Source organism: Cnephaeus nilssonii (genome assembly GCF_951640355.1).
Source record: "Cnephaeus nilssonii genome assembly, chromosome: 11".
Lineage (NCBI taxonomy): Eukaryota > Metazoa > Chordata > Mammalia > Chiroptera > Vespertilionidae > Cnephaeus > Cnephaeus nilssonii.
In genome coordinates, this window is record NC_137082.1 from 19,024,681 (window position 1) to 19,096,769 (window position 72,089).

Below are 72,089 nucleotides of genomic sequence, written 5' to 3' on the forward strand. Positions count from 1 at the left end.
AAATAGTAAATGGGTTACTGCTGTCGGCAGCCGAGCCTCAAGCCATCTGGAGATCTCCGCAGCAACATGGACCACACTGAGAACAGGGAAGCTGGGTAGATGGCTGCCTCCAAGGGTGTCACTTCTCTGTGTTCAGTTGAGCAGACTCTGGTGGTGCAAGTGTGAAAGCCTGGGCTGGGGAAAATGTCAGCATGCTGCAGGGAGACTAGTATAGCTGCTGGCAAACTGAAGTGGGAGCTGGAGGTGTGGCCAGGACATTCAAGTCACCTGCCACACCAGCTGCATCTCTAGCCCACCCCCATCCCCATCCCTGCCTGGTGATCACCCACAGCAGCTCTTCCTATTTCACCCTGACTGCATTCAACTCTCCTAAGACTGTCACTTACTAGTACCCAAGTCAAACCACCAAAATGTTAGAATGTCAAACTCTGTAAAAGGGAGTGGTTTTCAAATAGGCATTCCAGACCAGCAACATCAGCATCTCCTGGGAACCTGGTAGAAATGCAGAGTCTCAGGCCCCACCTGAATCAGAAGCTTTAGGAGTGGAGCCCTGTAATCTGGATTTAACAAGCCCTTCTCCACCCCCACCCCCCACCCCAGGGGATCCCAATGCTCACTTAAGTGTGAGACCTACTGATATTGGTCCTAGGTTTCCCACATGGTAACTTGGAAACTTTCCTGCTGATCTGAATATTTTTAATGAAAAGAAAGAAAGAAAGAAAGAAAGAAAGACGAGAGAGACACACACAGAGAGAGACAGAGAGATGGAGAGAGATTCATTTGACCATTAAAGAAAAATACATTTTTAACATATTCTATAAGAGAGTTTCTTAACCTGGAGGCCACGAACCTCCCAGAGGTTTCTAGTGAGAATTGAGAGGATTCAGGATCATGTATGGAGGGTGTGTGGGGGGGGGGGGATTACATCTTTATTTACAGTAAACTCTACTGCAATTTAATGTTTTGTTCAATCATGAATGTAAGTTGATAAATCAGAGTAGTACTGGCTCACAGCTATGTGCAGACCACATTAGACTTGTTGCAAATATCTAAAAAATGACTTCTGTTCATCACTGTTTCACCTTGTTACTTGATGTGTTAATACGGAAGCTAAAGGAAAACCATTTCTTTACTCACAAAACTTCTGACACTAAATATGTAGGGTTTTTCTTCATACCAACAACCAGTTCTCCAACTCTCTGAACATCAGCTGGGTGTCCTACAATTTAATTCCATTCTGACACCAGCTACCCAGCATTAGCACAGACCCCACATGTTAAGGGATCAACCCCACCAGACTGCTCCTCTGCAGATGCCCATTGCAGTCACAGGTTGCCACCTGTACTTCTTCTCATCAACCAACTTGGAGGTCGCCATGACACCCTCCCAGATTCAATAAATTGCTAGAATGGCTCACAGAACTCAGGGAAACACTAACATTCACTGGTTTATTATAAAGGATTTGATAAAGGATACAGATAAAAAGGTATATAGGGTAAGATCTAGAAGGGTCTTGAGCTCCAGAGTTCTGACCTTGTGTAATTGGGGGGCACCATCCTCCCCACACATTAATGTGTTCACTAACCCAGAAACTCTTCCAGCCTCTCAGTTTAGGGCTTTTTTTTATGGAGGCCTTATCACATAGGCATGATAGATTATTAACACAGTCACCAGTGTCTCCTCTTGAATCCCTTGAAACTGATGCCTGCGACCAAATACCCATTTCTTATTATGTCACAGAAGCACATGTTTAAGAAAGAAAGAGGAAAGGAAAGGGGAAAAGAGGAGAGAAACAACAGCCCAGAGCCAGATTTCAACAAGTTGTCTCTTAAGAGTCAGAGAAGGGGGAAAATGAGGAGAAGGAGGAGGAGGAGCAGGAGGAGGAGGAGGTGGAGGAAGAGGAGAAGGAGAAAGAGGAGGAGGAGAAAGAAGAAGAAGAGAAGAAAAATTCGACTTAGGGCACGGAAATGTTGAACATGGATGCATATATCTCAAGTCAAAAATCATTCAAGTGCCCGCGCTGTTCTAGCAGCATGCTAAGCACTGAGGAGAAAATGGTAAAACGTGGCCCTTTTCTCAAGAAGCTCACTTTAAGCTCATCTAATCACAACATTTGTCATTATGCAAATATCAATCCACCATCCATATACAAACAAACACAACCAAGCGTAATTAAACTAAAGATGGGTTCCCAGAACTATCTTACCTTATAATAGAGAAACATGCAAATTGACCGCACCTCCGCTATGCCCATGATTGGGCCAGCGGAGGCTGAGGGCGGGACTCTGGGTGGCCTGTCGACCGTTGATAAAATCAAGATGGCGGTGCCCAGTGGCCGCGCCCGAGCCGCTGCTCCCCTGGGGTGCCTGGGGTGATCGGCACCCCGGGGGGCGTGGCCGCGCCCGTGACCGCTCCCTGGGGGTGCCTGGGGTGATAGGCACCCCTGGGGGGCGTGACCACGCCCGTGCAGCTGCTCCCCGGGGGTGCCTGGGGTGATCGGCACCCCGGGGGGGCGTGGCCGCGCCCGTGCCCGCTCCCCGGGGGTGCCTGGGGTGATAGGCACCCGGGGGGGCGTGGCCGCGCCCGTGCTGCCGCTCCCCGGGGGTGCCTGGGGTGATAGGCACCCGGGGGGGCGTGGCCACACCCGTGCAGCTGCTCCCCGGGGGTGCCTGGGGTGATCGGCACCCCGGGGGGACGTGGCCACGCCCGTGCTGCCGCTCCCCGGGGGTGCCTAGGGCGATTGGCACCCCGGGGGGGCGTGGCCGCGCCCGTGCCCGCTCCCGGGGGGTGCCTGGGGTGATAGGCACCCGGGGGGCGTGGTCACGCCCGTGTAGCTGCTCCCCGGGGGTGCCTGGGGTGATCGGCACCCCGGGGGGCATGGCATGGGGGCGTGGCCGCTCCCCGGGGGTGCCTGGGGCGATGGGCACCCCGGGGGGGCGTGGTATGGGGGCGTGGCCGCTCCCCGGGGGTGCCTGGGGTGATCGGCACCCCGGGGGCCGTGGCATGCGGGCGTGGCCGCTCCCCGGGGGTGCCTGGGGCGATTGGCACCCCGGGGGGGCGTGGCCGCGCCCGTGCCTGCTCCCCGGGGGTGCCTGGGGTGATCGGCACCCCGGGGGGCGTGGCCACGCCCCTGCTGCCACTCCCCGGGGGTGCCTGGGGTGATCGGCACCCCGGGGGGGCGTGGCCGTGCCCGTGCCCGCTCCCCGGGGGTGCCTGGGGTGATCGGCACCCCGGGGGGCGTGGCCGCGCCCCTGCTGCCGCTCCCCGGGGGTGCCTGGGCGATCGGCACCCCGGGGGGGCGTGGCCGCGCCCGAGCCGCTGCTCCCCAGGGGTGCCTGGGGCCATCGGCACCCTGGGGGGGGGCGTGGCCGCGCCCGTGCCCGCTCCCTGGGGGTGCCTGGGGTGATCGGCACCCCGGAGGGCGTGGCCGCGCCCATGCTGCCGCTCCCCGGGGGTGCCTGGGGCAATCGGCACCCTGGGGGGCGTGGCATGGGGGCGTGGCCGCTCCCCAGGGGTGCCTGGGGCGATGGGCACCCCCGGGGGGGCGTGGCACAGGGGCGTGGCCGCTCCCCAGGGGTGCCTGGGGCGATCGGCACCCCGGGGGGGGCGTGGCCACGCCCCTGCCATTGCTCCCCGGGGGTGCCTGGGGCGATCGGCACCCCCTGGGGGCATGGCAAGGGGGCGTGGCCGCTCCCCGGGGGTGCCTGGGGCGATCGGCACCCCGGGGGGCGTGGCCACGCCCCTGCCATTGCTCCCCGGGGTTGCCTGGGGAGATCGGCACCCCGGGGGGGCGTGGCCGCGCCCGTGCCGCTGCTCCCCGGGGGTGCCTGGGGCGATCGGCACCCCAGGGGGCGTGGCATGGGGGCGTGGCCGCTCCCTGGGGGTGCCTGGGGCGATCCGTGTGAGAGGGATGTCCAACTGCAGGTTTAGGCCCGATTCCACAGGGATGGGGCCTAAACCTGCAGTTGGACATCCCCCGAGGGGTCCCATATTAGAGAGGGTGCAAGCTGGGCTGAGGGACACCCTCCCCAGTGCACGAATTTCGTGCACCGGGCCTCTAGTATTATATAGTTCTGGGAACCCATCAGACAGGGCATGAAACAATTCAAAATTACAGGGGGTGTATGACAATCCAGAGCAATGTACTAGCTCCTAAGTAGTGGCTAGAGGAGAGGTGTTACAGAACTTGGAGGGGGAGGGGGCCCTGAGGGCTGAAGAGAGCCTGAAGGCATGCTGGGGAGAGACAGCTTGAGCATTTCCAGTCTGCAGAACACAGAGGGAGCAGGACATCAAATTTGGAAAATGGTTATTAGATTAGCCCAGTGTGGCTAAAACAGAGGGTGTGTGTAGGTGCAAAGAAGAGCTTAGAAGGTTAATCTAGAGCCAAATTTTACAAGGTTCTAAATGTCAGGCAATCTCAAATTCTATTAGTCACTAAGATCATTTTAGAGTCTATAAGTAATGAGTGCTTCTTTTCATACCAGGCTGCCATCAACATGGAATCCAAAGCCTATAATGGTGTTCTCAATCTCCATGTTTGATGAATACTTAATGTATTTCTTCAAAGTGCAACCAGCTGTAGTCATCATCAGTCTCATTTTCTTTATTCTTGCCCCTTTCCCCCAAATTACCTGATTACCTAGGGGAGTAGAGTAGGGGTGGGCTTTAGAATGTCCCAGTGGCATCTGTTTACATGCAATGCAATTCCTCTGGCAGCCCTAAGCCTAGGTTGCCCTCTAGAGGTTGAATGAAATAAGTTCCTAAAACAGTTGTCAGTGTGGGCTGCACAGAAGAGTGGCTGGGGAGCTTCAAAAACTCCTGCTGCTGAGCCCCACCCTTAGAGGCTGAGATTTAATCACCTGCAGCATGGGCTGGGCATCAGAACGTTTAAACCATTTGCCCAGCTTTATAATTCTTGAAATCAAGTAACGTTAGCCCTCCAGATTTGTTGTTTTTTCTCAAAGTTGTTTTGCCTGCCTTGGATCTTTTGCATTTATTTCTGTAGAAGTGCCAAAAAATGCCTGCTAAGATTGTGATTGTTGCATTGAATCTGTACAACAATTTGAGCAGAATTAACATCTTAACAATGTCCAGCCTTCTGACCCAGGAACAAAATATGTCTCTCCTTTTGTTTAGATCTTCTGATATTTCCCACAGCAATGCTCTATAATTTTCAGCATACAGACCTCAGAAGAACTGCAGCTCTCCCACACACAGCTGGTATGAGTGTGAAAGGTTACAACCACTTTGAGAAAGTGTGCTAATTTCCTAAAAAGTTAAACATAAATCTATTATATGACTCGGGAGAAATGACAGCATATGTCCACCCAAAAACTTGTGCATGAATATTCTGGCACATTCATTTGTAAATGCTCCGACTGCCCAGTTGCACCCCTTGTTGCTTTTCCTCCCTTCATTGTCACCTCCCCAATAAGCTACCCTCTTTAAAACCCTTGACTAGAGGTCTGCTTATGAGGGAACCCCATTTAGTAGAAACTGCAAGCTAAAATAATAATGAGGTAGAAAACATGTCATCATTTATTATACAAAAAGAGCTTTTCTTATTTTTTTCAATATAACTTGACATATATTGGGATAGATGGTGAGACCTTAAATGTTGAGGTATTTGCTCCTGCCAAGCTGCAGAAGAAAAGGCAGCATTTCTTCCTAAAGAAGGAAAAACACGTATGGATCCTGGAAGGAAAGGGAGAGATGAGAGAAGAGACAAGGGCAAAAGGAAGATGGGGAAAAGAAAATAAGGTATAAGGTAACTGGACCAGGTGAGGGGAAGAAAAGGGTAATGCTTGCAGTTCCATTGCCAAGTTGTTTCTATGAATGTCCTCCTTTGAGTTCCTCTAAAATTTGTGTAAATGCACTATGCTCACTGGCACTTTGAGAAGGTGGGCTCTGGTAAAATGTAAAGAAGGTATTGAGTTTTATCGATCATGGGGCAAAACAGGAACTAGAAGTATGGGACGTTTGAAAGCCAGAGCCTGGGGGCAGAGAAGACTACACGATTTAATTCTCCAGAAATTCTTAGTCTTTTAGATTGGGTCTTGGTTATCAGCCAGTGTTGGCATTGTGGTCAAGCTAGTTTACCTGGGTCTCTGGAAGGCAGTGTAGAAGGTGTCAATGAAAGAATGTCCAGCCCATAGAAAAGTTTCATAAGATTTTATCTGAGCCCAAATTTTGAGGAGAAGCCTGGAAGAAAAATCTCAACAGATTGAGAAAATGCTCCAGAGAATGACAGTTTTGCAATGTCTTTTATGCACTTGGAATCAAAGGAGAAAACTATAGAAGAGTACATGAAATCAATTGGTGGTAGATTAAGGAGGAAGGAGATACCAAAGTGGGGAAATCTCTAGGATTGGATAAAAGCAAAATGGAGAAATACATTTTACATTGGTGGGTATAGGATAGTTAATAACTAACATTGACAGAACACAGGGATGGTATTCGGGGAACAACACAACAATGAGAGGTTCTGTGGTCTCATGCGCTGGTGGGAGGTTGTGCCCTGAGGGGTCTGGAAAAGAAAATTTATTTGACACTTTCAAGGAGGTAACACTTCCTAGATACATAAGAACAATGGACAGGGCTCACTTAAGATAAAGACTGACCTTTGCAGGGCCAGGGAGGGATACAGGAGATTGACCAGCCAGGGAGGGACGGCAGGTGGGCTCCAGGGTGTGTCCGGCCCATCTTGCTCAGTCCCAATCTGCCGGACCCCAGCAGCAAGCTAACCTACCAGTCAGAGAGTCTGCCCCCTGGTGGTCAGTGCACGTCACAGCGAGCTGTTGAGCAGCTTTAGCATATCATTAGCATATTACGTTTTGATTGGTTGAATGGCCAACTGGACGACCAGACAGTTAGCATATTAGGCTTTTATTATAGAGGATATCATGTAGTTTTTTTTATGATACTAGGGATTTGGCATTTCTGTATATACCATAGCTACAAGATTATGGAGCATTACTTGGAGAATTTGGTGAGAGAAACTGAGTGGACAATGGGTGATGTACAGTGGGTGATGTACAGTCAAATCCAAGTCTCATGGTAACTTGAGGGTCACAGAAAGGAATTGTTCTCTTCATGTAAAGAACAACCACCGCAGTGGAATAGTTTCCTCCTGGGAAAAGTCTGATCTCATTTAGCAGCTGTGAATCCAGGGGTGCTCCCCAACCTGGATGTCGGGTGCAGATGAACCAGCACTCACTGGTGCAGGTGGTGCCAGTAAACCATGCTTGTCCCACCTCTGCAACTTTGAGGTCTTTCTCCCTTTGTTTTTCCTCCTGTTCCTCCCTTCTTTTCCTCCTCAAAATTCTTCTAGAGCTTGATTAGGAGTTGGAGATGGTCTTTCTCTATATAACCTTCTTCCCCAGCATCAACTCATGTACAAAATTCTGAACTCATTAAATTAATGGTACAAGTCACTTGTCTGCTGCAAAAACTGAAGCCTCAAATTTCCACCATTGTAGGGGAGTGTGCAATGTGTATTAGTGGTGGCATCTGCTGGTGAAGTGTAGTATTGAATTGCAAGCTCTAAAACAGCAGCTCTCAAGTTTTTTGTTCAAAAGACCCCTTTACATTCTTAAAAATTATTGATGACCCCAAAGAATTATTGTGCAAGTGGGACATATAATTCAATATTTATAGTATTACAGATTAAAACCAAAAGTTTTAATATTTACTTGTGTATTAAAACACTAATAATAAAGCCATTACATATTAATCTAAATAACATATTTTATGAAAAGTAATGTAGCTTTCCAAACAAAAGCTTAGTGAGAATAATTGCACTGTTTTACATTTTTTCATATTTAATATGGAGCTTAATAAAAGACATCTGGATTCTCATGTTCATGTATACATTCAACCTATTTCAATCCATTGCTTTGGTTGAAGTACATGCAGAAAATCCAGCCTCACACAGATATATAGCCTTTGCAAATACTCATGGATATTTGTTTTTGATACTACATAAAACTTGAAAAGTGAGGGTTTTTTAGAGTTTAGTTGTTTTTTGAAATCTGTAAACATATCAGTGAACTTTTCCTTCTCTCTTTCATTATATCTGTTGGTCTCTCTTGCACTTTGAGTGAATATGTATGCATAATTTTGCAACATTATCCCTGGTTCATTTGGAATGTATTTGCTACTGAGATATAAAGCTCCAGTTTTAACATACTGAATTACATTACACAACAGAAGAAAATGTATTTTAATAATTTCAACACCACTTTCATCAGAAAAGTCTTTAAATTGAGAAAATTTTGCAATTCCAAGCTCACTTTGGTGAATACAAGGTCCCCAAAATTTTAATTTTTCTTTGAAAGCTCAAATTTTATTCTTGGCAGCAAGTACCAAGTACTTTTCTTTGAAATGACAAATTCATTTTGTGCCTTTTGGAGAAAATGTCTGCCCAGAGCCCGAATATGAATACCTTTATCTTATTTAAAAATGATGTTTCATGAAAGTGCCTAGTTCAACTCACAGCTCAAACAACCTTACAGTCTTTTCCCTCTAGACAAGTACCTTTCCATGTGCAGCAGAAGTGCTTTATGTCTACTTCCCCTTTCATTGTGCAGAACATTTTAAATGTATGTATTTGAGAGTAAATAATTGATAAAATAAACTTTTACTGCTCCTTCAAGGACATGCTTCAACAAAACTAGCATTTTTAAAACCCAATCAAGACATTTTAATGATGACCTATTCACATTCTTGATTCCTATTATATCTACTAGGATTTGGAGTAAGAACAGAAATAAAGATACCATAGAATGTTCTAACACCTGCAAATTTGAAGCAGAGAGAGGTTTCAATACAGGACCTTAAGTGCTTACAAAATCCCCGTGGAGCCTGATGGAGCAAGTTTTAGGCTGAGATTCCGGGATCATTGATTGTCGAACATTGTAGAACTGATCCACTGGGGAAACTACCTGGAGTTCTTCCCAAATCAAGAAACTGCTGGTGTCTATACTGCTGAGAAACTGGAGAAAGTGTGCTGGAGAGATGCTGAGAATCTGCTGGCTCATCAACAGAGTGCAGGAAGACGACCTTACCGCACTCCTGTGATCCAAATATCAGTGAGTTAATCTTATTGGCAAAACCTAATTTTCATCCATTAACCCCAACAACAAAACCTGGAAATATAGTGTTGGGCTTTCTAGCCTCTCAAACTTAGAAGGAAGGTGAAATCAAGATTAAATGAGTCAATTTGTTATTCCAGACATAGTCAACAGAAATGTGTTCACAAAAGTTAGTGATAACAAATGGCAAATAATTAACGGCTTTTTCTTCAAATGTGGAAAAGCCTCCTAAATACTACACAGAGAGATTTTTTCTTTCACTTTGCAAAATTGATTTTGAGCAAAATATACCAACTACATGCTACAAACTCAGAATGGTGCCGACATGAGGGGTTGGTGGAAGGGTTGTATGCAGGAAACCTGCTTTTCTGGCATGTCACAATACAGTAGAATGTTCTAACATCTGTAATCCCCTCCTTCTAGCCTACTTAACGATGTGTCTTTTAAGTTAGCATCTCAAAAAGATATTGTGTTTAAATATATAGTCTGAGCTACCTTGCTAGAGATTTAAATTTAATGTCTAAGATAGAATCTAGATTTCCTTTTATCTCTTCAAACAATTATTGTATTTCTTTTTCTTCATTCATTCATTCATTCATTCATTTACTAACAATTTACCTAGAGAGTTTCTGACGCAGCTGACCTACTGACCACAATGTGAGAAACATTGTATTAAGCCAGCAGGGCCTGCTCCTGCCAATTCAGCCCTGCTTAGGAGGTGAAAGTCAATCGGCTCTCACTTCTCCATCTGCTACCTTTCCCCTGGGTAGAGGGACACCACAAGGCTGAGCAACTGTGATTTCTTCCCTGGCTTTTAAGCTAAGAAGTCATTCCCCATCTAAATCCAACTAAAATTCATCTACTATTTTCCTAGTTTATCTTAAAAGTATTACTTCTGCCCTTTGGTTTGTTTCTATAAATTCTTTTTGGCTGGATTTTATTGGGTATATAATGGGAAGCTAGGACTATTACATCATTGATTTGTGATATTTCCCTTATTAACTTTTTAAAAAATTTTGGGTAGCTCTCAGGACTCATTACTTTGTTTTATTGATCTGTTTGCTAGGTTTTTCACAAGCACAACACTACTTTTAAGTTTTATAGCTATTCAGTTTATTTTTATATTAGAAGAAACACATTATTCTCCTTAAAAACTTGCTGGCTCTTTCACAAACGATGGGTGTTTTTTTGTGTGTTTTTTTTCCTTCATGATGAACTTGAGGAATAAATCTCTATTTATTTTTCTTTTCCTTTATTTATTATTTCAGACTTTAGTTATTCTTGTTACCTTTCAACAATCATTCTTTCCTTCTGCTGTACCTAGAATTAATAATCTTTAAGATTGTCTTCAATAGTCATATTTCCTCAAAAATGACTTTTTTCCATGCCTTTCAATCCCTCTAAATTTTTCTATGTCCTAGACTTTTAAATAAGAGCAATGAAAATAAACCTCAATCCTCAGAGTTTTAAAAATATCAATTTTTGAAAACTGTATTTCTATTTCTCTCTTCCCTTTCCTCTAAAAACAAAAGTGATCTGTTTTGTCCTCAGTACAATAGATAATAAAATTATCTTCATTGCACCATTTAAATCATACCTTGCTCTGCTTAAATCTTATTGACATTGCTTAAAAATTCAAACAGAGCTTAGTGTGCTGTAACCACAATCACCAGACTTTTCTCATTACTTCCAATGCATACATCACCCATAAGCTAAGCAAATGGCAAGAAGACAAACTGAAAGGTGTCTAGATTGAGCTGGGCCAGAAACGATGTCTATGCATACACTTAAATAATACACAGAAAGGTACTGGGTGCCCTTTGGGGTGTTTTATTATTATTATTATTATTATTATTATTATTATTATTATTATTTCTTTAGCTGTGCTTTCTGTTTCTAGTATGCAAAGCCTAAACCACTACCACCACCAGCATCACCCTGGATAGCCATACCTATTTGGTTCAGGTTTACCAATGAAACCAAACTGAGCCATTGGGATAGTCTCTCTTGCAAGAATTTGGAACTGGAATTCAGCGATGCCATAAATCCCAACTGATGGTTTAATCACAAGGCATGTAAATTCCAAAGCTGTTACGTTTTCACTGTTAGCCAAGAACACTGAGAGCAGAGGGAAAAAAGTAAAAAATAATAATGAAGCAGACAGGCTAAGAGTAGCGATGAGAGGGAGGGAGGGAGGAAGAATTAGAGAAAGTGTAAATTAGTTGGCTTGTTCCTGATATGCTTCCACTCGTGGACCTCTTACACCTGCCTGCACTTCCTGAAAGCCATGTATTAGATTACACTTTTCACTTACCCTTATTTTGTTCACCTAAGTAAACTTGAACGATGCAAATACAAACTCACTAGTTAGAATGATTTCCTAAAGTAATTCAAACTCCCAAATTCAACTGTGTTTATTTAGCAAACTCTACCAATAAACACCAAAAAAAAAAAAAAAAAGGCTCATCCTTTTTTTTTTTTTTTTAAAGAAAATAGCTTTTGGCATAAAATATAATGAGAATCACTGAAATCAAAATATGAAGGAATTCCCAACAAATCAATTATTTAAAGAGTCATCAACACCAAATAAAATTTGCCTATACTTGTAATCATACCATACAATGTTATATCTTTATGTTTGAAGTTTTAGTTTAGTTTTTAGTTTGTTTGTTTGTTTCCCAAATAATCCATAAACATGTCTAAAAATTGAAGTAGTAGAAAATGGCAAAATTGAAAACCAGTAGTCTCCTGTCCCACCTCTTCTCACTCTTCATTCCATTATAAGAATCAGTAATTTTTTAAAGTATATTTTTATTGATTTCAGAGAGGAAAGGAGAGGGAGAGAGAGATAGAAACATCAATGATGAGAATCATTGATAGGCTGCCTCCTGCATGCTCCCTACTAGGGATTGAGCCCGCAACCTGGGCATGTGCCCTTGACCGGAATGGAATCTGGGACCTTCAGTCTACAGCTCTATCCACTGAGCCAAACCAGCCAGGGCAAGAATCAGTAAATTTTAATCTTTTATCTTCTGACAGTGATTACCTCCACATCTTTAAATGAATGATCTTGCCACTTTCTTGATTCATCATCTTTTGACATCAATAATTAACTTCAGCTAATATATGAACGATTGGGCTCACCTTTATCTCTACCTCCAGTATTCTCTCTTTCCAAAGACCTAACTAAAATTATGTGACTATTTTTAGGCCTTCATTACTGCGTACCTCCCCTCACTGGAAGAGTTTGAGATGCTTTTTGAGAGCATCATGCACTTGCCTGTCTGTTTTCAGCTTATACTCCCTTTGCTAAATATTATAGATCCTTCCAACCACAATTGCTGGATCCCTTACTTGCTGGCTTACAGACAGTGTCTAGTAGTGAGAAATACTGACAGGTTATTGTAAGCAGTTGGAGAGGGTAAACTCTCTTCCTGATTTCAGTTTCAGGCTGTGCCTGGCAAGAGCAGTGACCCCTCTCCAAGATTTTACCTTTATCCTATCATTTCTGACATTGCACAGCAAATGTGAATAGGAGTGGGACATTCATTATTTATTCCTCCAAGTATTCAGTGGAACCCTTTTATTTAAAGTATGTGATTCTAATTAGCTCTGGGAAATTTTCTTCCATTCTGTCCCTCCTGGATTGGTCCTCAACCTTTCCTCTGATATTTTCTTCTCTGTATTCTAAGTTATGCCTTGAATTTACTAGTATTCTTCCAAACTTCTAAATATTTTTAATATCAACAACCTTATATTTAATTTCCAACAGCAATTTATTATTTTCTGTTTCATTATCATAGCATATTGTTCCTATTCTATGGATGAAATGTCACCTCTAATTTCTCTGATAATAATAGTTTATTTTATGATCTCCTCCATTTTTACAATTACCTGTTCTCTTCTGTTAACAATTCCTGTGTTAAACTCAATCCTTCCTTTTCATGCCACAGGTTTTCCTCCATTGTCTATTTATACTTGGGTTTTTATTAATATTTTAAAATCAAGAAAAGATGGATGATCACTTAATGAATAATGCATGAGACTCCTTATCCACCAAACTCTGGAGTGATAATAATGTATACCTATACTTGTGGCTCTCCAAATGCCGTAATAGGAATATATTTACTTGTTTTTAGCCTTGTTGTTCAATTCCTTTAGAGAGAAACCTTCTGATTATATGCCTGGAGAGGGTGGGGTAGGGTAAACATTGGTATGTCTGAACTCTGAATAAGTGGGGGAGAGATAGGTGAGTGGAGGTGGACTATTTGTTATACAATCATTAATTAGTCCTCTTGTTTACATCCCCACTTCTCACCCTCATATTCTCTGGTACCCACCATCTCTGAATATAGAGTCTCTCTAAGATCCTTCTGGGCAGCCTGTTTTCACATATCCTGGCTGTGACTTTGTCCATCCCCTATCCAACATAGAGAAATTTAAATCACTCATCTACTTTTGGCCCCACTCTTAGTCTTTTTTATATTCTTCTAATATCACTGCAATGGGCACCTCAGAGTGAAGAGAGACCAATGAAAGGGTTCTGTTTTCCATGCTCAAATGGAAGAAACCCTTTTATGTTCAATTGAAAGCATCCTGATCCCAGGAAGCTGCTCTTTCTCCAGCCTCCACACTGCCCCCCACAGGACTGGAGGGGATGCTCACTGGTCAGTGTACCTCTAGTGAGATCATCCATTTAGGCTGCTGTAACCGGTGCCCACAAGTAGGGTGGCTTAACAACATAGGAGTTTATTTTACTTAAAACATCAAGTAAGTGATGCAGAGCTAGTATGGCACCTCAACAATGTCAGAAATCCAGGCTGTCCTCAAGTTGCAACTTTTAGATTGTGGTCCAAGATGCATGCTCTGGATTATGGTATCTCATCCATATTTTAGCCAAAAAGAAGGGAGAAAGTGGGCATGAAGTGGAGGATGGGGGGTCATGGTCCTTGAACTTGAAGAGCAAGACTAAAAAGTTGCACTTATCAGCATTACTCACATCTCATTATGCAGGATTTTGTCATGTGGCCACCCCAAACTGCAAGAGAAGCTGGGAAGTGTGATTCACTGGGTGTCATGTACCTAATTTGTCCAACTAAAAATTCTATTACTATGAAGGAAAGGTAAATAGACATTGGCCACACCACCATTCCTCCATCTTCCATACACTGTTACCACTAAGACTGCCTCTCCATCAGTCTTGTCATTGCCCATAGCACCCTTCAAGGAAGGGAATCTATAAAACAAAGCTTGGCAGGGATCTTGTGTGTACCTTTAGCAGCTAGAGATAGATGGTGACTGTGAGGGTATCACTTTTCCAGAAGATTCTGTTCTTCTCCATAACTTTCATCTCTGATACCCAAAATGATGTCCAAATTCTTTTATTTGTTTAAGATGAATGACACTAAGAGTTAAGGCAAAATTTTTAAATGTACCTCTTAAGATAATGTGTTTGTTTAGTTGTGTACTTAAAAAGTAATTGAAGAATTAAAAGCCAAAAGAGAATCAGCAGATACTGACATGTCTATCAAGTTTTCACTAATACACATTGGAGGGTGGTTGGAAGAGGCCTCTCCATCACTGAGTGCTACCTCTTTATCTTCTTCCACCCACCATCTCTCTCCAGTTCTTTTTTCCTGCTCAGATCAGACTAGAAAAGAGCAGCTGATTTGAAGCACATACAATCATACACCTGGGGTGGAGGTAGGGGGAATTGATGAGGCAACAAAGTGTAGAAATGTAATAGCATTCTCCACATGGGCTGAGAACCCCCTACTCTAGCCATTTTTTTCCCCATCAATTCTTTTAGACCAATGCTGTCTTATGCAATGCTGGGAATAATCTACGTTTGTGCTGTCCAAGGCAATAGCTATGGCTATTGAGCATTTGCATGTAGTTAGTGCAGCTAACTACATGCTAAGGAGCTGAAATATCTATAATAAAAGTGTAATATGCTAATTAGACCAGACAGCTGAACAACCTTCCGGATGTCCTTCTGGACGAAGCTGCAGCAGCAAGGGCCGAGGCAGAGGCTGTTAGGGGTGATCAGGCAGGCAGGCAGAGGCAGTTAGGGGCGATCAGGCAGGCAGGCGAGTGGTTAGGGGCGATTGGGCAGCCAGGCGATCAGTTAGGGACAATCAGGCAGGCAGGCAGAGTGGTTAGGGGCGATCAGGCAGGCAGGCAAGCAGTTAGGGGTGATCAGGCAGGCAGGCAGAGGCAGTTAGGGGCAATTAGGCAGGCAGGCAGAGGTGGTTAGGGGAGATCAGGCAGGCAGGTGAGTGGTTAGGGGTGATCAGGCAGGCCGGCAGAGTGGTTAGGGGAGATCAGGCAGGCAGGCAGGCAAGCGGTTAGGAGTCAGTGGTCCCGGATTGCTAGAGGGTGCAGGCTGGGCTGAGGGACCACCCCCACCATGCACCAATTTTGTGCACCGGGCCTCTAGTTTTTCATTTTAACTTACATTTAAAGTAGTGATATGTGGTTGGTAGCCACCATATTGGACAGTACAGTCCCCAGGTAGGGATGGAATGATGGCCATCACATAAAACTGGTTCAGTCATATCTTAAAATTGTTCCATGGAGTGTGTTGATGGCTCTTGTTAAATAATATTTAGATTATGGTTATTGTTTTATTTGGAGATAAGAAGAACACTTCCTGTCAACATTCTTATATCCAACAGATAAACTGTCCATTCTTTGACCTCAGGCAATTCTTAACTTGCATGGTGGTCCCCTTCGCTCTCACCTACTCCTGAACTTTTCTCTCACAATTATTCCCTTTTTCTTTCTTCTCTAAGTTACCATTAGCATACTAAATGCTGAATTACCTTTTATCTTTTAAAATATCCTATCTAGACCTCATGTTTTCCTCTAGCTAAAGCTCTATTATTTTGCTCCCTTTTATAGTAAACATTCCTCCAAAGAATCACCTAATTTTATCTACTTCCTCAGCTTTCATTTGCCCTGGAATCCACTGTAATTGGGCTTTTACCCCCAGAATTCCACCAAACTTCCATGTTACCAAACCCAATGCTCCATGTTACTAAATCCAGTAACCAAGTCTTAATACTCATCCTCCTTGTGATATATAGTAGACAGTTGGACAGACATGAATAGAGTAGGAACAATAGGTCAGGTACAAAAGGTCACCAGGACAGAAAGCATTAGGTGCCTAGCAACAGACAAAAATGGAAAAACAAGTATAGTAGGGTGGGATCTCACCCCCAGAATGACCTTTCCTCCCCTACTATGTAGTTGGTCATGTGATTTAGAACCTCTGACTTTTCATATCTCTAGTCATGCAATTTAGACCCTCTTAGAGGAGGAATAAGGGGATCAAAGAATAGCCTCATAGAACTCCCATACAAGCCCTTGCACAACCACTCCCTTAAGCATTAAGCCCTCAGGACAATGAGGTTCTGACCGCAAGAAATAAACTAAGAACTAAGCCTTGGGACTGTTTACAGAGACAGAGTTTTGGTCAAACCAGAGATAACATCTAGGACTCAGTGGTGTTTTAGCTCCAGGCCCAGAAAAGCAGCAAAACCAGTTGAAGTGATACCCTGGCTGACATCAGGACCAGCAACAATGACTAATGACCCCCTACCCTAGCATTGACCAGTCAGTAGAGACAACAACCCTGAAAGGATTCACCTGGAAAGCTGGTGGATATTCTATTGAGATTCTCCCCAGAGACCTCCCCTAAAATCCCTGTCTTTGGAAATCAGATAAAAGCCTTTAAGACAAAAGACCTAGCTCTCTCTGTCTCTTTTTCTCTCTCTCATGCCCACACCTTTCCTTCATCCTTTCTTCCCTGAAAGTGATACCTTTGCTTTCTTTCTCCTAAGCTCCAAGTGCCCTTCTTTTGTCTCTGTAACTTATTTCCTGAGTCCACACAACTCAGCTGGCTCACTTCTTCTTTCATGACTCACTTTTTCTACCTCTGTGACCTTATAAATAAACTTTCACTTGTATTTGAGTCTTGAATCTGAATTCTTTCTTAGCCAAACTCAAGGACCAAGTCTAACATCTGGTGCTATTCACCATTAACATTCGAAATAGGTTTTGACATAGTTGATTACATTTTACTTCTTGAAATATACTGTTCCTTTGTTTCTGGATCATTATCCATTCATTAAACAAATATTTGTTGACTGTTAAGTGAGAAAATTGTAAAAGACTTGGAAATGGGGGTAAAAATATTCTAAAATGTCCTTTCAGAGCCTGCTTATGCTTTTTTTTTTTCCTGCCTTTCATTGACTTTGAGCTACTTTATAACTCTGTACTGCATAGAAAACTGATAACAAGCAAATGATTCTTGGCCATACAAATGCAAATGAGTTACATTCAATCAGTTATTGCCTGATTAATCAACTTTGCATCCATCTGGAAATCATTTTAACATTTCTTACTGCCTATACATATTTGGCTTTTGGAATCTCTTATGAAACAGTTGTAGCATCTTATTGGTTTTCTTATTAATTAATGAATTGAATAAAATCTCAGACTTATTTTATATTTCTTTGTAAACCATAATTTTGCCTTTAATAAATTTTTGCTTTAACAGCTTGGACTTTATTTTTTTCCTCCATTATTTTCTCAGGGCCTAGAAGAGTGCCATCCATACACAGTAGGAGCACAATCAATATTTGTTAGCTAAATAGTTGTTGGGGAAAAAATAACTTTATTCAGTACCATTTTTTATGCATAGTTGTCTTCTCTAATCTCAAAGTCAAATAAGTTATACCCAGTCCTTAATATTACAATAAAAGAAGAAAGATATTTTTGAAAAGAACTATACATTTGTCTCTTCTTCTGCTCTTAGAAGTGTACATTTTAGCATCAAAAACTGTCACCAGATCCTTTCTCTGTCCCTTCCTTTCACCTTTTAAGGAATGTCATCAGTCAACTATTTGACACCTGTCTGCAACCCTTTGGGGCAGCACCTTTTCCACTCACTGCTCACACCTGTGGCAAAGCCATCATAAAGGACAGCACACCTTTTTTATATCTCACCTGCTTTCTGTTTTGCTTGGGAGCTAATTTACCAAAACAGTAGATCTTCATTCCAGAACTTTTTTATATAACTCTGTTTTCCCATATAAATATAAATAAAAGGCATATCCAGATTAGAAAGAAAGAAGTAAAACTGTCCCTTTTTGCAGAACACATGACATGATCTTCACAAAGTTGCAGGATACGAGATGAATATGCAAAATCAATTATATTTCTATGTAGTTTCAATGAACAAACAAAAATAAACTTAAGAAAACAATTCCATTAAAATAACATAAAAAAGAATAAAATACTTATAAATTTAACCAAGGAATCGTAAGTCCTGTACATTGAAAACTATAATATATTGTTTAAGAAACTAAAGAAGATCTACATAAATGGGAAAAAACTCATGGTCATGGATCAGAAAGCAATTCTTAAAATAGCAATGTTCCCAAAACTGATCAACAGATTCAATTCAAGTCTTATAAAAATTCCAGCTGCATTTTTGGAGAAATAGATAAACTGCTCCTAAATTTTACATGAAAATATAAAGCTAAGTGAAAAAGCCAAAGAAATGCCAGACATGATATGATTCCATTTATAGAAAACTTCCATAATAGACAAATCCATGGACACATAAAGTAGGTTAGTGTTTGGCAAAGGCCGGGGGCGGGGGGGCGGGGGGGGGGGGGCGGGCGGCAGGATAGAATGAGGAGTTACTGCTTTATAGGTACAAGGTTTCTTTTCAGGTGCTATGCTCTGGAATTAGATAGTTAATAATCGTTGTGAATATACTAAAAATTCCAGAATTGTACATTTTTAAAGTGGTAAAAATGGTGAATTTTAGGTTATTTGAAATTTATTTCAATTAAAACAAGAAGAGGAGAATAAGTATGGCATAGAAGAGAAAACAATTAAAAAGATGATCATGGTCTGGCTAGTGTGACTCAGTGGTTGAGCATCGACCTATGAACCAGGAGGTCATGGTTTGATTCCCAGTCAGGGCACATGTCCAGGTTGCAGGCTCAAACTCCAATAGGGGGCATGCAGGAGGCAGCTGATCAATGATTCTCTTTCATCATTGATGTTTCTACCTCTCTCTCCCTCTCCCTTTCTCTCTGAAATCAATAAAAATATGTTTTTTTAAAAAGTTGGCCAGTGTCTCTTAGGAATACAGTACAAATTTTTTTAATTCCAAATTTTGTATTTTTCAGGAACTATAATAAAAGAACTTTAAAATTAAACTCTGAGCCGCAGTTGCCTCATTGTAGAATAGCGGCTATAATCATGGGCTTGTAGCCAGACAATCTGAGATCAAATCCTAGTTGTGTGATGAAATTACTTAACCTCTCTTAATACTCTTATCCATAAAATGGGCATAATAAAATTGCCCATTTCTTAAGATTGATTTGAGATTCAATGAGGCAAGGCAGTGTTAATTATCATTATCAAAAGCATTACAAATAACCCATGATTGTTTTCACGCCATGAAAACAATAGAACCTCATTAACTTTAATAGTTACTGTTTTTCCAGTTCCTGCTGAAAAGAGGCCACTCTGTGAGATGGGAATTTCTGAGGGTCTCCAACTGGAACATGAAGCATACATCAGCTTTTGCTACCAAGTCTTGATTCACTGCTCTCAGCCTTGTCTGCAATACTTTCAACACATTTTCCACTGTTTAAAGGTTCCTGATTATGTGACCAATCTCACAAGTCCCCATGGCACATAGCATTTGCTCCTCCTCTCCAACCTTGGGACCGCTATTTGGGCCCATTTCTGCAGAAACTTTGTGAGGTTTAAATCACAGGAAGTCACTTCACGACAGTGAGCTGTTGAGTTGTCTCCTTGGTGCTGTCAGCCCAGCAGCAGTTCTGGTATTCACCGGATTTTATTCCAGAGCCAGAGTGCCTGCCTTGGTCCTCGCATCTTTCATGCTTTGGGGTATCTAAGGCAGGATTGGGAATCCTCGCATTCTGTATTCATCATGAAATGATTAGGTATTTTATTAAGAATATATACAATTATACTTTTGTGATTTAACATTATCTATCAGGCACTTTTCTCACCACTTTGCATATATTTCCTCATTTAATACCCACAGTAAGAATACAGTTATCATCATCATCTCTTCTTTCTTCTTCCCGTGGTCAGACAGCTGATAAATAGAAGAGCCCGAATTTGAATTTAGAACCCAGGTTCGGAGGGCTCCACAGTTCAGTCTTAACTGCTATGCTAAGGGAATTCAGACAATAGATCACACCATTGTTGACTAAGAGAAACAAAAAAGACCAAAGTTTATGGCATAACTGTGCAGGCTAGGCAGAACAGGTTTTTTTCTGCAAGGGATGCTGGGAAATGTAATTGCCTTAGTTTGGGTCCCCTGGAAAGCAGACCCTGAGATAAGGATTTAGGCACAAGCAGTTTATTTGGGAGGCAATTAATCTCATTAAGGTATATGAGTAAGGAAAGTGGCAGGGAAAAGAGCAAGGCCAGTAAAAGAAGCATTAATGAGCTGCTTACTGTTCTGGGCACCTGGGATTCAGTCCCACAAAGGCCCTCTGAGGGACATTGTAGAACACAGCTCCGAATTAGTCCATCTGAAGATGGGACAGTTGTGGCATTTATCCTCCTACTTCCATCCCCCACTGACCAAGGGCTGTGCCCAGCGCAGTTGCCCCTGCATGCCTGGGTCATCCCTGCACCTGTGTGTATGCAGCCTCAGAGAAGAAAGAACAGAGTGACAGCATGTGCACTTAATGCAGGACAAAGAAAAGGTGCGTGGACCTGTCTTAGGCTGCAGTGAGATCAGATGGACCACAGAGGAGTGGCACAGGGCCTCACAAACACCTCCACAGGAGTCTTTACACTGAGTGGTCGGTGCACTGATGAAATTCAGGAACTTCTACTAAAGCAGTGGTTCTCAACCTTTCTAATGTCGCGACCCTTTAATACAGTTCCTCATGTTGTGGTGACCCCCAACCATAAAATTATTTTCGTTGCTACTTCATAACTGTAATTTTGCTACTGTTAATGAATCGTAATGTAAATATCTGTGTTTTCCGATGGTCTTAGGCTCTACAGCAGCGGTCGTGACCCACAGGTTGAGAACCGTTAGTAGGGTCGCCTAAGACTACTAACGGTTCTCAACCTGTGGGTCGCGACCGCTGCTGTAGAGCCTAAGACCATCGGAAAACACAGATATTTACATTACGATTCATAATAGTAGCAAAATTACAGTTATGAAGTAGCAACAAAAATAATTTTATGGTTGGGGGTCACCACAACATGAGGAACTGTATTAAAGGGTCACGACATTAGAAAGGTTGAGAACCACTGTACTAAAGGAAGGAGGAGAAAGCAGATTTAGAGAATCGATAGATGGTCTCTGTCAAATAGCCATTAACTTTCTTTTTTTTTTTCTTAATAAAGCCACCAACAGGGAAACTATAATGAGTACCATTTAAGGGTGGAGCCAGAATTTCACTCTGTATTTCTGCCAGCATCCCCATAGAAAAGGCCTCATGCCAGGTGGAGGCCCTGTTAACAACTAGAGTGTGTTTTCATGTGTTCAGTGGGCCAGCAAAGGCATTTGGGAGACTCTGTGTCTCTTCAGGTACATGCTCCGTCATGAGTGACATCTGAGCAACTCTTTGTAAGCATTACTTTTACAGGTGAGAAAGGAGGGCTGGTTATTGCTGCTTAACAAACCACTCCTAGACTTGGTGCTCAAAACCACATTTCTCTTGGCTGTGAACCTGCCCTTTGGGAAGGTTTTGGTGGGGACAGCTCCATGCAGTATCTGCTGGCTGGGAAGCCCAAAAGCTGAGGGCTGAATCCCCTGAAGCCTCACTAATCGCATGGCCACTGATGATGATATTGATGATGGGTTGTCAATGCTGGCTGTCAAGTAGGTGCATGGTCAGGATACCTACAGTGGCCTTCTTTCCTTGTGGCTGGTGGCAGAAATCCCAAGTTCAGAGTCCCAAGAAAGCCAGAGGAAGTTGTATTGCCCTTTATGCCCTATCCTTGGAAGTCACATAGCATCACTTCCACTGTAGTCACAGGTCCACCCAGATGCAAAGGGAAGAAATAGAGGTCCCCTCCCCCCCCCCGCCCCCCCCCCCCCCCCCCCCCCCCGCCGCCGCACCTCTTGGAGGAGTCTATGCCCATTGTGAGAAGACCGTGAGAGAGGGACAGGTTGATGGGGCTAACTTTGGAAATTACAATCTGCCACAGGGGCATGAGATTTATGTAGAGTATACTTACCAACTACCTATAGTGTGTGTGTGTGTGTGTGTGTGTGTGTGTGTGTGTGTGTGTGTGTGTGTGAATTATGTTTCTCCTTTAACCTACTCACATCCATGGGTTTCCTGCTGCCTAGAGTCTGACCTTTACCTCTGATACCCAGGCTCTGAGACATCTTGGATGGTATCAGCCTTTATTTAGTACTTTTTAATGAAATCTGGAGAGCTCTGGGGGTTATAAATCATGTACTGAAAGTTACAGCATTGTGCTGAATGGCAAAGCTAAGATGAAATACTTTCCTCTTAGGTTTCCAACAAGTTATTAACTTGGGTTAGAAATATTACCACTCAGTAGTTTCCAAAATTTTCTCTCTAATAATCCTTTCATCCTGTTAGTACGCTTTATAGATTTCTTCCTCTTTTTGTTTCCAAAATGAAGAAATCCAAATTATCCTTCTCTGATTACCCTGAAGAACTTACTTTTTCCAAAACTCTGCTCCATTTTTGGTTCTCTTCTCCATCCCAGGCAGCCTGCTCAGCTTCCTTCTCTTTAAACCGCATGCCCTAGTCCTTACACAGATCAGGGGAACATGGGTCACACACAGGGCAGGGTCCTAGTGATAGCAAGCTTATCAGTTAGGAAGTCATTGGGCTGCAAGTCACTGGGCCCTCAGTAGCTTCACTTGTCTCACATAAAAAGTCCACGGATGATTCCTGCTTCCAGGAGTAATAGACTGCTTATTGTACAGCATCCTTCTCACCAAAAACAACCCAAAACCTGGACAAAATGCACAAAATATGTTTGAGCCATCAGAGAGCTACCGAGGCAGTGAGGCCTTGAGTCAGATCCCAGAGAGAAGGGAGTGCAGAGAGCCGAGTCCCACGGGGTCAGTATAATTGAGAGTGATGAGCACCAGCCCATCAGAATGGAGCAGTGTCCTGGGGGCAGATGCCCTTCTGGGTATTTACCTTGTAAAGGTTGGTGATCCCAGGGGAGGAGCTTGTGAGGCGTGGGTGGCAGCAAAGGGACCCTAGAGGGGATTCAGGGCAGTGATTATTTACCAACTAGTAAAGCAGTGTTTTGGAATGTAACTAGTCCTAATGAATCTTACAGAAGTTAACTACCTGCCATAAATTTCAGTCATGAAAAACCAAGTGTCGCCGAGACCGGTTTGGCTCAGTGGATGGAGCGTCGGCCTGCGGACTGAAGGGTCCCAGGTTCGATTCCAGTCTGGGGCATGTGCCTTGGTTGCAGGCACATCCCCAGTGGGGGGTGTGCAGGAGGCAGCTGATCGATGTTTCTCTCTCATCGATGTTTCTGACTCTCTATCCCTCTCCCTTCCTCTCTGTGAAAAATCAATAAAATATAAAAAGAAAAAAGAAAAACCAAGTGTCAAATCCAGGGATATTAGAGTGCCATTGTTATACCATGTAACAAGGCCGAACAAGCTTCTGAGAGGATTTGATTACATCCGGTGAAATGAGAAAAGGTGCTGGAACTTCCTCCGGAGAGTGTGGCTAAGGCTTGGGAAGGCACCGAACAGCATCCCCACCTGTTCACTCACTTGGCCCTGGGACAGGTGCGCATGCCTGGAGCCTGCTGCAAGTGCTGATGATCCACACGTGGGGCTTTAGGAAACTTGAGGAGCTTCCTGGCTATCACCCCGGCTTCCTGCCAGCCTCTGCAATTCCTTCCTCGGGCAGAAAGGCACTGTGCTGGTAACACCTGTGAAATGCAGAGTTTCTGGCCCATAACAGCCTCAAGAATGGCTCTCAGTTCTCCAATCCGCCTGTCCCCGTGGGGTATGGGCTGCTGGGCTTGGCAATCCAGAAAACCGGAGTACCTGGGGGAGTAGGTGCCATGAATGAGCAGGGCACTTGGTTGGGTTGTGCTGGGAAGGGAGAGGTTCTCCCCTCCAAACTCTTGGGCATTTTCTTTCTGTTTAAGTTTGAGGCTGCGCTGAGGACCAATTTGGCTGCACCTTTGCAATTACATGTTTATTTTTGAGAAAAGTTGTGATTCAAAATCTGACATACAAACTTTTTTTAAAAAAATTCTTTATTGTTGAAAATATTACATATATCCCCCTTTTTCCCTCATTGACCCCCTCCAGCGCTCCCCCACCCTCACCCCAGGCCTTCACCACCCTATTGTCTGTGTCCTTGGGCTATACATATATGCATACAAGGTCTTTGGTTGATTACCTCCCACTCACCCACCCTCTCCTCCATCCCTCCCCACTCTGTTCCATGACATACAAACTTTTAAAACTTCAAAAGAAGGCACAAATCTCCACTTAGAATCAGTCTCCTTTTTTACAGACACACACACACACATATACACACACACACGCCTATATCAAACTGTTTTTATCTTTCCATTATATTATGGTTTGACCTTTAAGTAAGACCTGGTGGTTTGACCTTCACCAGCAGTCATTTTATTCAGCTTCCTGGCTTGAGAAAATGTTCCCTGCCCGTTGAATTCTAAGCCATTAAGCAAATGTTTGCCCAACCTTTGCTTCAAGCATAATCTTCCCTTTTAATAAAATACACCCAAAAGGCTGCATTACAAGTTTTTCATAGCTCGGGGTCATGTTCATACCAGAAAGTCCAGAAATTTCAGAACTGCCTTGTTTGAATAGTAAGACCCACGGTGATGAATCTGAAAGCCATGGGAGGCTGGGGATGGTACTGGAAGCTCTGAATAAGAATTAGAGACAAATACTCTGGTCTCCCTGCAGGGATGGGAGCTTGCTGGGAGTCCTGCCCAGAGGCAGCTTGGAACTTCTGCCACCCCACGCTGAAATGGGGATAGCCTGGGTTAAACCGGAGCTGTTGGGAGGGGAAGCCTTTTGTTTGGGCTTTTAACAATTTTATTGGAGGGGGTTGGAAACCTGAGAGAAAAACCCCAACCTTTCTACCACTCTGCCTCCACCGCATCTTCTACAATAGAGAAGGAATCGCAGATCTTAATGGTCAGAATCCGAGACACTCACTGGGCCTAGTTCCAGTGGGAGGGACCGCTGGGCTTGGAAGACACAGCTCTGCCAATTCCTTCTCTTACACCTCCGGCACCTTTGTGTGCCAGGTCTCCTTCCCCCAGCCTGTTTGGTTTGGGCTTCCCTGGACAGGGCCTGCCTGTAAGGTGTGGACGAAAGGGGCCCCATGCTAACCTGACAAGCTCAGGGGAGGCCTGCATGGCAGTCTTGCAAACTCAGAGACCTAAAGTAACCACAAAGGATGGTCTGAAATTAAACTTTAACTAAAAACAGTTATGGTGGGTAGTTATATCCTAGGCCAGTAGTCGGCAAACTCATTAGTCAACAGAGCCAAATATCAACAGCACAACGATTGAAATTTCTTTTGAGAGCCAAATTTTTTAAACTTAAACTTCTTCTAACGCCACTTGTTCAAAATAGACTCACCCAAGCTGTGGTATTTTGTGGAAGAGCCACACTCAAGGGGCCAAAGAGCCGCATGTGGCTCGCAAGCCGCGGTTTGCCGACCACTGTCCTAGGCCGGTATCTTCACTGACAAGGTGTACTAACTGCACTGTGTACTAACTGAGCCTATCTGTCTTTTTGCATCTATGATAACATACCCTTTGAAATGTCTGGGTAACTTGTAACTTCCCTTTTTCTTGACCCCTTGGAGAACAACCTAATGTACTGGGCGCCAGGACAGATACCACAAATTCCTTCATTATCATGTTAATTGTTCCTGCACCCACCTAAGTATGTGTCTATCATTTTACTTTTTATCCAATCCCAGGGGTTTCCCCACTTTGCTTTCTCCCACCTCTCTAGTCTATCACCAATGAATTTCATGTAACCCACCTTGACTGCAATGTACAAATACAGATGTAACCCTCCATTCTCCAGAGCATTATCTCAATTCATTGAGGTTCTGCTTCCCAGCATATGTCGACAGTTTGGCTCAAATAAACTCACAAAAATTCTTTACAGGTTTCAATGGTTTTTTACAATAACAAAGGACAGACCCGGCCACACATTTTGCCTTAGTCTAGGTTTCCCGAGAAATGTATCTGAAACAAGGATCTGAGTAGAATTAATTTTTTCTGGTGGCGATTGCAGAGAACATCCTAGGGCAGTGAGGAAGTGAGGCAGGGAGGAGAAGACAGCTACTAAAGCATAGTAACCTCCATCTTGTGTAAAAACTGCTGTTTTAAATTTTAACCCTGCTATTTTGGCTCTGTAAATGTTTGCTTGCTTAAACAATAAGGAAAAATAAGACTACTCCCATTCCAGAGAGGCCATAAACTATGCCCCAGACAGAGTTGTCAGTGCTAGCGCTGTAAGACCCCCAAAAGGAGACCCTTACTCTGTCCCCCGATGACGGCAACCCCAATCAACCGCAGGAGGCGTCACTTGATGCAAACAGCAAGAGGCTTTTATTCCAGCATGCTGGGGCTCAACCCGTAACTCACGCAGGAGCAGAGGAGTTAAGCAGCCCAGTAGGAGATTTTACAAACTTATAAAGGCAAAAACTACACGTTGGGAGGGGTCACACACGGGAGGGAGGAAAAGGGGACCAAATGCTGCCGGGGAATTCAAAGGGGAGCTGTTAGTTACATGTTTTATGATAGGGCAACAACAATCCCACCTGGTAATTTCATATTCTATGTTTCTCTTTCTGTCTGAACAACACAACACTGCTCTGTTTATTCTTTGCTCGGGGCTTTTTCCAGAGGGAGACCTTGAGGAGTTGAGATAAGACACACTCAGCTTTACCAGCACAGGGGGGGAGACCTTGGAGGGGGGGGGGGGGGGTTGAGATGGAACAGACAGCTTTTGAAAAAACTCTTTATTATTCTTTCAGCGCCAGGCCAGGCCTTGAGATATGGTCTCACGTCCCCATTCCAGCACACAGGACCTCTTTCTCAGAAGGTCCGGAAGTCTCATTCCAAATTTGGAAGACAAAGAGCTGAAAAACATATAAATAGGAAAGACTTCCTCTATTTGGGGCCCAGAATTTGACAGAGACACTCTACTCTGAGCCTGCTACTACTAGCATAAAAATAAAAGACTCCAAATTAATTTGGCTTATTGATTAAGGCGTCTCCTGTTTTAGTTCGATGATTTACAATATAACACTAAGAAGGGTTGCTATCCAGGAAGGCACCCGGAGCTCAGTTTCACTGGGGATCTCTGGGAGACGGTGTAGACTACACACCTAATAGTGATCCCCTCCCAGGGTGGAGGTGCTGATATATTAAACCCCCTTCAGTCCTTGGTGAAGGGCTTCTCTCAGGAGGTGTTAATTTCTGGCAGGTCTCAGGCTGCCCTGGAAGAGTAGAGCAAACTCCAGTGACTATAAATGCCATCAGGCAAAGAGATGCAGGTGGCACGGGCCAGGTATGGAGAGCATCTGCTCTTCCTCTCTGTTGTTATAATTTCTCCATCTATAGCTGAATGGGATCCGCTGTTTGTGTGTCTGGCTATTGAGTTCTGTGCCACAGAACCAGGTGACCGAGGAGATTAGAGGAAGGAGGGACTAGGAACCCTTGGGCAGGCGTCCTAGTCTGAGCCACACTCCCCAGGCCAGCCTACGCCTCAGGAGCCCTACAGAAGGAGAGGGGGCATCTGCGGATGCTTGCCTGGCGGTTGATTAAGCTGATATTTTGCAACTCACTTGGTTCTTGTGTTTTGTGGATGCCCCTCTCTTTTCAGGCATCTCAGGAGGGGAGAAGGCAAGGGAGTGCAGGACGTAAAGCACCCAATCCCAAATTCTAATCGCTAGTGTGTATTCCAGCCAGCTTTTCCTTTCCTGTTACTCAGATTGCTCCTTTTGAAAAAGGCACTGCCAGGTCACTCGAGGGCAGGAATGTTTTCCTTTTTGTAAACTGAAATTCAGTGGCAACTTCCAAAAAGTACATTGTATCAGGCCTATTCAAGCTCAGGAACCATAACAAGCAGGGGCTAAGTTAGGTGTTATGAAAAAAATCGATATTCATTTCTGTTTCTGGTGTGGGATAAGGTAACAAAGTTCCAATTAGGCTTTAGGTCTTCAATTACAGATCTCTTTCAAACAAACACCCCACGATTCTAATGGAAGAGGACTGCATGATATCTTTCGCCCTTCTCAGCACTGAAGTATGCACTGTGTACTAAAAGTACACAGCACGTTTAGTTATTAATGTTTACCTAAACTCTCCCTCTAAGGAGTGAGAAATGTCAACATTGGGCTAGCCGTTAAATTTTAATTGTACAGAGACTATAAATATAACTGTGTGCCTAGAAAGCGCTCCCCAGAAAGGTTAACGGGGATGAGAACAGCAAAGAGGGGGAAATGATGGGAGAGAGATCCATGGCAGCTGAAGACAGCAGGCGCTATTGAAATTGACAGCGCATGCATTACCGACTGGGGAGGGAGCACTATTTTTGCTTGAAAAATAATAGGACATTGTAATCATCTTCTGGAAGAAGCTGTAAAGCTGGGAGGACGTGATAGCTGTTTGAAAAGCAATTAAGCAGTCTCCTAGAGGATGCGGGAAGAAATGCAAATACGGTAGCTTTAGGCCCCCATCCTGTGTCAGCCCTTCAGGAGCCCAGACCTCCTGGAACTGCTGAAGGGCATTCATTGCAGGGGGGGGGGGGGGGGGGGGGGAGAGGGGGGAGGGGAGGGAATGTTACTTTCAGAGTAAGAGGGTGCACAGCTAGAGCAGGAAGCACAGGGCTGCGTTTAAAGTCCTAAAGAAAGGGAATTGCTGAAGCTCCTTTGTAAGCCGACTGCAAGATGGAGGTTGTCTCTGTGCTGTGTGCCAGCGCAGAAGGTGTGGTGTGCATGTGTCAAGATAAACCTGCACAGACCTGCTTTTCCGGCTCTACCTAATGATTCATTACAAAAAAAATAAAAAAATTACACTGCAGATTGAACTTGGAGAACAAACACAGCCACGTAATTGCTTTGACCTTTTTAGTACTTGCCATTCTTTCAAAGGTCACCCATTGATTAATATCACCCTTTAGAGGGCAGGCTTTCCCAAGTGGACACTGCTGACATTGGCCTCGATCGTTCCTGGTCAGGGCTCTCTTGTGTGCTATAGGATGTTTGGCAGCATCGCTGGCCTCCGCCCACTAGATGCCAGAACTGCCCCCCTCCATTGTGACAATCAAGAATGTCTTCCGACAGCTCTGGCTGGGTGGCCCGGATGGCTGGAGTATCGCCCCATACACCCCAAGGTTGCAGGTTTGATTCCTAGTCAGGGCACCATATATCTAGATTGTGGGTTTGATTCCTAGTTCCCGCATGTACAAGAGGCAACCCACTGATGTTTCTCTCTCACATCAATGTGTGTTGTTTTCTCTCTCTCTCTCTCTCTCTCTCTCTCTCTCTCTCTCTCTCTCCCTTCTTCCCTCTCTAAAAAATCAATAAAAACATATCCTCAGGTGAGGATATATAAAAAAAAGTCTGCAGACATTGCCAAATGTCCCCAGGAGGAGGCAGGGAATGGGATCAAATGGCCCCTGTAGAGCAGCCAGCTGTGAGACGAATTAGATCCTGTCCCAGCGCGGGGCCATGGAGAGCTTGTGCTCTGGAAGCCAGCTTGTCTAGCTGCAGATGCCTGCCCCCACGCTTTGTAAGTAAGTGATCTGGGGCACTGAGTCCCATGCCTTTCAGCCACCCCCTGACACCCCTGGAGGGGGGCTGGGGCCCTGCTAATTGTTTTCTGGAGAAGCTTCCACTCTCTGAGCTCAAGGTGCTATTGCTGCTTTTCTGTAAGTGGATTACATCAAGTAAAACAATTTACAAACTCTGCAGGGCTCCACGTCCAAGGCAAACATGCAAAACAGATCCGAAAGCGAAATGTCAGCTTTCCCCTAACCTGTGAATTTTCAAATCCGTTTAATGTCTTTTAAGGTCAGCGGTAAAGGCATATGAATTGCCCTCTCTCTGCCATGTGACAAGCAGGTTTTAAGATTGTGTGTGTTGCAGGGGAGGGGTGAAGTATGCAGAGTCCGCCCGAGGAGGCAGCCCTGATATTAATGATTCAGAGTGCTGTGAAGGATGCTCACACCCTGGGATGCTGACTGGTTTAGAAATCTCTCTGTAGGCCAGATCGATCCCAAGCTCACCACTGGATGTCACCCTGGTCCCACTGAAGTGTCTCCCTACAGCTAACTTTCGCACCAGGAAGTTTCAGGGCCCATGGAGGCGGATCTGGGAGGAGAGGTGGGACCAGAGTAGCCTTCACTGGTCCCAGGAAGGTTATGGTAAGGGCTCCTGGGTGCTCACAGATTGCTGGGAAGATGAAATGGAGTGAAAAGCACCTTGTGCACAGCCAGGCCAGAGCAGATAGTCAGTGCTCCCCCCACCCCAGGGCCCTGAATGCCCTTTCAATGCACCCTCAGCACCTACAGCCAGCTCAAGCCCGCGGTGCCTATATGAAGAGAGGGCCATTACTGCCGGGAGACAATGTTCCCCTATGGAAGCCCTTAATCAGTGACCAACAGGCCAGCAGAAGCTCAGCTTCCTAGACTCTGGCTAGGCAGCCCATGAGGATAATTCTCTGAGGCCTGGTGGGATCGGGCAGAGACCAGCACTGTAAGGCTGCACCCTTGTTGACCTGTCCTGCTGCTCCTCTCGCCTTCCTCTTTTCCCCGGAGCCATCTATAATAATAAAAGGGTAATATGCTAATTAGACCATTAGACCAAACGTACTTCCAGGCGTCATTCCAGACGTCCTTCCGGACGAAGCCAAGGCTGGAGTGAAGCCACCTGGGTCCCGGGTGCTGGAGGGAAGCTGGTGCCGGCAGCCAGGGGAAGGAAGGCCTACTCTTGCACAAAATTTCGTGCATTGGGCCTCTAGTTCTTTCATAAATCACTGTACCTAAATCCTCACCTCAAGGTCTACTGGGAAACCTCATCTAAGGAGCTGGTTTATGGTCCCTGCTCAAAAATCCTTGGTTCCTTTTCCCCAGGACCCTCTCTCTCTCTGCCTCAGGTATCAGTAGGATTTGGGCACTCAAGTTAGCTAGCCTGGGCCCAGACCCCTCTGCCTTTTCCTGTGGTTCTTTCCAGCTGACCCGTTCTCCCTGCTGACCCTCTGAGCGTGGCTGAGGACTACTTCCCGGGAACCAGTGTGTGTGCTTGTGGTCCGTGGGGGTCAAGGCTCAAGATTTATCCATTTATGGCATCTGAAGACTCAGAAAAAAAAAAATCTAGAAGCAGAGAAAAAGATCTTTAAATCACTTTGGAGTCATAAGGCACCAGGGATGAGAAGGAGCAGGGAGAGACGTTTTACTTGTGTGTTTTTTTCCACGTCTACAGAGGATTACTCAAATTAACATTCCCACCTTACCTGGTTCTTGTGTCCAGAATAAATTCACATGGTGAAGCAACTAGGAAAAGGGGAGAGGGAGGATAACAGGAGATGAGCGGTGGGAAAGCAGGGTGAGCTATTAGTAGCACCACCTCATTTTTTACCTCCTACACACACTGGCTTTAGGATAGCACATGCTTGAGAAAAAATGATTAAAACAATTGCTCATGTGTGACAGAAAAGTCATTTCCATTTAGAAAAATATTTAAATCATGGGTTGGGGAGCATTCTCTGTCTCAGTTAATGATGGGTTAGAGGGTCGTTATATAAAGCATGTGATCAATATGTCATTTCCTGATTGAATTGCTGATATATCCTGGTGTTTGTAGGGGACACAGCCGAGACGACATCAGAGCGTGGGAAGGCCTTTAAGTCACGAAAATTGCATTTCAAGGGTACAATGTGGAATGGTATTAGCTTGTGTAATTTCTTTTTCTCTTATTTTGTTTACCATTTCAGATAGATGAGGCTGATGGTGGAAGAAATGAGATTTTTTTCCCCTAGTGCTAGCTCCTATTTCTTCTCTCCACTCAGAGCTGAAATACCCACTCCCTCCAGAGATTTGTTTAAATACCACACAGATGAGCTTAATCTGTCCCTGTATTTAATCAGATCCATGAGAGCACGAATCTCTCCTCAACCAATAAACATGAGAAGCAATAAATGCCCAGATTTATCTCAGGGCAGGGGTGAGTGATGCTAAAGGCAATGGCACCTTTGACTTCTCTTTCTTCTAAGCATAGGAAATATGCCAGAGTTTTCTAAAGCTTTAATACACAAAAACTTGCCTTAAATGGCCCCCTCTTCATGATTGTAGGATGACCAGACCACAGAAAACTGAGAAACACACCCCATTCCCAGCCCCCTCATCCCCAATGACTTTCTACATCCTAAGGTAAAAATGTTTTTAAAATAAATTTAAACTCAGAAATGGTGAAATTTTTTGAGTCTAGTACAGACATTTTTATTAACATTGTAAATTGACAAACAACACAAATTTATGACTACATCAAAGGAATTACATTAGTAATACAAAACCAAAGCAGATTTCCAGTTTAATATAGGAAAACTTATGGGTCAATTGGAACCACTCAACCAGCGTCCCTCACCAGACTTCCTTGCCACATCGTCCTTGACTGGGGAATTTGCACAGGAAGAGGAAATTCAAGTTGAAACAGAAGGAGAAAATAACCTACAGACTTGTTTTTCTGTGTCTTTTCCCTTGAAGCTTGAATAACACCAAGTGGTAGCACATATTAAAGGGAAACTATTTCATTAAAAATATTTTATAAACTGTCCCACCCCCACTATGTACACACATACTTATTTAAAATTTGGAGAGGGGTAAATTGATCATTTAGAGGGTAAAATTATTCAAATGAAATAATTTGTGAGACTTTTAAAAAAGATAAATTTAAAAGCATAGCTCGAACATCAAGAATCCAAATAGCTCCCTCCCCCCAACAACTTCACATCCCAAAGCCATCAATCAAAGATTAAAGGTAACAACAACCCTGGAGTATTCCCTGATGATACAGTGCCTTTGAGTAAATTATAACATTCCAATTTTCCAGAAAGTCACGTAGGAAGAAAACAGCATGTCCAAAGGGAAGACCTGTGTGATCTACCAGGTTTATACAAGGAGCCAGAGAGCGGGAAGGAATTACTATTTTAGAAGTAGCTACGGATGAACCATCTTCTCTATGCACCCCCCTGTAAGAGAAGGCTGACAAGTAATCCTCTGCTTTCAATCACCCACTCGCGCTGAAACCAAGCCAATAGAAAATGAGACTGAGTTGAAGCCCTTCCTTTTCTGCCACCTCTGGCCCCAAACCCTAATCCTCCTGTAAGGTAACAAAACCTGGAAACCAAAGTCCCAAGTAAGGGACACAGAATTTGGAGTTTCTTGTTTGTTTGCTTTTTTTCCTTAATTTTGATGTTTTCTTTCTATTTGCAGATTTGTCTAATTTCTTACTCGCAGAAAAAGTCAATATCCTGAAACAAAAGGAAAAAGAGAATGAACTGAGAGGTGGGGCCAGAAAACAGATGTAGATTCTTTATTTAAAATCGTACATAATCAAAGGTTAATTTGGACTTAAAATAAGTAAAGGTTGAAACCCAAAGATTATGACATAATTATCACTTTAAAGTAAAATTACTTAAAATGAAGGTTCTCAAATGCACTTTTAATGAATGGTTATTTGACACATTCAAGTTCAATGCTAACAGGTGATGACAAATGAGTCCCATTTGGTTAGGTTGGGCAATGTTTTGAAATTATTTGGCTTCAAAATAACCACCTTACAAAGTAGCTCTAAGGGGATCTTTTATTTCTGTCCTGGCTTTACAAGACCCCAGGGCATTGGAAAGAGTGTAATTTATTTTTTCATACATAAGTGGAATCTATCTACCACAAAAATAAGGTATTCAAAGATTTTCCCAGAATGTATTGATTTTATTAAATACAGGTGATATATTTTTTCCCCAGCCCAAGTCTTTAGCAAATAAATATGTGACCATCAGTAAGAGTCAGATGATACTATTTTGGTTTCTTTCTTTGTGACATGAATTACTTTCAACTAAAACAAAAGGGGAGGGGGAGGTCAATGGAGAAAGTTCAATACTCTTTCAACCTTGATAGTAGGTATGGATACTCTCCCAAACCTCTCTGTCTCAGAAGTCACCATGGGAACCTGGGGCTTTGCTCCATATATGTTGTGAGTTACATGATGCATGTTAAACACCAGCCTGCATTATGCCAAGAACTGAGTCTTTCTCTGGCCACCTCTGAGACACTTACGGTGGTCGGGACTTCCTTAGTGGCTTCCTGGTACACGTGTTGCTCCTCCACCAAGTTTCTGGGAAAATAACCCACCATTCCCATCTCGTCCTCATGGTCATCACCATACACCTGTGTCCAGAAACGGACTAGTCAGGGGAAAGCAGATGAGAGTCTCCAGAAACCCTCAGGCATTCCCTTTGCTGTTAGTGAGGATGACATAACTGCCAATGCCTTGCATTTCACTCTGGATTCTGGGGGCTCAGACTTAAATTTTAAGTTCACTTTTAGAATTAAGTCAACCCACAGAAGTTGTGTATCTATTCTTCTGTGGCCCAGTCTCTTACTGGTCTCACTACTTTAGTGATTCCTTTATTTTCTGCAATCTTGTGAGCTGCCTGAAATTATTTTGGAATTATAAATAAATAAAGTCAGTAAATTTTTAAAAGTAAACTTTTATGTTAAAGGACTTGCATTTCTCAGTTTTTAAAAATTTAAATGAACAGATACTTGAGTGAATTTAAGATTTAATTCTTCATTACCTGAGAATCTATCTGTGGCACTACCGATGAGGACAGTAAATCAGTCCTGCTTTACCCATCCCCAGGGCCCATATTACACATTTAACTAAAAAAAAAGCAAAAAAAAAAAAAAAAAAGCAGATTCTTTGGAATTAAAGAGGGGGCTAAAGTTTCCTTAAAAATATTGAAACATAGACCGATTGCTAACATACATACCTTTACTTGGCTAATCCAAGTAACTTTTAATAAGTTTCAGACTCTTTGGGAGGCTCAAGTTCCCATGTATCTGACTAGTTTTTCTTGCAAAAACATCACATAAGCCTGCATTTGGTTCTGTTATAAAATTGTCATTGTTTCTTCAAAATACCATAAAAACAAATATACATGAATTTTTGTACTTGCATCTACAATCTCTACATTGTTCTTAACAGCCAGTTTTAAACATGTAAAATGCATTGAAGATAGGTAATAGAGAAAAAAATTAAGAGCAACATATGTCAAGATGTGTGTATATTTTCAAAAATCTCATCTTACACTGCCAGCCCAAAATTCTCCAGCTTCATTTTCTTTTACCAGCTTTGAGTAAACATATATCTGCTGCCCTTTTTTAACATTAATGAATCTACAGTCTGGGGCACTGTAATCTTCTTGAGCTCTGGCCAGAGAAATAGTATCTGAAAGGAAAAACGAAACAAAACATTGAATGACTACCTTTTTGGCTCCAAAATTTTAAAACAGCAAAAAGGCAGAGCACATCAGAAAACTAGGAGATCAGAGTGACTAATACCTCCCCATTCACAGCTTCTGGTCAGTTCAAAGGGAGTAAGAAATACAAAGCATTAAAGCTGCATCCAACAGAATCTTAGCCACGCACATTTTCTATGGTTAACTCTCTAGAGATACAGACCAGGATAAAACAATGCCAATCAAACATACACTTCAAGAAGATTCACTTCAAAGAACAATCAGATTTTGTGCTGTTAGTGGATAGTTTTTCAATTATTTAATAACAATATAATAAAAGGCATTTAAAAAGTCCTTACAGACACACTCTTCATCTGCACAGAGCTTCTTGGAAGCAAGTTTGTCCATAAATATTCCATGCACGGTGCCTACGGCCACAAGACCTGGAAGGAAAAGTAACAATAATCTTGCCATTGCCTTCTTTGCTGCTTATGCTATCGCCCTTTGAGTGGAAGTGGAAACTGACTTCAGTGGTTCCTGTCTTTTATGTGAAAGCCAGACATCTGGGTAAATCCCCCCGGCCAATGGGATGGTGCCTCTGCTTTCATAACAGCTACTGGGCTCCAGGGGCTACTTAGCATCTGATTTTCCAAAGAGACTCAAGTTCTATGTCTTTTTTTTTATATATATATACACAAATGATTTCCAACTGGTCCATCATTGTTAAAGCCACTTTGGTTGTGGTTTACTGCATCAGCAGGGCATTGTTGGAAAAAGTTGGAGAATTTTAAATCTTTTAAAAAAAATTTAGTTCAATTCTCATATTCTTTCAACCTCTGAGCAAAAATGTGCTAACTGTAGGAATCTGTTGAAAATGTGAGAGCTACATCTTTGATCCAAAGGATTTTGATTTAAACAAATCCAATTGACTATCTGGGTTTATATAATAGGTAAACAAAAGGATGCTGGAGTTTAGAAGTCATCCTATATAATAAAAGAGTAATATGCAAATTAACTACCACTCTGCTACACCCACAAGCCATGCCCACCAGCCAATCAGGAACAAGTATGCAAATTAACCCAACCAAGATGGCTGTGGCCATGGAGAGAGCAGGAGGGAGGCTTGGGTTTCCCCAGTGATGGAGGAAGCCAAGCTTTCCGCCTGCCGTGGCCCGCCCAGGCCTCCGCTTAAGGCTACAAAGTTTCAATTGTAGAAGGTAAATAAACCCCACATACCAGGGCCTCTGCTTGGGTCGCTGGGGGGAGTGGCCGGCCTGCAAACCACCACAGGCCCCTTTCCCAGGCTGCCCCATGCCCCAAGGGAACCCCCACCCTGATCCGGGACACCCTTTAGGGCAAACCAGCTGGCCCCACCCATGCACCAGGCCTCTATCCTATCTAATAAAAGAGTAATATGCAGATTGACCATCACTCCAACACACAAGATGGCTGCCCCTATGTGGTCAAAGATCCTTCCCCCATGTGGACACAAGATGGCCAGCAGGGGAGGGCAGTTGGGAGGGACCAGACCTGCAAAGGAGGGTAGTTGGGGGCGATCAAGCCTGCAGGAGAGGGCAGTTAGGGGTGACCAGGCTGGCAGAGGAGGGAAGTTGGGGGCAAACAGGCTGGCAGGGGAGCAGTTAGACATCAATCAGGCTGGCAGGGGATTTGTTAGGGGGTGATCAGGTTGGCAGGCAGAAGCGGTTGGGGCAATTAGGAAGACAGGCAGGCGAGAAGTTGGGAGACAGCAGTCCTGGATTGTGAGTCGGACATCCCTTGAGGGGTCCCAGATTGGAGAGGGTGCAGGCTGGGCTGAGAGACACCCTTCCCTCCTCCCCCCCCCCCTCACGAATTTCATGCACCGGGCCTCTAGTTCATAATAGGATTCTTAGAAATTGTGTCTGTCTTGGGACGGACATGGATTGTAGCACATGAGTCACATTCAGACCCTACTAATGGGAAAAGGAAGAGATGGGTGGGTTGGAAAAATGGAACAATCTTTTCTCCACCTACTTTATCTGAGACTTTTGAAAGTTAGTTTCAAAATGTTTAAGGATTATGGACCCTAAAGAAGGGAGCAAAGCTAGAGGTTTGTGTTACCACTCCCACCCCTTCCCTGCTCCCGGGCATCTTTTCCATGGAAAGTGTGGCACAGCTGGAAGCCACCACAGTTGAAGCATAATACCTGGCTCCATCTATTTATCCAATTTACTAAGTGCCTACCTTGTGCCAGGCACTGTTGTAGACACTAGAGACATAGAAGTGAATAAAAGAGTCTCTAGTCCAGGGGTCCTCAAACTTTTTAAACAGGGGGCCAGTTCACTGTCCCTCAGACCGTTGGAGGGCTGGACTATAGTTTAAAAAAAAACTATGAACAAATTCCTATGCACACTGCACATATCTTATTTTGAAGTAAAAAAACAAAACGGCAAAAACACCCGCAAGTGGCCCGCGGGCCAGTTCAGATTGGGGTGTGTGTGTGTGTAGTAAAGTTTCCTTGTTTTGTTTGTGTGTGGATAGGGGGGCAGTGTGATTTTCAGGGGAGGATCTTTCATACAGCGGCCCCTGGTTTAGAAGCTTGTTTAATTAAATTTCTTCATTATAGATGAGGAAACTGAGGCCCAGTAAAGGCCAGGGCAGCCTTCTTAACTACACAGTCTAAAGACTGCCTAGCAGGATTGTGGTTCAGTGCTGTTTCCATACGTCTGCTCTCAAACTAGAAGTGGGATTTTGAATTCTTTATTTTCAGATTCACTTCAAGAAAAGAATGAAATAGAAACCAGAATGCTAGTCCATTTTCCTTCCTCTAATTTAGGGATCTAAGAGGATCTCTGGGAAAAGTGAAGTATTATATCTTCTTAATCCTGATGGGGCAGCTGTTTTACAGACTGTTTACAGTCTCAAGCCAAAGCCTCAGCATAGGAGAGTTCAAAGACAATTGCCTTTTGAGTCACTTGAAGAAATGGAGACTGTGCAAAGTCAGATTGCCACACTGTATATAGGCTCCCCAAAGCAGAGAGACATGTTGAATAAAGCCACATCCAAGCTCTCACAGCTCAACAAATACAAAGCCCCTATTGGGCATTTGAAGGTGAAGAAGTAAAGAGATGACAAGCCTTCTGAGTGTATCGTGGGCAGGCCTGGGATGCCTTAGCATTCTGAAGTGGGCAGAGACATGGTGATGACTAGAGAGAGGCCTCTATAAAATGTTGCTTGCAAATAGCAACTTCAGCTTGCAATAATTCAGCAAGCAGTTGTGCCAGGCAGCCATGCTCGAGACACTGCTCATCTGGGGGTCCAGAAAATGGCTCTGTCCTGAGCTTGCTTACCTCCTTCCTCTGTATTTTCAGATGTATTCTCTGAGTCTTTAATCCCCATAGGACATTTTTTCCTAAATGAGCATCTCCCTCTGGAGTTCGTAAAATGGAGACTGTGGCTCCCTTAGGGTCTAGAAATAGGCTTGGGCAAGTGAGTGGGGTGGAAGCCACCTCCTTGTCACAACCTGCAAGGCTCTGAGTGATCTGGCCTCTGCCCTTCTGAAGTCACCTCCTGTCACTCTCCCTCACTTGCTCTGTGCCTTCCATACCAGCTGCTCTCTGTCTTTTGAAAATGCTGAGCTCATTTCCACTTCAGACCTCTGAGTTTATTGCCTGGGATGCTTTCCCTCCAGTGAGTGACATTCAGGTCTCTGGCCGAGATGTCTCCACAGACAGACCAGTTTACCAGACCACTTCCTGCACTCCAACCGATCTCTCCATCATGGGACCATGACAAGCTGCCCGGTCACATTGATCGCATGTGGCATGCCTTTTTTATTTACTTGGTGGTGTTTTGTCCCCCAATGCTACAATGAAAGCTCCGTGAGGTGGAGATCTTGTCTATCTTGCTCACCACTCTATAATTAGCACTCAAAAATACTTAGTTCTCATAAATAGGTATTCATTGAATAGATGCACGAGTCCCCTGAAATAGTATGCTTAGGTATATACATGCACATGTCCATTTTTTTTTCCTGGTGAAAGTCCCTAGGTTTTATCATATTTAAAAAGAGGCTCATTCTTCCAAAATTAGTATTCACTGACTAAATTATTAGGGCAGAGACTCAGTGGTCTGGCCACCAAAGCATGGTCCGCAGACAAGCAACTTTGACATCACTTTATAGAAATAGTCTCTCTTACCTCACCCCAGACCTCCTAAATCTGAATCTACATTATGACAAGATATGCAAAGGGTTCATATGAACATTAAAGCTTGAGAAGAATTGCTAAAGGGCAAATTAAATAAAGAAAAATGTTTTAGCCAGAGCTCCAGATTCTTCAGTAGGTCTTTGCTGGATACATTTTCCAAAGACAAAATGCTTATTAAATACCCAAACAGAAAATACTTCAAGCCTTAAAGTTTAAAATGGAGATGTGAGCCTTTCACAAATTTTCACTTTTATACTACCTTGTATTTATATAGACTTTGAAAAACACAATTTGAAAGAATGATTTAATCATTATAACATACTTGTAAGGTATGTTAGAAATCTACTTTGTTAGTTATTTCTTAACCTTGACTTACACTGGAACCACCCAGGAGCTTAAAAATGATTGATGAATGGGTTTCACCCTGGATTTAACTGATATGGAGTATGGATTAGAAAATGTTTGAAAATGCTTCCCAGATGATTCTAATATGCAGCCAGCAAGGGTTCTTGTCCCAGCATTACAAGGGGTTTCAGCAATCTGGAGAAAGGAGCTGATGCATAGATTAAGAAAGAGTCCATAGACGAAAGATAATTTTGAAAGGCATTGGGGGTCAGAGGAGCTTTAGCTAAAGGAGCTAAAGACTACCCCTTGACTCAGGACCCCATGCTATTTATTAACACAATTTGTCCTAAAGCAAGGTGGATATAATACACTTCAAAGGGTAGGGCTTCAAAGGGTAGGGTTTACAGAAACATTGTCAGTTTGGGGAATAGCCTACAGCTGTTCAGGTGTTTGGATAACAAGAGGCAATAATATGTACATTAAGAAGGCCTGAGCTGTCTGGCAGCAAACAATCCTGTTCAGGTTTGGGGGAAGTGCCGTTTAGCCGTTACAACAGGTAAACTACATATGTGGCTCAGCCCTTGTTGAGTCCAAGCTTCACCAACATTTTGATGAAACTCTTGTAATTATGACATGTTGGAATTGGTTCCTGGCAGCAGCCAAAGTCAAAAGTCAAATTCAAAATTGAGAACCACTATATTAGATAGATAGCAACACTGTTCCCTCCAAATACTCCTAGACACTCCCACTCCCGTAGATGGGTAAAGAAGGTCCGAAAAAACCTAGTTTGATCACATCTTCTTCAAAGAATAATTAGCTCCTTTTTCCTTCCCTTCCCTCCCTCTTGAAGCCTTGCTTTCTAAAGTTTGATTACATACAGGGAGGTTAAGCAAGTCAGTAAATGCATTGAGGTTAATGAGACTGGTGGAAAGTTACAAATAAGGGGGAGGGCTAGAATAGATCTTCTCTATAAAATTAAAATCATGAGGGGCTCAGGCTGAGTTGGAGGGTATGGAGCTCTCTCTCAGACCCCACTTTGGCCCTTCCTCACCTGGCCCTGATCAGATGCGGTGCTGCAGGGCCTGGGTCTGGCTTGAGGGGCAGGCACCATGGTTCTGGTCGGACATGGGCAAGAAGCACAGGTCTTACAAAACAAACACCTGCTTCTACTAGGAACATGCAGAGAAGCCCTTGAAGCTGGTCCTCCAAGTAGGAGGGAAAGATGTCAACAAGCTCTCCACCTGCAGCTCGGGGCACGACTCAACCCTCTATGAGACAAGAAGGATCATGACAAACACAAGGGCAGAACTCAGAAAAAGAGAAAGACGAGAAGCAAGCCCAAGGGAGAAAACACAGATGCGTGTGAAAGAGGATAAAAAGAAGCCAGATCGGGATCATGTGGAGAATGAGGCAGGAAAAGACCTTCAGGGCCAGGCCCCTGCAGGATTAGACTTGCCTCCTGAGAAGCCTCTCAAGCTCCTTAGCCAAACAAGTAGAACACACACCTCTTTGAATCAACTGCTGAGACAGTTGCAAATAAAAGACCCAAGTGCTTTCTTTTCAGTTCCTGTGACTGACTTTATTGCTCCCAGCTACTTCATGATCATTAACCACCCAATAGATTTTAGTACCATGAGAGAAAAGACCAAGAACAATGACTACCAGTCTACAGAACTGAAGGATAACTTCAAGCTTATGTGTACTGATGCTATGATTTACATCAAACCAGAGACCACTTATTATAAAGCTGCAACGAAGCTATTGCACTCAGGAGTGAACATTCTTAGCCAGGAGAGAATTCAGAGCCTGACGCAGAGCACAGACTTCATGGCAGATTTGCAGAAGAGTCGAAAGCAGGAAGACCGAACGGACACCCCACAGAGAGGGGAGGATGGCAGCTGCTGGCCACCAAAAGGGAGGACTCAGGCAAGATGGGAACACAAGCCTTTGAATCCCAAAGAGGAAAACAAAAAGAAAGACAAAAATGTGCTTGAAGGTAAAGTTAAGAGCAATCATTTAGAAAGAGAGAGCAGGAGGGAAGTTGACCTGGTAGCTTATTAATAGTCAAGTGTGAATTTGAAAGAAGAAAACCAGATGGAACAATGCTGGGACTTCACCCTGTGGATCCCATTGTAGGAGAAGGTGGCTAACGTGGCTACTGCCCCTGGAGACAGGACATGACCCCTGGAAAGCTCCAGGCGGAATACTCTGCAGGGGTTCAAAGGAGATTAAAGGAACAAAGTAACTCTGGTGTTATACTTGAATTGCAGGCCCTACAGTTCTTATGCACCACACCATGACTCCACATTTGCCAATATCAGCAGGGACAATTCTGATTTGATCTAGTCAACCTAAGGGAAAGACTAGATCTCTCCCAAGATTTCAGCAAAGACAAGTTTTTGGCCACATGTCAAGATTATCTATATGTCATGGCAGATACTTTATTGGATATTTTAACAAAAGGAGGACATTCTAGAACGCTGCAGAAGTTGGAGACGTTATTACCTGAAGGTGAAGGCCACACTAGGACGCTCGACACAGCCAAAGAAATAGAGATTACAGCAATAGAGCCAGCCCAGAGGGTGGACTCCAGGAGTCAGCACTCGAAGCAGTAGCAAACTTTGGCGCTCCAGTGAACATTTTTTGACTGAAGAAGCTGGTGTTCCAGAGGAAACGATGTGAAAACCAAATTGCTCAGTGAGCTCCAGGGAGCCCAAAACAAGCGCCTGAGCACCAGACCCACTCCCAACATGATCTGTCTCCCATGCAGAGAAATGTATCTCACTGAGCAGTGACCAATAACCTTAAAGAACTTGCACAGCAAGTAACTCCAGGTAATGTCGTCAGCATGTACGGAGTTTGGAAAGCAATGGGCATTTCCATCCCCTACCCCATCGTGCAACACAGCCCAGTGGGTATAACGGATTTTGAAGAAAGCAAAAAGACTGATGTTGCTGAGTGTGGGCCTGATGGGATTTGATGCTAACTCGTATTTTATTATATATTATGGACATATTTCTTGATTCTTAATTTAGAAATGCTTTTCAGAAGCTATTGAATATATTATAAATTGTGTTCTTAATTAAACTTTGGAACAATTAGAGTGTTTAAAATTTTTTTCTTTTTTAAATCAAATCTTTATTTTTTAAAGTATTTAATGTCCCCTTTTCCCCCCATTGGTCCCTTTTAGCCTGCCCCCGTCCCCAGCCCTTTACCACCCTATTGTCTATGTCCATGAGTTATGCATATAGCATACAAGTTCTTGGATCTCTTCCCACCCACCTCCACTTTCCTTCTGAGATTCCAGTCTGGAACAATTAGTTTTAATGTTCCAGATACTGGGCTCTGTTACGTAATAAAGCTGAACCTGGCCTAGGAAAAAAAAAAAAGATCGTGAAAGGTAAGGACAGGGTTAAGACGCGACAGGAGACTAAAGAGAAATGACAACTACCTGCATCACATGAACCTGAATTCGTTTCTTGAGCCATTATTGAGATATCAGCAACATTTGAATTAGGTTGGATAATATTGGATTGTTATTTCCTGATTTTGCTGATCCTATTTGTTATGTGGGAAATACACATTCAAGTATTTAAAGAATAATGAGGAATCAGGTCAATGCACTTTCAAATGGTTCAGAAACATTTATGAGAGCTCTGTGTACTATTTCTGTCACTTTCATATCTATTGGAAATTATACCAAAATAAAAAGCTTCCAAAAGTAAATCAGATGTCACTCATCTACTCAAAATCTCCTAATATAGCAGTCGCCAACCTTTTGGACCTCACGGACCACCAGTGGTCTGCGGACCACCGGTTGGCAACTGCTGCTCCAAACGTTTCCTTAAACCAGCAGTCACCAACCTTTCGAACCTCACGGATCACCGGTTGGCGACCACCGTTCTAATAAAACATATCAAAGGTCCACATAAACTAAGTGAATGCCCATAGCCACTTCATTCACTTCAAAATGAATCCAAACGCCCATCCACTGACAAAACAAACTGCTGGTACATACAAAAGAGATGAACCTCAAAAGCATTCTACACAGGGCACAACTATAGTAACAGAAAGCTGGTCAGTGGTTATCGGGGGTTGGGGGAAAGACTGACTACACAGGGAGCTTTGAAGGGTGATGGAATACTCTACATCTTATAATTACACAGCTGTACATGATTGCCAAAACTCCAATTTGAACACTAAAATGGGTGAATTTTATTGTATGTAAATAACTCAATTTAAAAAACCATCCAATAGTTCTCCCATTTCACAGAGTATAAACAAATCCTTAAAAGGCCTACAAAAACCCCTTCTCCAATTCCCCCCGACTCTTCCTCACACCACTAGTCACACCACATCTTTCTACCTCCTCATCCAGCCACTCAAGGAGGGCCAGTCTGTGAAATGTTTTCTGTTCTGAGACAAGTTAAGAACATCTACTGAGCGTAAGCAGTTAGAAAATGTAATTAGCAACTAGCATTGCTGTAACATTGAAGAGCATGGCCCTTTTTCTAGTAATTCACTGTAAAATTTTATACAAGTACATAAACTTGACAACTAGGTTAAAGATGCTATTCATGAGTCAGACTCTGAATGTGGCAAAGTTTTAGGAAAACAAATTATTTTCCTTTTTACTCCATATACATGGACAAGAGTGATATGGTAATCTACATAAATCTAAATGTCTGTCCATAAATATACAATAAAAATTCCAAGTGGTAAGGAGAAGTTTTGTTCAAGGAAATATTAAAACAGGAGTATGAAAAAATGATGAATATCACTTTAGCCCTGGCTGGTGTGGCTCAGTTGGTTGGAGAGTCAGTTCCCAGTCAGAGCACATACCTAGGGTGCGGGTTTGATCCCTGGTTGGGGTGTACAGGAGGTAAGCGATCTGTTTCTCTCTCATATAGATGTTTCTCTTTCTTTCCCCCTCTCCGCTCCTCATGCGAGGATTAAAAATACATTTTTTTAAAAAGTCACTTTAATATGTACTATCCATGAAAAAACTGTCCACTTCTTTAGATACCCATGGTTTTACAAGCAGGAGCCTTATCAATGGCCTTCGATATAAATTAAATCTAAAGAACATAAGCGTTGAAGAGATTTGAACATTGGTATTTAAGACTTACAAAAACATAGCAAGATTAGGATTGGCAACCTTTTGTAAGTCAGCTTATTTTTCTCAAAAAGATTGTAGATTGCAAAATGTTTACCTTGAGGTCTTTCAATAGAGCTTCAACATTAACCACACAGGTGTTCCTTAGGAACAGTCCTGCCTCAAGAGGGTAAGAGCCCAAAATGTAGTTTACAGACAGCATTTTTTTTTTGCTGTCTGTCTTCCCAGAAAACAGTAAGTAGTTACTCCTAAATGGCCTTTATTCAACACTGTTTGAACAAAAAGATTTGTGAAATGCCTACTACTAGCAAAATACTATGCTCATTTGAAGAATATGAAGATCAAATTTAGCTCCTGCCCAGTTCATACAAATACAAAATAACATTACAGAAAATCTAATCAAGGACTTGATCTAATTCTCCTTTGCTTTTACTAAAACGGTTTACTGTTTCTCATTAGCTGCGCCAAAATAATACCAGAAAAACATCCCCTTGCAGTTTTATTTACCTTAACATGTGCTCTAGACTTAGCACAAGTATTTGACAATAGGACAGTGGGCAAATAAATGAAGTATTATGTATAAAACTTTATTGTACAAAATTAAGGCCTTCACATTTCATAGTTCACTAATTTTTAAAAACCTACACAAAAATTTTACTTGCATTTCCTCCAGCCCCAACTATTAAAATGGCCTGACCAACTGTTATGAAAACAAACACTATAAATAACACCAAGTCCTTTAAAGACAACTCTCCCAAATGTTATTTCTTGGCATAGGTGATCTTCATGGCATGAGATGGTGTGATCTTAAATCCTTGTAAAGCATCCCTGGCAGCTCCAGCCTGTCCATCATTTTCAAATTCAACAAATGCAATGTCATGCCTCCCAGGTACCAAACGTACTTCTTTGAAACCAGGGAACCTATGAAGAAAAACAATTTATATATATGTAAATTACTGTATTTATATATATGTAAATACATACATAAATGTTTATTCTGTGTTTAAACTTAAGCAACTTCCTGAAAAGTACTATTTCCTACCAAAAATCCGGAGTAGGATAAAGATAATTAATAATATTATATTTAAAATATAATTAACACCAGAAGAATTGCAGGAATAATATAAGCTAATTATATTCTTGTCACTATATCAAAGCTTTGTTTTCCGTTTTACTCATCAATCAGAATTCGTAATTCAAACATCAGTGGCAATTCATGTCTTTATTTGCTAAATTTGCAAACTAACTTTAATTCATGGTTAATCCCAAATCAAATCAACGAACTTGTAAGAAATTACTGCTGTATGGTACACAAATGGATTCAACCCATGAAAGTGCTATTTGTCCGATCAGAAGGCTCTTGGAACACAGACTTTTTAATAATAAAACTTACTGATTAAACAGCATGGATAACATCATCTCATTAGTCTCTTCTGGTAAATTATTAAGGAATAAAATATAGTTTGGAGGGTAATCAGGGACCTATTAAAAAGAAAAAAGGCAAAGTTAGCTTATAAGTATGAAAAATATTGTAAACCATTTGGCTCTTACATAAAATATAAACTCAAGAGAGCTACACTGTATAGTTTATTAGGGATTATGAAACCATACTGCATACATCAAACACTATAGCTGAAAACCAAGACCAGAGGAATAAATATAAACCTAACAGTAACTAAGCAGACATTCAAATCACTTAACACAAATTTGGCAAATCATAAATCTTATTAGTTTTAAGTATTTAAAAATATTTAAACCAGCATTTAAATTTTGTCAAAACGGAGGATTTTGTCATCTGGGTTACATAACTGACAGATGCGAACAAAACTAGAGAAGGTGGCAATATCACCCTCCTTCAGCTTGTTACCCAAGAAAGAACAGTGATATTCAATTCTCTGCATTACTGCTTACTACCTCCCAGCATTTAAGAAAATTGAGAACCACTATTTGGTGATTTCTAATGTTTTTTGCAAGTAAATGAGATATACATGTTGTCTAGTTATCCACAAGTAAGTAGAAACAAGCCCTGCTATTAGATATTAAACTATTTGATACCCCATCCTCAGGTAAATAAGGATCTATAGGGAGATCATCCTATATATAAGAAAAAGCTTTCCTCTCAGGCTAATTTTATGGGGGGAAAAAGATAAAGTGGAAAGAATAACTTAAGTGAACAATTTAAGGCTTAGAGATTTCAGTGCTGGCATTTGTAAACTAGACTATAATTGTTATAAGAGTTCAAAGAAGGAAAGTAGACAATACAAGAAAATGCAAATAACTTAAAATCAAAGCAGCAAAACCTCAGTGATATAAGGAATTCTCTAAATTAAAGATACATGGTAGAGACTGAGAGCTGTCAGAGGGGAGGTGGGTGGGGTGAATGGGATGAAAGAAGGTGAAGAGAATAGCCAAAGAACATATACACACAGCCATGGACACAGACAACAATGTGGTGAGGGCCAAAGGGATGGGAGGGCGGGATCTGGGGACAGAGGGAATAAGGGTGGAAAATGGGGGGCATCTGTAATAATGTCAACAATAAAAACAAAATATAACTTTTTAAAAAAGAATGTTGTCAGACCCCAGCAACCTAGGAGACAAGAAGGAAACCATGAGTACATATTGGAGGCTTCCTCTCTGAGGCCTTTAGCAAGGAGACCTGGAAGAGTCTGTAAGATATCTATATAAGGAGACTTCAATATATTTGTGCCGAGGAAGAAAGAGCAAGGGTAAAAAGGAAACAACTTTGTGTAAGTCTGTTAGAAAAGCCGGTTTAGCAATTCAGCCACCTAGAATAGAAACGAGCCCATCACCTGGCCAGTTTCCTCAAGCCATGTGTCTGTACAGCCCTTGGCTACGGAATGTTTGCTCCCGGCCCTCACAGTTCAAAATCTGACATTTTGATTTCCTCACTGATTCATTAGCCAAAGTGAGGAATACTAGTAAAGTCATCTTGGTTTTCTTCCTCCTAAAGGAGATTAAGCGAGTGAGTTTCTACATTGAAGGGCTATTAATTTAATGTAATATCTTACAGATGGAATTATTTTTAATTTTTGGAGACATGCAGGTTGTTGTATGTTGTTGTTATTGCTTTATATAAAGTTTTATTTTAAAGCACTACCTGAGGATTTGGCGTTGCATTTCCTTGGGTGTTAACTGAATTTGGTGCTCCCTAAACAAAAGAAAGAGAAACAGTTAAAAATTTCAATCCCTCTAAAAAAAGCAGCATGTGTTTATATTTGTAATCACTACATAAAAATAATATTAATTTAAACAGATTTCTTATGCCACTTAATTTTACTTTAAGAATTTACATCTTAGCTCTGACTCAAACATTCATGTATTTGGCTTGTCAAGTATTTTTGAAAGTTCTAACCCTAAATTTTAAATACTATGTCATAAAATTTAATTTCTATGCCTTAAAGTTATGAAGAAATATACAAGAGAAAAAACAAGGGAACAGTTTTTCTTAGCTTTTTTTAAAAAAAATTAGACAAAAGTCAAGCATTATACTTTATGAAACTGATTTCTAATCACTTTTAATCTAAAAATAATTACTTTTGGATGATAATTTTACTTTTATCTACTATTTTAAATTAAAATTTGAATTCCTGAATTGTTCAAAGAAAGCAGGTTTGAGTGGAGTACTCATGATTAAAGATAATATCTACCATTTTTAGGCAGCGGAACTTGAGAAATAAGTCAATAGATATTAATATATTCTGTGAATGATGAACTGTCGTACAAATTCAAATAAAACTGTCAAACATAAATCTGCACATGTAAATGTTATCTTTTAATTTATCTAAACATTAATATTGGAACTTTAGAACTCAACCAGTCCAGCTTCTTAAAAATCCACCTTTTAAACACATATACACACATGTGCATGCACGCACCTCAAAGACATCCCTATCAAAATTTAACACCAGGAAATAAAGAACTTTTGTCCATCTTACCAGACCAGGCTTCTTGTTAGCAGTCAGCGCTGTCTGTTCCACAGTTTTGGCTTTCTTCTTTTCTTTTTTCTTTTCTTTGTCAGCAAACGTGCCACGCATTTTAGATATTATATCTGAATCTGTTTTTGCATACTGGATTCGCTGTTTTAATTATTTGAAAACAAGTTACTTTTCATTATGCTCAAGGTTATTTACATTAGTCATTAACATTTCAAATTTCATTATCCAAATACACTACAAGATAACTTTAAGCCCATCCATAAGGAAATCTGTCAAATGTACTGAGTGCCAAATAAAAATAAGTTGTGGCCTATGATTCAAAACTTACACAAAGTTAGATTCAACTGTGCTTATTAGAAGAAAAGCCATAGATTTTCCTATGAGAAAAACATGACTGTGAAACAGTTGTACCACTGCCTCTCTCTATTTAATAAAAGAATAGAGAAAACTGCATTAGAATAGAGAAAGTTGCCTATCCCTTAGCAGGGACTCTCAGTAGAAGGGTCAATGTGTGTCAGTTAGCTGTGATATGTGTCAGTTAGCTGTGAAATGTGTCATTTGGAATTTGTTACTTCCAAAGTTAAAGCATCAAAAATTGGGAATGAATTTCTTCTCAATTTGCTCTATTATTCTTAAATAAAATAATAGTAGCATCAACTTGAACTTAAAATGCTTTGAAAGGGAACCAAAGGGTGGCATCACAACTTGTGCAACCAAGGCCACTGGCTCATTCTTACTAGGCCACAGCCAGCAGGAACAGTATGCACAAGTAAGACAACAGGCCAGCGTTGAAAAACATCGGACTAGGACAGCATTTCATAAACTAGAATGTGCATTCCAATTACCGGAAGAGTTTGTAGAAGTGCAGATTCCAATGCAGTAGGTGTGGGTGATACTACTGGCATGGGTGCCACACTTTGAGTAGTTTTTAGGCCCTGGCCTAAAGCATTATCACAGAGCTGAAGTCAATAAAATTAACTATCCCGAAACGTTTGCTATGAGTTAAACTGCTAACTACAGTGTACAAAACCGCAACCACCGCTTCAAGGAAACATTTCTTCCCTGGAGCCATAAGAGCTGAAACTCTATCTCTGAGCATATCAAAGCACAACAATCAAAACACACCAGAGCCCTGGATGGGTGGCTCAGTTGGTTGGAGCATCCTCCTACACCAAAAGGTTATGGTTTCATTCCACGTCTGGGCACATATCTGGGTTTTGGGTTCAATCCATGGTTGGGGTGCATAAGGGAGGTAACCAATTGATGTTTGTCCCTCCCTCCCTCCCTCCCTCCCTCCCTCCCTCCCTCCCTCCCTCCCTCCGTCCCTCCCTCCCTCCTTCCATTTCTCTCTCTCTAAAATCAATAAAAATATATCCTCAGGTGAAGATTTAAAAAAATTAAAACAAAAAAACACGATATATAACAAATTACTGTTCAAAACTGTCTTATACAACAAGAATTCACTATCAGTATGCAAGGAACAAGTGACATTTTAAAGTAGTGTGGGTTTGAAAACAACAAATCTGTCAAAACCAAGAGCAATTCTTTTTCTTTTCGTTCACTTCATCTAGAGATGAATGTACTGGGGAAACGGGAGGGGACCAGGCCTACCACTAGGCATTCTCTGGCTGGTCTGGGCTGCTGTGCTAGAGTAGCTCTAAGTGTACTTATCCCTGCAAGCAATGCTGCTAGTCTCAGGCATCATCATTTGACCAAAGGCAGGCTGAGAGTTAGATGAACTGACAACTTAATTCCAAGGGTTCCCTCCCAATCCCCTTCCCTGGGTCTTCCACCTTCTCCCTGACCTGAGCAGATCTCTGGTGTCTGTCTTTTTGGCAATCACCTGTGACAATCTCTGATCTCAGCCATCATTTTTAGCTGGCTGGTCTAGAACAGTAGTTTTCAGCCAGAGGTGATTTTGCCCACCAGGAGATAGCTGGCAATGTTAACTGGAGACACTGCTGGTTGTCATGAAACTGGCATGTAGTGGGCTAAGGTGCTGTCAAACACTCTACAATGAACAAGACAGACCTCCACAACAACAACAAAATTATTCAGTTCAAAATGTCAAAGTGACAGTGTTGAAAAACCCTGGTCGAAACTAAATATGGATAAAGGGTAAAAGCCCACCCGCAGCTTCGAGAAGAGGCAAGATTTACGTTTAAACCAAAGGTTTCACCACAGAAGCCCTTTAGGGTGAATCTACTTTATTGAGGTATTTTTGGCATTAAATGATCAAATGTCCTTGAATCACAGAGAATAATTTTCCTCTGAGTTCTAAGTTATAGCAAATTTTGCTCACTTTCTGATTGGTATGTTGGAGTTAAAACTTAGAGCAACTATAACCACCTCAATAAGTACAAACAAGATGGCTCGAAGAATGTTCTTCTTCCTCTCCCAGGACGCTGCAAATTCAGCAGCTATGTGCTACCTTCTTGAAGGCAGAGATTGGAAATCCTAAAATACCTTTTATATAAGATCAGTCTATGGACTTCTCCCATTGATTTTAAACTAATTAGTTGACAAGGTGAAGTAGTACCAACTAGAGCAAATAATTTCCAGCTTTCCGGGATCTGAGTAATAGGAACATGCAAACTTGTCATCTCCTCAGCAAAGCAGCCCCAAACCCCCCGGTAGGAAAAACTGCCCCTTCATATCAATGTAACTTTAGATCTAAGCTAAAACCCAGTCTATGCTCCTGCCAGCTGAGATCTCAATTATGCTAGTCCTTCATACTACTAGATAAGCTAGTTTCAGAAAGTGCCAATTTACTGAAAACTTAGGATATGTAGACACAATCCCAGTTTTCACAGATGGGCCTTTCCACACAAACTGTGCCCAACCAGGTGGGAAGTGATGGGAAAAGGGAAGTTGGATAGAGGATGAGAAGAAAATGTGCTCTAGTAACAGACAAAAGTCTCATTCTTCAATTAATCAGTGTGGTATAGATCCACAAACTACTGAGCACAGCCAACACTGCCTGATTTTGTAAATTAGGTCTTCAGGGAACAAACTCACACCCATTCATTTGCATCCACCTAGGGCTACTTTTCCTGCTATAAAGATAGGTAAGTAGTTGCAACAGAGATCAGCTGGCTTATAAAGCCTAAAAAAGTATCTACTACCTGACCCTTTATTGCTAATATGCTGACTTCTAGTTCAGGAAAAGAATAATCCCAATACCGAGGGTCAGGAGATTAGCTTTCAAGTCCTGATGCTGTCACAGGTTATATTAAGTATAACCTAGATAAGCAACTAAACTTTCTGTGCCAGATGGTAAAATAAAACAAAAGAGATTAAGTCAGTGGTCTGCACTACAGACTGCAGGTCTACTCCAGTCCTTGACCTGTTTTTGTATGGCCTATAAATAAAGGACTTTAAGACTTTTTATTTTATTACAATTTTAAAGGGCTGATATCCGCCCCCCCTCCGCCCCCCCTCCACACACACACATAATATGCAACAGAAACCGTATGTGGCCCACAAAACCTAAAATATTTATTATCTGGTATTTATAGACTTTTTTGCTGAACTCTGAATTAAACCAACAAGTATCCAAACTGCTTACATTTTACTGGTGGTGAAACTGAAAACAGGCACAAAACTAGTTAATGGCAGAACCAGAATGAGGACCAGGGTCCTTTAAATGCTGGGCCTTCCCATCATAGTTCAGTTCCAGAAGAAAATCACTTTGGAATCCAGGTATTGTGTACTCACTCACACAAGTAGAACCCCTGCTTTACACTCTGTCTCCATCCTGATCCAATCCTCTATCATCTCTGACTTACACCAAGGGTCTCCTAATTGAGTTCACTACTTTCCTTCTGGCCTTCCTACAATCCAATCTTTATCCAGCAGCTATATGAATCTCCTTATGTCACTGCTGAGCTCAAAATTTTCCATGCATAATTATTTCATTTTCATTTATGAATAACACCTATTAATCTAAGTCTGAATTTTCCTTAGATTATTGCTTTATCTAGACTGCATAGCTTTTGATATGTAGAATTTTACTATGGCGTTTTTTGAAACTTTCTAAATCTAACAGATTAGATTTCCAGTTTGACCCATGGTTTTTGTAAGTTTATAAATAGAGGTTTCCTTTTAATCTTCTAATTTACTATTAATTTCTAATTATTTTGAAATAAAAATGTTGCCTATACAGCCATTATTTTAAAAAATATTCTGCATCTCAAGCTATTTTGTTTTTGTCCATATGAACTCTCATAAATTAAGAATTATAAACTCTAACACTGTTTCTATAAAGATAAATAAAACAAACCCACACTCCCTCTAACACAGTTAAAAGTAAAAAGCAACAGCTATAGTTTCAAGTGTATATTTACATATCTACTATACCATAAGTAGAGATTAAAGCCAAAATACTGAAATCAACTTACCATTGGTTTACCATAAAATGGAAATCCTTGTAACTGTCTCAAGGCATTTGTGGATGAGCCCAATTCTTTAAATATAACAAAGGCTTGCCCCCTCATTTTCATGGTCTTTAAAGCTACAATATCTACAACATGGCCAAACTGAGAAAACAGGGCATACAGGGATCTCTTCAATTCTGTGTAAAATTAGAGGGGAAACAACTTATTTGTGAATGAAACAATGACAAAGTTCTTCATAAAACGACACTGAATTAAGAGCTTCCTGACTATTCATGTATTCATTTATACAGTTATACATTTTAATAACATCAAACTATTTAGCTCTCTGATTTAAAAAGTTATTTAAAATCATTTTATCTATGAGTGAAAACAGATTCAACACATTTTTCAGCCCTTACCTATTTTTATTTTTAAGCCTTAAAATTCTTACCCAAATAGTGATAAACCAAAATTTTGAGCACTGAGAAAGATAACTAAATGAGAAGTTTTGAAGCAGTACAACTTTTAAGACAGTAGTAATTAAGCACATTTTGGCTATACACAAATCTTTTTAAAGCAAACTCACCTTCTTTTTTAATTTTGTCATTCATATTGTTGATATAAATTGTATGATTTGGTCTGATATCCATCTTTTGGGTTAAACCGTCCAAATAGCCTGAAGAGACAGTAAATATTCTGTTATAAACAGGGAAGACTTAACTCATACTCTTGGTGTGACATTAGGACACAACACAAGTGTTACTAACTTTTCAGTTCTCTTTCATTCCCTAATGCCAGAAAATATCAGCTTGGCAGTATAGTCTTTAAAGCTCTCCAACTCTTACTAGCTCTCTTTTTTTTAAACAAAAGGAGAATAATGCTTGATGCTTGATGGAGCACTAGTACCTAGTACGTTTTTTAACATTACTTTATTCAATAAATTTATTTTTATACTTATCTTCCACTTATAACCAAGTGATAATGTTTTTCCATCTGCCCAATAAAACAACTTGTCTTTTTAAATTATTTAAAACCTGAGATTTGAAGAAAAGTGAAAAAGAAATTAGCAAATGTACAGCCGGGTAAAATCATTTAGAACATTAATGAAGTTTGCCAAGAACTACTTCATGTGTACACTTACATAGCACTTCCATATCTGTTACTAATTTATACACATCACCACTTACTGTCCTAACTCCACCGTTATCTCGAGTCAATTAAAGGAATGGAGCTGTGAGAGAGCAGTACTGCATGATGCTTACGAGCTCAGATTCTAGTATCTGCCAGATCTGAATTCAAACCCAGTCTGTGCTTCTTACTAGTTGCTTGACTGGGGCAAGTTCCTTAATCTCCCCGGTCCCCATCTGTAAAATGGGGATGGTGGTTAACAGCGTTTAGCCGGTAGAATTCAGCAGACTAAATGAGAGAAAGTCCCAGCACAGCTCTTGCCTGGGCAGTAAGCGCTTAAAGCAGTTGTTATTAAAGGTTAATTAAGGGACTTGCCTAAGGTCCCGCAGCTAATCAGCAGCAGGCCTGGAAATCTGCCCTTGTCTCTGCACTCTTCTTTCACACTCACCTCAATATTTCATTTTTCACATTGTTTTGAGTTGCAATTTCTGACCTTGCTTTACTTCCTAGGCTGTCCCACATATTCTTTAACTTTGCAAATACATAGCTTCACCCACTGTCTGTGAACAGCACAGGACGACTGGCAAGGAAAGGGCCTAAGGATTAGGGACTGTACTTGTGCGGGCAATACGTTAAAAGGGAGGCTTCTCAGAGAATTGCCGCACCCCTCACCTGAAACCTGGACGGTTGAGGTCGCCAATAGGGGAGGGAAATGATCAGGAGGTCAAACTGAAGACGGAGAGATCAGAGGGGAGGCTCGGGGTAGGTTTGATGGTAGCCTGGACGGCTGCGGGGACACCCGGGGAAGCCTCTCAACCCGAAAAGGGGCCTCTGGAAGCTACACGAAAGCTCAGAGCGAGCTGTAAGTGCACGCAAGCAAAGGGACAATAATTACCCTTCACTTCGTACGCGGGGCCTCCCTCCTCTCCCGACACACTCGCCCAAGGCCCCGGACCGAAGCCCAAGGAAGTGGTCCCGGACCCAACACGTTTGGCTCCAAAGGACGCTCTGAAGATGCGAGGCCTCGCCGGAGCTGCACGGCAGCCTCCATTCCTCCCCCGCCCGCTGGCCTAGCCTTCCGCGAACCCCAGGTCCGGTGCATCCAGCTCCACCGCGCCAACCCGTCCACTCGCAGCTCCCACAAGGGAGCGCTGGGCCGAGGGGCAACCTGCGGCCTGGAGGACCGAAACAGCGGGACAGAACACATTCAAACTCACCTGAGACCGGCCCGGCGTCCCGAAACAACCAAAAGCCGGAAACGGAGCCAGAAACCGGAAGTAACTGTACCAGGAGCCTCAATGGAGCGCAGATCAGTGGAGAAGCCGAGCACCGAATCGATCGATGCCCCGCGGCTGCGCCTGGAATCTCTCTGCGCATGCGCGCCCTGCGGGCGGGAAGAAAATGTGGGTAGTGGGGAATGAAGGGGAAGAAGCTTTGTGGGAACCGTGTGGATGGAACAAATCTTGGGGCCATAGAGTGAGAGGAAAGGGGAGCTCAGTGATTCATTTCCCCCACCACGACTTTACGCGGCTTTAACCCACGCAAAGGTACCGTCCATCTTTCCAAATCCTGTACAGTTTTCCAGGTGCAGCCGCCCAGGCCCACTGCCAGGGCAGGCGCCCTAGATTCGCCCTTCTCTGGGCTCTGGCTGCCCCCGGTTTAACATCACATTCAGGACAGCCAGTACCCCCACAAGTCTCCTCCGGTTCCTGGGATTCTGCAGGAACTCTCCAACACTACTGATGGACTTGAATCCCAGGGACACCTGAGCTTGAGGCCCCAACATGGAGGGAGTTGGTGTCTCTGTCCAGCTCTCTCACCTTATGAGACAACCACACTTGACTAATAACCAAACACCTGTAAGGTCATCAGCCTAAACTCACTCAAAACTCATAAAATTTTTTTTATTCATCCTTCCCACCTTCCCATCTCCCCACAAAATGCCTAGATTGTTCTAGGGCAATACAAGTTGTTGGTGTTTAGGCCAAGCTGAACGGGAATTCCAAAAAGGCCACATACCCATTCATCCATTCGTCAAATATATGTAAAGCATCATCTGAAATGTTTGTTATGAGCCCAGGGGAATCTAATCTTGTTATTCCCTTAAAAGCCTCAACTTTCTCATATGTAAATTAGGGATCAAAATAGTAACTTCCTTCTAGAGTTATTGTGAGGATTAAATGCACTCAATATAAAGTGACTAGACACAAAAGAAATGGTCCATAAATGTTATTTGTAAATGCTGGACATATGCGTGAAGGGACCAAATAGATTGGTCTTATAAGATAGGGAATGTTATTTTAAAAGGTCGCCTAAAGTTGCAACATTTTGAAATAATGTAAGTTTTTTGAGGGCGGGGATTTTTGTCTACTTTGTTCACTCAGGTAGCCTTAGTAACTAGAAATGTGGCTGATAAGTATGTATTGAATGAAGGGATGAATAAATGAAGCTTCATGGACAACTCTAAACAAATGTGATGTTTTATGAAGATGAACATAAGTGTAGGAAATAATGTTAAACAATCACAGAAAAGCTTATTTTATAATATGGATGTAAAATTGAGAAGAAATATAAATAGTTCTGTCTCAGTTAAGGAATTATGAGAGAGTACCCTTAATACATTAAAAGAAATGTAAACTAAATTTAAAATTTTCTGAATAACAAAGGACAAGCTGCCCTGCACATTAATATGGACATCTGACCAATTAATTATGTTTGATAATTAAAAATAGGCTAACCTATTTTTCTGAAAATAAGCTATAATCTGACTACATTATGCAAGTCATTCTAGCCAAAGCACATCATAACTATTAAGAGAGGATAAGGTGGAAATTAAATCCTTATTAGATATTTTCCCATATAGTAGATTCCCTTTTCTCTTTGTTGATAGTTTCTTTTGCTGTGCAGAAGCTTTTTAGTTTGAAGTAGTACCATTTGTTAATTTATTCCTTTGTTTCCCTTGCTCTAGGTGATATATTGGTGAAAATACTGCTACATGACATGCCTGAGATTTTATTGCCTATGTTCTCTTCTAGGATTTTTGTGGTTTCACAATTTACATTTAAATCTTTTATCCATTTTGAGATTATTCTGTGTAAGGTGGAAGTTGGTGGTCTAGTTTCATTTTTTTTAATGGTGGGACTTTGCAAAGACACTCTACCTGGAAAGAAAAAAAAATACAGTACCTATCCAGTTTTCCCAATGCCATTTATCAATGAGACTGTCTTCACTCCATTGTATGCTCTTACCTCCTTTGTCAAATATTAATTGGACATATTTGTGTGGGTTGATTTCTGGGGCCTCTCTTCTTTCCATTGATCTATATGCCTTTTCTTCTACCAGTACCACTATTTTATTACAATGGCTTTGTAGTATAGTTTGATATCCGATATTGTGATATCTCTAACTCTGTTCTTTCTCAAGATACACCTCAACATCAGGAAGACAAGCAATCCAGTTAAAAAATGTGCAAAGGACCCGAATAGACACTTCTCCAAAGAGGACATACAGATGGCCAATAGACACATGAAAAAATGCTCAAAGTTACTAATCATCAGAGAGATGCAAATTAAAACTACAATGAGGTATCACCTCATACCTATCAGAATGGCTACCATCAATAAATCAACAAACAACAAGAGCTGGCAAGCATGTGGAGAAAAGGAAACCCTAGTACTGCTGGTAGGAATGCAGACTGATATAGCCACTGTGGAAAACAGTATGGAGGTTCCTCCAAAAAAAAAAAATTAATGCCATTTAACCCAGAGATTCCACTTCTGGGCATATATCCTAAGAATCCTGAAACTCTAATCAGAAAACATATATGCACCCCTATGTTCATGGTCGGGGTATTTACAATAGCTAATGCCAGGATTCTTGTCTCAGCATTAAGAAGGGTTCAGCAATCTGGAGAAAGGCTGTGCATAGATTAAATAAGAGTCCAAAGATGAAAGATAATTTTTAAAGGCATTGGGGGTCAGAGGAGCTTCAGCTAAAGGAGCTAAAGATCCAAGTTCTTACTTCTTAGTTCTTAGTTCTTTGTTCTCCTTGTCTCAGGACCCCTGCTTTTTATTAACACAATTTGTCCTAAGGCAAGTTGGAGATAATACACTTCAAAGGGTAGGGTACAGAAGCAATGTCAGATTGGGGAATAGCCTACAGCTGTTCAGGTGTTTGGCCAACAGGAGGCAATAACATGTAGATTAAGATGCCCTGAGCTGTCTGGCAGCAAACAATCATCCTATTCAGGTTTGGGGGAAGTGCCTTTTCAGACGTTCCAACAGATGATTACATATGTGACTCAGCCCTTGTTGAGCCCCCAAGCTTCATCAACCTTTTGATAAAACTCTTGTAATTATGACATGCTGGAATTGGCTTCTGGCAAGCTAAGATCTGGAAACAGCCCAAGTGCCTATTTTGTTTGGTAGATGAAGGTATAAAAAAGCGGTGGGACATTTACATATGGAATACTATGCAGCCATGAAAAAGGAGGGTCTCTTGCTCTTTGAGACAGCATGGATGACCCTGGAAACTATTATGCTAAGTGAAAAAAGCCAGTTAAAAAAAGACAAATATCACATGATCTCACTTATAAGTGGACTCTAAAGAACAAAATAAACTGACAAACAAAATAGGTCCACAGGTATAAATGCATGGAACAGAATAACAGACCTTGAGGGGAGGCGTTTAGAGGGAGGGAACAGAAAAAGATTAACCAAAGAACATACATGCATATATGCATAACCCCTGGATACAGACAATAGTATGGGAAAGGCCTGGGGTGGAGTGGGAGTTGGGTGCAGAAAATAGGAGACATCTGTAATATTGACAACAATAAAATAAAATTAATAAAAGCCAAAAACAAACAGAGGATAAAATGGGACTTTGCAAAGATACTCCACCTGGAAAGAAACACACACACAAACACAGGAAACACAGAGACTTAAAATCAGACTACACATTGGGTTCTATTAACCACTAAAAAATGGCTACTGTTCATTACACTGTGAGAAGGAACCCATCTAATAGCCAACTCAGTGGCAATGATCTACATGCTATTCCCCAGGTTTTTCTAAACAGAACCAGTGCACCTTTCTGTCCTTGGGCAGTTGGTCTGGGCTTTCCAATGGCCTGTTAGTCCTCAGTGGTTTCTTAAATGGTTTTGAGAAGCCAGTAATTGAAAGCAGGACTCAGAAAGGAATGAAGGGGGGGAGAGGAGCTCTTCTGTCCTTGTGAGATGCCTTGAATGCCCTGGTTATATAACTATATTAAGAGCATTAAAATATCTAAACTTTGGTCAGATGAGCTGTAAAAAGACCATCATTCCTTTATAATTAAATTCACCTCTGGAAGGTCAGATCAGGAATCACCTGTTTTTAAATCACCTGTTTTTGATATTTCCAAAACTCACCTGTTTTTAAACAGAGGAGAAAAAGAAATGGATTTGCTTAGGAGTTCTGCTCAGTCCAGTCTCTCACATTTTAGTTGGGCAACATGATTTACTTTCCTGTGAAACAGTTTTGTTTTTTATGGCACTGAACCCAGAAGCAGCACTACAACACTGTAGACAACTGTTACCTATCTATTGATGATGAAACTCACTTATTTTGGAGGTAGCAGCAAAATTACTACCAACAGTTGGGAATAAAACTGTGTTAAGACATCTAAATTATCGTCTAAGCATGATAAACGAGACAGCTCGTAGTGACTACGAATGCACATATATTTTCCTACCTTATCTGCACGTGTTTTATGTTTCTCATTAAATGTTTTCAGTATCTCTCTGCAGTATTTTTGAGATGGGGCTGGGTTTAAAGGAAAATGCATCGTAAAACTGTGGTGGATAAATGTTGGCCCATTTATGTTAGATAGAGCCACAGAATGTATGACAATTTGTTTCTATTTTCTTTCTCTCTCCAGGTGGTGATTTCATTAAGAAATTTACGTAGAGTAAAATTATTTCACAACCATTATTAAACAAATCTAGACATTATTGTTGAGCACCATATCAGGTTTACCTTTTCCTAGCTGGTTGGGATTATATTGGCTGAAACTTACTAAGAAGCACCCCCACCCCTGAAATTCAGGGAGAAAATAACTTTGTGCAATTATTTTCTGTCATTTTACTTCAGTCCTTATGTTTATTTTTTAAGAAATATTGTTTTATGAGAAAAAACACACCAAAAGCCATTATCACCTCTGATACATACTGTTGTGCTAATGTTAATAGTGGGGTACCTTTCCATACACAAAACACCATCTTCTCCCCAAAATGGGTGGAATCTGAGATAAACTATGGTAATGTATGCATCTCATAAAGTTGGAAGCAGTAGTTTGCCTTCGAAGACTAGATAACTAAAGATGTGTGGGAGAAACCTGGACTTCTTAAAGTGCAGCAGATAAAATTCTTAACTACAAGAGTTTTTGCCTCTATGATTCAACACCATTAATTTTTTTTTAACGCCCTTAATTATTTGGAGTCATAAGCCCTGTGACAATTTGAAAATCCAAATTTAAAAAATAAACCTTTTTTAAAATCTTGGCTCTCGATTATGTAGTTTCCAGCATGATGTATCATGGATTTCATAGGCGTATCCCAGCTGGCCTAGTCCAGTGCTTCTCAGACTTTAATGTGCACACAGATCACCGAGGGGTTTTGTTAAATTCAAGTTTTGATTGGATAAAGCTTGGATGGGGGCCTGAGGATCTGCATTTATAACAAGCACCTAGGTGATACTGATGCTGCTGGCCCCCCACCATATTTGGGTAGCAAGACCCTGAGCATTTCAGATTTCAGAATGCCTGGTGGATTATCCAGTATTGTACAATAGTTAGCAGAGGGGCCACAGAGCTCCTACCAGATACAGAATACTATATTCTTATTGCAAATACAAATCAACTATTTCTTTCAAAGGAGTCATCTAAAACTCTGTTTTAACTGCCTTCTCCTGGGCATTTGGAACTCAATCTCAAGTGAGAGTGAGAAAGTCTGGAATTTTTGTTCCCTCTTGACGAGGGATTGCTTGGTTCTTTGGGAGGCCCTGGGTCACCCTCTAATTAGTGTTAGTCATTACAGCTGTGCACAACTGTTCAGGTCTGGTCTCCTGCCAGGCTCACAGAGGCTTGCACTTCTCCACACCTTCTGAAAATTGGCACGGTCAGGTAACGTGCTTTGGCTAATGAAGTGTAAGGATATTAACTAAGCATCACTTCCAGGCAGAAGTGTCAAGAGCCAGTGCACAATGTGCCATGTGCCCTTTGTTCTGTCTTTGTGATCTTGGAAATAAATGGAACCTCTGTCACCCCTAGGTCCATGAGTGACTACGATGATTAGGGAACACCTCTCCTACACACACATACACCAGTTCAAATTGGTCATATAACATAAGCAGGAAATAATAAACTGAGCTTTAGGGGGTATCTGTTAATGCGTCATGCTCGTCCTGACTTTTTACACTAATTGAAACCACCTCTGAGAAATAATTCTTAGAAAGTTCAAAAGAGTTTTACTTGAGCAGTTTCCCAATCACAGATGGCTTCTGAGTGCATAAGAGGTCGTGTATCTGAGATGACTCTTGCCTTTTAAAGGGAAAATCAATATGATCCATCTTTTGCATGACCTTTATTGAGTAATTTAATCCCAGATTTATTGAGCACCTTTGTAAAATGGCTACCTAAGATATTATCTTGAGGCCTAGCCTAGATGAGAGAATTCATGGTTGGTAGCATTTTCACATACCTTCAGAGAAAGGTTCTGAAGGAATAAAGAGATGTCATATTCACGCTCTAATTTAGGGTGGTCAGAATCATCTTGCAACAAAAGATCAGGATATGTATAAAACATTTCAGGCAAGATGTAACATCATGAGACAGTTTAGATTCTTATCATAAAGAAGTTGGGAAAAAATGAAGCCACTAGTTTCAATTGCAAATTTGTTTGGACAAGACAACCCAGAAAATCATTTCTGTCTAGGCCCTAGACTCTAGGGAATCCAAAACAATTATGTAAATGAGGCTGGTCTTTCCTATTCTATTTTGTTTAAGGTGAATGTGAGTCAATTCAACTATTGTAAATTTCTCTAATATCCACTGGCAGATATATTACATGGGTTAATGAGTTTATTAAAAGGATAGTGAAAATAAGTAATAGTGCTCATTTCTTATTGATATTGAGTAGTCTTTCTTTAATCACGGTGGTGTTTTTTTTCCAGTTTTAATTTGAAGCTACTTTCTGACATTTAGTGTTACCAAATTATTTCAGCTCCTGAAAGATATTAATATAACTTATAATACATTTTGTCATTTCTGTAGAAGATTCTGAATAAGACTGGTCAGTTTAGAAGCCTGAAAGAAATTAGTTCTTAGTTACTTCCTTGTGACTGAAATTGCAAGCGTCAGATTCCATTACAAGTGGCTACGGCTGAAAGAGCTCATCCCTTGTTCATTTAATACAGGGTATCCCAGAAGTCATTGTGCAGTGCTAAGCTTTAAATTGCTTAAAACCATGCTAAGACTTTGGGACACTCTTATCTTTCCTGAACACCTACAACATAGCAAATCCTGTGCTGGCTACTGGAGTCATAGCTGTGAGCAGCACGGGCAGGCCACCTGCTCCCACGGAGCTGCCAGGCTCTTGGATAAGTAAATGTTTGTGAATAACTACTGTGGAGATGCTCCCGTTACTATTGCTGCAGAACAAACTACCCCACAATTTAGTGGTTTAAAGCAATAGCTATTTGATTATGTCTCATGGACTTTGTGGGTCAGGAATTCAGTCAGAGTATGGCTGGGTATTTCTTCACTCAGTGGGACTCAGCTGGTGGATGGGTTGGTCTACCCTCACATGTTTGGTGGTTAGGAGTGGCTAATAGACTGGCCTCACATGGTTCTATCAACTGGAGCATCAAGCATGGTGCTTCCAGCCTGATGGTCTGTGGGTAGCTCGATTTCTTACATAGGGGTCAGGTTCCCTCAGACCAAGTGTCCCAAGAAAATTAGGTAGAAGTTTCATCACCTTTTTGGACTCAGCCTGAAAAGTCACACAACAAAGCTTTTAGCAATTTCTCATTGGTTACAAGTTAGTCATAAGGCTGGCCTAGATTCAGGGGAAGGAAATTGGATTCCATTTCTTGATATGGGAATGGCAAATTCACACTGTAGAGAGTGAAGGTAAAGGAGATACTATTATGGCCATATTTTTCTTGTTTTATGTTGAAAAAATTTATATTTAGAATTATCCAGCTGGACTCAGTTTAGATGATCCCAATTTTGCTGACAACATTCAAAAGGTCATACATAGTCAGGAACCAGTTGAACAGATGCCATCGTCTGCCCACCAGGCCGAATTCAAGATGTTGACCTTTGTCACATCCATATCATAGAGCTTCTTCCCAGCTTGTGTGAGATGATGCTTGCTGGCCTGGACATCCATAATGAGCATAATGTGTTGTTGTTTTTTATCTGTAGGTTGGGAAAGTATGGATTACACATTCCTACCGCTCTGCATCAGTGGGGAATCATGTTCCACTGCTAACAACAAAGATTAATTTGCAGTGGCTAAAACAAAATTTTTTAATATAAAAGACAACTGAAAATCAGCAGGGTAGGGCAGTTGCACAAAGTATTCATGAATCAAGTTTCCCTCTATTTGTATGCTCTATTTTCTTGCTTTATTTTCCGCTCCCATTCAAAAGATTACCTCATGGCAAAGTGGCTGATGGAGTTACAGCCATTATATCCACATTCCAGGTAGCAGGAAGGAAGAAGTTTAATCCCACTGTCTCTTAGAAGACTCAAATTGTACTTCTATTATATCAATTTGGCCAGAACTTAGTTTTATGGACTCATGAAGTTATAAACAAAGCTGGGAAATGTAGTTTCTTAACAGGAGATGTTGCCCAAAGTATTGTTTTCTAAATACAAAAAGTGAAAATTAGCATTTGGAGGTAGGAAGCCTTCTCTGTCAAATTTCGTATTTATAAGATCAAATATAAATAAAAGCCCACCAAGATAAAAGCATCATCAAGACCTTTCTAGTGATATATGATTATAATAACATTTCTTCTTTTTAAATATCTATAAGAAATGAGAGATTTACTTTACTATTTTAAAATCTGAGGTGAGAAATAGATTTTGCACAATCCATTTCCCCACTCTTAACAGTTAATAACAAAATAAAAGTCATGTTTCAAACCTCTCCCCTAATTTCAAAGCACATTTTTTGCTCTGGTTCTAAATGTCTGAAGTCAGAGCTAATGCAAGATAGAAGAGGACAGTTTGAAACATAAAGGATGGCACTCATTCTTTGAAGCATTCAAAGAGCTGATCCCTGCACCTTGTGTCTCTGACATAATCTCGACTCTTCTCAAGGTGTTAGCAAGTTAGGTAATTGTGGATAATAAAATATTAGCTCAGTGTTACTTATGCACAAACATGCACACCCACTCACACAGTTTTCTTCACCTGCAAACATCTTTATACCAAAGGCCCAGCTGAAGTCCCATTGCATTCCTTTTCCCAGCACCAGGGCTCTATCATCTGTCCTCTCTCTGTTCAGGGACTGATCCTATTGTTTGTCTTAAACAATTTATACCCAACATTCAACAAACATCAAGAGAACATTTAGCCCCAGCAGAGTGGCTCAGTCCGTCTGAGCATCCTCCCATACACCAAAAAGATTGCAGGTTCTATTCCCAGCCAAGGGACGTACCTAGGATGTGGGCTCAATCTCCAGTTGGGACACTTACAGGAGACAACTGATCAATGTTTTTCTCTCTCTGTGTCTATCTCTCTCCCTTTCTCTCTCTCTAAAATCAATAAAAACGTATCCTTCGGTGAAGATTAGAAAAAAAAAGAGAGAGGGAACATTTAACATTGGTCCCAAACACTTCATTACTTCACTGTGGCCTGTTAGGGTCATATTTAAATATCTTATCTTCCCAAGTTTAGTGTGAGCTCTTTAAGTGTCTCATACTCTTTTGTATTATTTCATTTTAGGCATTATATATTTCCAGGTTGATATATTTCTCTGGCACTAGGCATCAGAACTTACTCCAAATCGTTGAATCTCAAAACAAAACTATAACACACATTCCAGAATAGCTTAAATGACAGGCAGACAGTACCAAGTGTGGGATAATGGGACTGCTTATACATTGCTGGTGGGAGTGTAAATTTGTGCAACCATTTTGGAAAAATGTTTAACCGTACCTGCTAAAGTTGAACAAAGCATATTTTATGACCCAGTAATTCCACTCCAGGTTATATACTCAACAGAAATATAAACAAAACAACAAGCATGCAGTAGTATTCAGAACACTATTCATAATAGCCTCAAACAGAAACCACCAGTAAGTATCATAGATAAAGGGATTGAATAAGGTATGTATTCACACAATGGAATATTATACGTCAACAAAAATTGACAAACTACTGCTACATGCAACAACATAGGTAAATCTCACAAATGTAATGTTGAGTCAAAGAAGCCAAGCACAGAATAGGCCTTTCTGTTTGGTTTCATTTATTTAAATTTCAAAAACAGGCAAACTAATCATCCTATTAGACACTGACAGAGGGAAAGGAGGATGGGGAAGTGTTATAAAAGGCTAAAGGAGTAAAATATGTGGTAATGGAAGGAAATTTGACTCTGGGTAGTGAACACACAATGGAAATATACAGATGATGCAATATGGAATGGTACACATGAGACCTACTTAATTTTATTAACCAATGTCACTCAATAAGTTTAATTTCAAAAAAGAAATCAGGATAAAGGTTACCTGAGGTGGGAAGGGGTTACCCTTGGAAACAGACATAATGAGGGCTTCTGAGATACCAGGGATGTTGTATTTCTTAACTGATTGATGATTATATGAGTATGATGTATTCAGTTTGTGAAACAAGCTGTACACTTATATTTGTGCATTTTTATCTGAGTATGATACTTATACTGTTCAATAAAAAATATACTAGAGCCCTAGCCAGTTTGGCTCAGTAGATAGTGTCGATCAGTGGACTGAAGGGTCCCGAGTTCGATTCTTGTTAAGGGCACATACCTCTATCCCCAGACCTGGTCACCCTCTAAAAATCAATGGAAAATATCCTTGGGTGAGGATTCACACACACACACACAAAGTGTACTAGAAAACAAATACAGAAATATTAAGCTTTGGTTGGCATATGGTATTTAATCACCCATAACTGTGTCCCAATGTGCTACTGGGCACTGTCAAATGAAGGGTTTATAGTGAAGCATAGTAACCTCTATCTTGTATAAAACTGCTGTTTGAATTCTTTGCTATTGTTAGATAGTCCCTAGTCCTATAAACTCTGTCATTATAAATTTTGTAACTTTAAGACAGTCTGTTATTCTGTAAAATGACTTTGTTTTTAGTTCAAATAATAGAAAGAGATAAACTTAACTGTTTGACCTTGCAAGCTAGCCATCCAATGTAATAGACTAATACTGATAATAATTATGCCAAGTACAAACTCATTACGTTTTCAAGGTTACAACTGTCTGTAACAATAACTCACACTAAGCCCTTTGTAATATCTGCAAACAAAGAGGCTTGAAAAGTATAAATATGAGACACTTCCTCTATTTCAGGGCTCAGAGATTTGGAAAGAGACACCTCCCTCTGGGCCGCGTGCAATAAATGACTCCTAATTAATGGGCTCATTAAGGCGTCTTGTATCTCATTTGATGATTGACAATACAACAATAGTAAGAAAATCTCCAAACTTGCTTGTAATTCTAATATCCTATAGTTCTACAATTCTATTAAAAGCACACTGGAAAAAGACTAGAAGAAAATTCTTTGGCTTTGGGTCACAGAAGGAAATTCCAAATTGTGAGAGAGGAGACTCTGGGGGCAGCCAGCCCTCTGTGCCTAAGCTGACTATCTCTGGGTCCCAGGTCTTGGGGGCAATCTGTGTGTGTGTGTGTGTGTGTGTGTGTGTGTCGGGGGGGGGGGTGGTGGTAAAACATCCTTTCCTTAAGGGGTGGAGGCTGAGAGGCTGCACTGAGCTCTGCTTGCTATATTTCTCCCTCGCCTTTGCTTCTATCACCCTCTTTTCTCTGGTCAGCAGCTTTCCTGGCTGGCATCCTTTCCTTTCAGAGCTGGGAGAAGTGCCCTTTTTTCTCTTTCCTCATTGCATCTGTCTTAATTCTCCTTATGATGGCTGCTGCTGTGAGTGCAGCCATTCTTTTGTGTGATGTGTTCGCCACCATGTTTACTTTTTTCTGGCAGCGCACAGCATTTTAAAAGAAAAAATTTAAAACACTCTCCCTCTCTGCCTTACCTCTCAATGGCATACTTGTCGATTTCAGTGAGTTTTGCTACACTTACTGCACAGAAAGAAATGAGCAAGGGGAGGAAATAAAGAATAGAGGTGACCCTGAGGGGCAGGAGGGTAGAAGGTAGAAAAGGACCTATAAACAGCCTCTCCCATCCCATCACTTAGTTATTAAGCACTCTGCTCACACGCGGGGAGACGTTACAGAAAACGCAAATGACGCCAGCATGCTCTCCAGGAGCTCCTGACCTAAAAGTGCTGCAGGATCTGGGCAAATCAACAGATAATCAACAGTGAGAAATCACAAATTAATACTAATGCAGTGATGAAATGGAAATGGCAGAGGGGCCACGGGTCCCTGAGACAGTGCCCATTGCATAAACAAAGCCTCCTGGAAGGCAGACAGGTTGAAATTAGAAACACTTTCAGTGCAGCTCAAGTCTGAGGCTGATTTGAGAGGTTAATGCAGCATGCAGCAGGCTGGCTCCGTACCCATGAAATGGAGAGAAAGCACAAAAATGGGCACTGTTAGTTTTTACTGTGGGAGACTATTACTGAGGGGAACAATAAGGGTAATCACATGAAGTCAGGAAATTTTGTAACAGAGAAGTAAAATCTATCTCATAGTGTAAGGAAGACTTACGACAAAAATTGTGAATGTTTTGTCTCTCATTATACTTCAAGCATTGTTGTACGAACTTGACCTTTCTCCCCTGGCCCGCAATGCACAACCCAGGCCCAAGTCCTGCCTGTAATGAGTCCAAGGCACTTGCTAGGACTGGAGAGTGGGGAAAAGTAAGGAATGCCAGTTTGTTCCTCCTACAGTCCATTCCCACCCCAAATAGTTATAAATAAGCTAATCCAACTGTTAAAGAAAGAACCAGATAATGATGGGAACTTACTCATCCACTTCTAATTTCTGTGATTTTTCTGGTCCACAAAGCAATCCTAATATATAAAAAGTCAGGGGCCGTCATGACTGAAACAACCAGATGGATGACCGAACAGCAGGATGTGTGGGGCAACCAGGCAGGCAGGAGGGGGCACTTGGGGGTGACCAGGCTGGCAGAGGGGGGCAGTTAGGGGTGACCAGGCTGGCAGAGGGGGCAGTAAGGGGCAACCAGGCCGGTCTGGGGGGGGTCTGGGGGGGGAGTTAGGGGTGACCAGGCCAGCGGGTGGAGGGGAGGCAGTTGAGGGCGACCAGGCCAGCAGGCAGAGGCAGTTAGGGGTGATAAGGCTGGCAGGCAGAGGCGGTTAGGGGTGATCAGGCTGGCAGGCAGGTGAGTATTTAGGAGCCAGCGGTCCCGGATTGTGAGAAGGATGTCCGACTGCCAGTTTAGGCCCAATCCCTGGGAGCGGTCTTAAACTGGCAGTCGGACATCCCCCAAGGGGTCCCGGATTGGAGAGAGTGCAGGCTGAGCTGAGGGGACTCCCTCCCCCCCCCCCCCGACGCCCCGTGCACAAATTTTGTGCACCGGGCCTCTAGTTAGATATAATAGAGTAAAACAACCGAGTGCTATTGGAAAGGCATGCAGTAAAATCCTTATGTTGCCCAAGAATGTATCCCAGTACTTCAAGGATCATTGTTGTTAAAGCCACCAAGAGATGCAATATAATATCAAGCTTAATAGTAAATGTCATAAGTGCAAATAGTTTTATGGGTTTTGCCATGTGCCAGCCATAATATCCTAAGCACTTGACAGGTACTTCCCACCACAACCTTGTTATAGAGTTATTATAACTATGCCTGTTTTAGAGAAATAAGGAAACCAAAGGAGAGGAATGTCCATTTCCTGCATTCGTTTATTCATTTGTTCATTCAAGAAGTATGTTTGACCTCCTGCTGCCTGGACACAGGCCGTCTGCCCAGTTGTAGGGGAGTGCTGAGCAGCAGGCAGGATCAGAGCCAGTGGCATAGTCTGCTGGGGCTGCCGTAGCAAAGCTCCACAGACTGGGTGGCTCCATAGCAGAATTGTATTTCCTCACAGTTCTGGAGGCTGGAAGTCCTCAGGATGTGGTTTCTCCCAAGGTCTCCCTCCTGGGCTTGCAGATGGATATGTCCTCACATGGCCTCTCCTCCGTGAGGGCACAACTGATATCTCTGTGTTCTAATCTCTTACAAGGCCACCAGTCAGCCTGGATTAGGGCCCACTCTAGGGGCCTCATATAAACTTGATTGCCTCTTTAAAGGCCTTATTTTCAAATACAGCCACATTTTGAGATACTGGGAGGTTAGAGCTTCAACATATGAATAGAGGTGGTGGATGTGGACACATTTTAGCCCATAACAGCTGAGAAGACAATTTGATTCCTTAACCGAGATCATAGGATCTTAACTTCATGTCCTCTTAACTGGGGCTTGAGGATTCTTTTCCCCAGACATCAGGATTTACAGAAATGTCCAAACCCTGAACACCCTTGGAGCAATCTCCCCATGTTGTTTGTTATCCAACAGGCCACCAACTGCAGTATAAGGACAGTTTCCTTGGACCACGGGAAGAAGCTATGGCCAAAGGCCCTGAGTGTTTGCTGAAACTATCGAAAAGGGAACATCTGCTTCTACTGTATTTTTCTATCTTTCTTTCTTTTTTTCCTCTGAATGGCTCAAAAGTAAATAAAATGGATTTCAGCAACCCTGCCACACGGAGCTTGGATCCGTGCCTCCAGTAATTCCTTCTGTGCCTGTCATGCTCATACATGCTCTGTGGTACTTCAAACTACGGTGATTTATTCTGCCATGAATTTGAATGAAGGCAATGCTGCGAAGCCAAGTTGTTCCCGTGGTTCGGATGGGATTTCACGGTCTATCTGCCAACTTATTAAGAGCACGCACTCCTTCCAGCTTTGCGGATTTATTCCGATTATAATTTCTCTTGGTCTTCTTAATCTCGAAATAAAGGCTTTTGGACCCAGGAGTATATTATATCCCCCAAAACATTCATTTACTTCAATCCCTTATGATGGTTTGCAAGAGCCATTTCAAAATGTTTAAAAAGAATGTGACTGACTGAGCAATCACAATGCATCGCCTGCACAATGCTCTGAGAACCTGCTCCCAACTCAGAATTTCTAGATCCCTGTAGAGGCAGTAAGCAGCTCAGATGCAGTCGGTCATTAGAATATAAAGATCATCGTGTCTATACAATCCTTTTTCTCTCTCCTTTTCAAACGCTTTGTAAATATTCAAGATCTGTAAATCCAGGTGCTGTACTACATGGCGTCCTAGCTGCTGGGCTTGAAAAGTTGCCGAGAATTTGGTGCAGAGTCTAACTCCCAGCTTTAAGTGAAAAAGGCTGTTTTTGGTGGAGAATGAAGAGCAACCATCTGCTTATTCCGAAAAAGCCCCTCTTTGCACAGGAGAGGCTGGGAGGATGCACATTCTGTGCTGAGTTCTATGGATTCCTTCTGTGACTTAGGAGATCATTTTACATCCCATGGCCTCGTGTTCCTTCTCATTAAGATGGCAGTGCTTGACCAGGTTCCTTGCTCACAGGAGTATTATTCAGAACAATTAAGGGTTAATTAATCAATTGCAGAATAACCATGTAAGGGAGATAATGAGGATTTCTATTGCATTTCCTTAGCTTTGGGTAAGGCCATGCCAAATCAATTTTAATCAGAAATGTAGGTCTCAAATTGTCATTACTAGTCACACAGGTTTAAAGTGAATATGACTCTCTCAAATATAATTTTCCCCAAATCATATATTTCCCCCTGCAAGACTGATTTTTAGTACCTGCTTCACTGAATCAATCAATAAGTTATCTTGCGTTAAATTTAGTAGTTTTATTGTGAGTCAGTGAAAATGACAAGAATTTTTTCTTTGCTACTTAATGTGTTGTTTTTTTTGTTATTGTTGTTGCTGTTTATTTAAATTAAATGCCAGGAATCCCATAGTCCAATATGAGTTTGATTATTTCCATCTTTTATCTTTAGAGATATTAGCCAAAGCCCCAAGACAGAAAAATGGATGTAAAGTCAATGACTTAAAAAAAAGTTGTCTGATCACCTGCTGA

The 72,089-nt window shown here is 41.9% G+C and overlaps 2 protein-coding genes and 1 pseudogene across 3 annotated transcripts; 1 reads left to right on the plus strand and 2 right to left on the minus strand.

Moving 5' to 3' along the window:
- Positions 1–33,650: 33,650 nt before the first annotated feature.
- OTOR (otoraplin) lies at positions 33,651–36,137 on the minus strand (the record flags this gene model as incomplete). Its single annotated transcript, XM_079784637.1, has 4 exons — positions 33,651–33,674; positions 34,480–34,590; positions 35,514–35,653; positions 36,023–36,137. The coding sequence occupies 4 exons, from the start codon at positions 36,135–36,137 to the stop codon at positions 33,651–33,653; spliced, it is 390 nt and encodes a 129-aa protein (XP_079640763.1).
- Positions 36,138–39,086: 2,949 nt separating this feature from the next.
- LOC307107444 (bromodomain-containing protein 7-like) lies at positions 39,087–43,175 on the plus strand (annotated as a pseudogene). Its single transcript has 2 exons — positions 39,087–39,131; positions 41,369–43,175. The product of its transcript is annotated as a bromodomain-containing protein 7-like (transcript).
- A 2,702-nt stretch (positions 43,176–45,877) lies between these two features.
- Positions 45,878–56,036, minus strand: SNRPB2 (small nuclear ribonucleoprotein polypeptide B2). Its single transcript, XM_079783742.1, has 7 exons — positions 55,992–56,036; positions 54,233–54,322; positions 53,671–53,843; positions 49,271–49,411; positions 48,433–48,483; positions 46,705–46,793; positions 45,878–46,232 (listed from the first exon to the last, which is right to left on the minus strand). The coding sequence occupies exons 2-7, from the start codon at positions 54,294–54,296 to the stop codon at positions 46,073–46,075; spliced, it is 678 nt and encodes a 225-aa protein (XP_079639868.1). The 5' UTR covers positions 54,297–54,322; positions 55,992–56,036; the 3' UTR covers positions 45,878–46,072.
- Positions 56,037–72,089: the final 16,053 nt, after the last annotated feature.

Bases quoted from the DNA above. Each gene is read 5' to 3' on its own strand.
- SNRPB2 (XM_079783742.1), bottom strand. From the start codon at position 54,296: ATGGATATCAGACCAAATCATACAATTTATATCAACAATATGAATGAC. The intron at 49,412-53,670 runs GTAAGTTGATTT...TAATTAAAACAG, and splicing joins CATTTTATGGTAAACCAATG to CGAATCCAGTATGCAAAAAC. The intron at 48,484-49,270 runs GTAAGATGGACA...TCTTTTGTTTAG, and splicing joins CTAACAAGAAGCCTGGTCTG to GGAGCACCAAATTCAGTTAA.